Source organism: Artemia sp. Qi Xiang Cuo, chromosome 11 (assembly GCF_049724085.1).
Source record: "Artemia sp. Qi Xiang Cuo chromosome 11, ASM4972408v1, whole genome shotgun sequence".
NCBI classification, from domain to species: Eukaryota; Metazoa; Arthropoda; class Branchiopoda; order Anostraca; family Artemiidae; genus Artemia; species Artemia sp. Qi Xiang Cuo.
The window spans coordinates 13,150,236-13,222,324 of NC_142804.1; the positions used below are offsets into that span (position 1 = coordinate 13,150,236).

A 72,089-nucleotide genomic window follows, 5' to 3' on the forward strand; every position below is an offset into this window, starting at 1 on the left:
AGACTTTGCGCTAACTGACGAGATGAATAGTGTCTTAAAGACAGAAGTTGAAATAAAACTGCCACCACTGAAATGTAGAACACCAAGATTAGCGGAGCGGCTTACTTTTGGTGTTGATCAGTCAATATATAATTTAAAATTAATACTCCTTAGTTTTTTTTTTTAAACCTTAATAAAATTCATTTTGTAGTTTTTATCCTGACCATATTCTTTCTTAATTTTATAGCCAAAAAACAAGCTTTAATGTTCCCCTGGTCACTTTTCTTTTTCTTTTGTCCGGTGGCCAAACGTAAGGCAGAGACGACTGAACCAGTGCCGGGATTACCCAGGTTTGGCACTTTTGACCACTTGGATAGAGAGGCATCCAGGTGGAAAAATGGATGAGTATTTCTAATTGTCTTTTTCAAGGATGGTATTGAATGAGTTACTTTTGCTTTGACATGCTCAGCAACTTCTTATCGCTTGAATCAATTCATGGTGAATTAAACAAGTCAAAATCAGCCGATCGTGGGCCAGTTTCCTATCCATATATCGAACCGAAAATCAATATTGAAGATCGAAACGTAAATGTTGATATCGCAAACGATATTTGGAAATTTCTGTTTATTTCCAGCTTTTTTAACCATCTACCAGGTAACATCCAACAAAAAATTCCAACATACGAAATGTTCTCGATAATATCTATCGTAAATTTGAAGTTCTAGCGGGGGAGGGGGGCTGCCCCCTCCCCCTTCCCTACGCCCATGCCTATCAAGCAAGAAACTATTCTTTGCATCTGAGCCAAAGTCGAACAAAGCTTCCCGAATATGGGATATTCACAAATTGAAACAGAGGCTGGGCCAAGAGACATGCCGTCTGATTCTTTTTGCTCACGCCATCTTAGGCTGTGACTCTACTTCACGGATTCACAGTGTAGGAAAAGGCCTTGCTCTGAAGAAGCTAATGACAGATGTCGGTTTTCGTACATCAGCTTCTTCTCAGAAGAAGAAGATCAGCTGCAGTTTTCATGCTGAAGTCAGCTTCGAAGGAGGAAGTAAGGATTGCTGGAGAAGACGCTCTGCTCATGATATATGGCTCATCAAAAGGGGGAAATCCGAGTGAATTCCCCTGGTAAGTTTTTAAAAAAAAATGACTACTGCTAGCACGTTCGTCCACCCAGAACAGTTACCACCAACTTCTACTGCGGCTAAATTCCACAGTTACAGAGTTTTCTACCAAGTTCAGGTATGGAGTGGAGATCCTGATTCTGAACTTAAAGCCAAGGAATAGGGTTGGAAAAATAAAGACGACTTCTTGTGTCCATTGACTACTCACGCTCTACCAGCCCCTCGTATGCTTTTAAAAATTGTGAAGTGCTTCTGTCAACTGGAATTTAGCTCAAGGAGATGTAGCGGCTTAAAAAACGACTTAGCTTGCACAGCAGCGTGTAATATGTGCAAAGGGACAGCATGTTCTAATTCTCCAAGAATCAAAAGCTATAACGATGAGGAGAACGTCGAAGCTTAGATACCTGAATTAAAAGAATAAGTTGTGAAGAATAGTTGGAGTTTGATTCTGTCTTTCAAATGTTCATGAAGTTGATTCGATAATTTTATCAGTTGTGAAGACTAGTCAGTGTGTTCATAATAGTTTATTCTAAGAGGGATTTTAAATGTTGGCCGCTGAAAATAAGTTTCATAGATGATTTCCCTTAACTAATATTTTTAATGTTTTAATAAACATCTTGCAATCACTTTTTTTAGGCCGACTCATCAGGTGATAGAGCCAGCGACGATCAGATTCAGGCTAACTAATTATTAGATCTCAAAACCAACATTTTAGCCAGCGAAAGATGGTCTGGTAAAAAAAATGGGATCACGACGACGAGAAGCGTAAAAATCTCATATTTATAATTATGAAACTGTTTTTATATACCGTCTTTTTACATCGGAATAATAATTCAGTTCAAGAAAAAAGAATAATTACCGGAACTTAATTTTTTTTGTTAGGAAAGTGAGAAAACTGACACGATACGCAAAAAAACTAGTTTTGCGTCGACCTAGAATGTGCAACTTTGAATATGTTGTTCATCTTTTTTTCGAATTGATGGGCAATAAGTGCTAAAAGAAACATGTCAAATGAAAAAAAAAGTGCATTTTAATGAATATGAAACGGGTTTTCTAGTAGACATTATATCGGGTTAATTTAATTTTTGGGCTCAGGTCATCATTTTATGTCAGAATAGTTGCCTTCTGATAGCATGGTGAAAAAGAGGTTACAACACTCACAACGATGAGAAGGGTAAAATCACAAATTTATGACTATGAAACTTCTTTCTCGTACATTGTACATCAAATTTGCTTTGATTTTCGGGCTCAGCTCTTTATTTTTTCATCGGAATGATACTTCATATACAGAAAAACGAACATTTACTAACAGTTCATTTGTTTTAGAAAAAACTGACACGAAAAGCAAAAAAAAACTAGTTTTGCGTCGACTAGAATGTGCAACTTTGGATATGTTGCTCAGCGTTTTTCTCTACAACATGGTGTAAAAATCATTTCTGTTGCAATTTGTTCAGGGTCAAACTCTAGTTTGCCTGTACTACAGTACACGATATAATCTTATAAACCATCTGAAGTAAAATACATAAATATATATATATATATATATATATATATATATATATATATATATATATATATATATATATATATATATATATATATATATATATATATATATATATATATATATATATATATATATATATATATATATATATATATATATATATATATATATATATATATTTAATATTTGCATTCTAAATTTAATTGAATGATAATATCTTTAATAATTTTATGCTTAAATAATTATATATTGAAATATTATCATACAATATAAAAAATATTATAGAAAATCATTTAACGTTCAGTTGCGCTTATGGAAGAAATATAAACCCAAAGTGCGAGGAAAAACGATTACAGATCAGAATCACCATTAAAACACTAATGAAACTCAGAATGGAATATTGAGCATATAAAATTGGTGGTGAAAAGCTTTGAGACTCCCTCTAGAGTTTTAAAGAAGACCTCAGTAAATAATCAAATCCCAAACAAGTGCAACCATGCTTGACAGCAGCTCAAATTGGTTTTTCGACAGCATTGGATTTTCAACGGTTTCAATATCGGAAACGTATTCCATTACCAATTATGGGATGCACTTATGGAGAAATTTTTGTTCTGTTTGAATTTCTGAGCGAATTGCTCAGAGATCTTCGAGAAGGAAAATAGACCTATGGGCTAAGCTCAGATGAAACAAAAACTTCATATTTATTAAATCTGATCAATTTTCAAGAAAAACTAAAAAGAAAACACTTATTTTGTGCTAGAATTTCTCTATAATAGTTTTTTTTTCATATTCCAAATAATTTCTTGAGAAATTTCCTGTATGTTCTGTTTCACCCAAATATCGCCAACCATGGTTCAGCTTGCCCAATCTATTCAATTGGGAAATTTCTCAGCTAACATTTTTTAAAAATACACAAATGGGAACGCTTCTGAACTCCAAAAGCCAATTAACATTCACGATAATTGATCATTTTTTATTATTTTCGTTCCAAAAACAGAAGAAGAAAAAAACTTTAATCCATTCTCATTAGTGTTAAGTGCTGAATGGCAGCTACGCTTACGATTTCTGAGCATGCAAGTGGCTCAGTCTGTTGTTATCTACCTTTTGATAATGATGATAATAGCAAATACTAACAATAATTGATGATAATTGACTTCTGGAACGCATCCCAATAATCAGAAAAATTCATAAGAGGGCTTGTGATCAGCTCCCTAGGAAGTGTGGCAGGATTTGCACGAAACATAAAATCCAAAGTAAAATCCGTATTTTTATTTTTAGGACAGTGTTTATTAATATTCTGATGGTTAACTGTTGTTTAAAAATGAGAATTTTTGTAGACAACTTTAACTGTAGATATTTATTGCGATATTCAACATATTGAAACTCGTGGAAAAAGACTAAAGTATGTAGCTTCCTGTTTTTATCAGCGTTTTATCCCACAAACAGAAAATGTTAGAATTAATATTCTGTTGAAAAGAATCTTTTATACTGAGCACTGCAGAATAGGCTAAATACGCTAGCATACTGAATCTATGGCACATTGTTAAAACTACTGATTCTGGACGATATGAGACCAACATGCTGATTAGTTTGGATAAGAACCCCCCCCCCTCGGAATTTAATTCCAGTGACGAGATTACGCACAAGTATCTCCATAGCAATCCGAGGAGAAGAAGAATAAGCTCCCACTTTGGCTCACTATCAACAATATTTACAAACATTTTCAGTAAATAATGACACGAAACGAGCCCCCCCCCCCCCTAGCCGATGGGATAGCACACTGGACACGCTTTCCTTCAGGATGCAGGTTCAAATTCTGGTATTGCCGAGATCAAGACTTTGCAAGCTCAGCCGCATGGCTGTGGAGCCAATGGACCTTTGAGGCCTGAGCCACAATCTAGTTGGGACCACCGCACCACAAATCACAAAAAAACAATAGACACGAAAGTATTTTGTTAGTAAAAGACTATCTCTGTTCATAGCTTTTGATAAGTAAAACACAAACTAACATACCTTTTTTAGTCTGTGGAAGAGAGTATTTACAGAGGCACAGTGGTTTTGTCTGGCAAATACAAGTGAGGCTCTCTAACAGTCTACACTGCATAGCATGTATCAAAAGAGCTGTTTTTTTTAATTCAAAATGAAGGGATGAAATTGCTTTCTCAAAAATTTTATGAGCATAAAATGTTGATTTGGTGCTTACTTAAGTGCTTTTAAATACTTTATATATTGTATATTGTTATGCCATTATTGTAAATTGTTATGCCATATTGTTATATATTGTTGTGCCATTTTTTATTGTGGTTTTGGTGTGTGGCTGAATAAAAATAAAAAAGCCAAAACAAACATGTTGGAACAATTTATTACAGTAAAACAACGCAACATTCCGTATATATAATTTTGAGACATTACGCGTAATAGACCGAAATTAATCAAAATGTGAAAGCGCAAGTGATGTGTCTCATAGCTTTGTAAGATTAATAGTAGTCATAACTATGCCATAGACATCAAGACATAGAAATAAAAATGGAGAGGGAAGGAATGGTGGATTTGGAACTGAAACTAGAGTTATGCAGTCAGAAAGATCAGGCAACCGCTTCTGATAGCTGTCCTGATGCCATGAATTTAGAAATGCCTTCCCATCCCCACAGCGAGGTCAAACTGTGTCTGAAACCGTAACAAGAAAAAAACTAAAAACTTACTAAAAATTCACCTCCCCAAGTTTCGTTGAGACATAAAAACCACTTCTGGTAGATGTCTCAATTCTAAGAATTTAATCTTTAATGATCAATCATCAGTGAAGAGTTAGGTACTGAAGCATTTTCTAGGACCCTTTGCGTAGTAATCCATTCACAGTTTAATTTACCTATCTCAACAAAATTCAAATATAACGAAGCTAAGGCATATTGAGGTTGAAACTAAAGTTATGTGACCAGAAATATGGCTAAAAATTTAGGCGAAATGGACTATCATAAAAGTTGTATGTACACAATTATAAATTTTGCATATTATTATGATACCAGAGTAATTCTCAGCAAGTAGACAAATATCAAGAAACAATTACTTTTTAAGCAAATTTGCCTCCTTAACCTGAAATAACAACGTTTTATATGCTTCACAGGAGACAACCAAACAAACATTATAAGAACGTACTCTACAATGCGATATTCATCTACATTGAAATCAAAGTTAACACAGTACAGAGAAGATGCCAGAGTTTTAACACGTTAGACAACTGATTATCCTGGACAACAATGGGAAAATGCCCAAAAAAGTGCACAGTACGAGTTGACCTTATTAGTATAATATTAAAATAGCACCACAGTTATACACGTGGACAAATAGTTGCATGTTATTTTCTAAAATAGTGCTTTAAACTTCAGTGTCAGAAAATCCATGTAGTTACTTTATTTTAAGATTACACTAGAACACTTAAAATTGGGTTACTTTACAAGGTAGAATGTTATTCTGGAAACTTTTCTAATTCTCAAAATCTACCATTGACTAGCGAATCAGCTATATTCTACTGCTAGCTAAATATTTAGTCTCTCAATGAGAAATGTATTTATTTTCATTTGATTATAGCAGCAAATATCCTAAATAAAAACAATAGAATACAAATATATATATATATGTATGACGGACCAATTCATTAGACAGACAGATCAAAACGAAAAATTAAGCAATATTATTGGGTACTAAATATTTATTTCTTTATTGAACCATGCTAAATGGCAATTATTTGTGAGAAATAATACAGCCAAATTACATATGATGAAATCATTAGATGTCAATAATAAGGACGAAATAATTATGTTCAAAAAAGCATAAAAATGAAATTTTTGGTCATCAATCTTATGCCCAAGCCACACAATAGTCACATCCGTCGATAAAACAATCAAATTTTATGGAGGACATGGGACTTTTCTTGATTTTACTACCATACTTGTATTTCTGAAGTGGAAAATTAAATTGCAATAAATTGGTTTAAAAATTTTGCACCAGCACTAATTTTTTAAAACTGTTCTTTACTAATACTATGTCTTCTTAACTTTTGTTAGATTTCTGTAACAGATAGGAAAATTGCTGTTCCAAGCTTACATTTTTTTTAGTTTCAAAAAATTATACTATTAATCCTAGCTCTGATTGGTCAATCAAGAAATTTAGAATTGAAAGTTGAACAATATTCAACTCGAAAAAGTACAAATGGCGTATTCCTGCGCTGTCGGCATTTTCCTTACCATGGCTGCAAGAACAGTTGCAACCTAGTAAAGAGCTAATTGATAAAAGGTGACTTAAGTACGTATTTTTTGCTGCTTGAATAACTGTTCTGTATTTTCTCTTTGAAACTGATGCTGAAAATTGTATTACTGTGACAGAGGAGAGGTACCATGCCATGATAGCTATGCCCTAGATTGGATGCTATGGACGTTAAAAATTTGTACTTCCAAAAGGATAGCACCATCTGCCTAACAGTCATGCCTTTATAGTAAAAGAGATTCCAAGGTTGCATTGTCAACAAAAATTGGAAGTTCTTGACCAGCAAGAACTTGCAACCTTTGTATTTGTTGCTTTGGGGTTATCTAAGAAATATGCTCTATGTCAACATGCCGACAATAATTTAACACCTGAAGCATGAGCTGACAAAGCATATTGGTGATATTGATGAGCAATTATGCAGAGATGTCATTTATGTGCATTTTTATGTGGTACTATTTGGTCAGGATGCCATCATGATGACACAATTAGGGAACTTTTAAAATATATTTCAGTTCACTAAGTAAAAACAACAAAGTATACCTCATTTTAAAAACAAGGATGCTAACTGAGGATGTGTCAGATCTTTCCTTTTGTTTGAAGAAAAAGATAAAGACCTATGGAAAGACTATCTAAACAAAACATGTAAGAAAGCAGGTCATAGCACATAGTTTGGCTCTTTGTTTTAGTGAAAAGCATTTCTGATTAATTTTATCATTTTATTAGACTTACGAAACAGATTTACTGGAGTTTTCATCTAAACTTCCACCTTCATGTGGGAGGTCCTGATTACGTAGGCTGTATATAGGCATTCCTACAAAAGTGGGCACTTTATCTTTATCTTTCCTATCTGAAATCAATGAAACTTTTCTTTTCATTTTTGATACCTCTAATGGATTGCATGGATTCATATAGCCAACATAACCCTCCCCAGGAAGACCAGGGGAAATCCCTTTCCTTCTATACCAAAACCTATAAGTAACAAACCACATCAGGATTGATATGACACCACCCAGAAACTTCTCAATCATACTATGAAAATACATAATAGTAGAAACTAGCATAACATCCCATAAAATAGACAATAAAGACATTCCAATAAAAACTCCACGAATGTAAGGAGTAAAGTAACTATAATCATCCTTCAAATTGGCCAACTCTTCATCACTAAGCTTTTGCAGCTGTGTATCCTCTTTACCATCAGTTGATCGATTATACTCCTCATTTCTGATCATATCTTTGATACTATCCCAGCCAATGAGGGCTTTTGCCTCCTCCTTAATAAGCATTGCACAATAAATCAAAATAAACGAATGTCCAGATATTGAGAATGCATACCACTTATGTCCACCGCTTGTACAATGATATTTGTCATTAATTTTCAATGGCTTAGAGCACATGCCATAATTATTTTCCACTTTCACAAAAAACATTGTACACACATACCAAATGCCTGTTGCAACCGCAATTCTTAGTAAATGTTTCTTTATCATATCCCGATTTCTGCATGTATAAACTCTTGCTGTCATGTATATAAAGCTCACTACAAACAACAGTGTCCACGCCCAGCTAAGTTTGACAAAATAAGTGTTAAAAATATTATCTTTTCTTGAAAAATACGTCCTTGGAAAAGGCGCAAAATCAGATATGATGCTCCCAATAAAAATGCTTCCAAGATAAACACAAATTTTCACATGCTCCTCAATGAAAAGGTATTTTCGACACAAATGTACAACCATTAACAGCAAAATATGTTGAATGCTGCTTGGAGTTGGGAGAGGTTTTGTTCCACCTCCTGATGGTTGGTCATTTCGTGTGAATTTGAGTGAAGATGGGGTTGACTTTCTTCTTGTGCGTGATGATGGTGAAGGCATATTCGTACCTACAAAATCAAATTATATTAGATTTCACCTGATTCAGAAAATCCATACCTTTCGGTAATATATACATAATTACTTGTCTTTCAGATTTAAATAAAGTATGTGAGTTAGTAATAAAAAAAAATGCCTTGCATATAATAAAGTGCAGAATAACGACTTTGCATCACATATATACCTTTCACAAACACCCAATTTTACATCACAACAGGTAGTATTTTGCTTTGAAATGTTTAAATAAATCTGAAAATTTACTGAAAATGCAAAAGAGGTTCATCCTGTTGCCTAAAAGTTCAGCCCTTTCAAACAGTTCGTGGTAACGAACTGTAAGTAAGGAGCGACCTGGCTCAATAGTAACCGAAATTCTAGAAAACGGGTTTTGGATACCAATAGATACAGCAAAAGAATCAGATTTTAATGCTGATTTAAAATATATAAGTTTTGTCAATTTTTACATACCTGGAATGAAGATTCAGGTCTTAGCAGTGGCGTCAATCCACGGGAAGGTAGGGCAGGGGAACGTATTTTTTAAACTGTTGCGCCTCCCTCTCAGATCTTGAAAAGTACCCTTTTTCTAGTTTCGTTGGAAAATGCCTTTTTGGAATTTCATTGAAAAAGAACAAAATTGCCCCCCCCCCTACTTATATGTCAAAAAATACATTTTGCCCCACCCCTCCATAATGTTGCGAATCGACGCCACTGATTCCAGAAGTGAAGTATTTTCACCCTTCTGGTGAATCAAGTGATAAGACATGCGTCATATTTTTTACAGGTGTCAATAGCTTTCAAACCGAGGTGAAGGGGGGCTTATTTGAGATCTGCTAGATTTACTTCCTAATATGCCCATTACGACCCATCGTCCTATTTATAGGACAGATAGTTTTGCTTTTTTGTAAGTAAGCATCCCATTGTCTTCAATTAATCTACCCTGATAAACCCACAGCCAGTCGAATTCTGAGGTCATAATTAAAAATTAAGAAATTATGGAATGTTATGCAGTCATGTAAAAAATTGTTTTCAAATTTCAGGCAATATGTGGATTCGAGACAGTTGCGAAACTAGTGAAGGCACATTCAAAGGTTCTACTACATGAGCTAGGTGTGCAACACAATATAAGTTCATATATACTTATACTGTGGTGTGCAATTACTTATGCAAAATTAAGTGTGTTTTATATTTATAGGACAGTGGACATAAAAGGCTTTGAGTCATGCTCTGGAGCCACTTAACGACAATGAATTCACTTGTTATGAATTACAAGTTGTAATCTTGACAGGATCAAGTATCAGACAAAGATCAAGACATCAAGGCTCTGATTTTACAAGATATTAATTAAAAACACTTTTTCACAAAATAAGTTTTTCAAAGAAAATTAAGAACTCCATTAAACCAAAAATGAGAAAGTATAAAATCAAATAATCTACAAAGCCTGAAACTACCACAAATCAGCATCGATAAATAAATGAAACCCAAGACGAAAAGAAATTACAACAAAAAACCGAGTCAAACTCAAAACGAGCAGAAATTAACATGAGTTGGGCTCAAAACCCCTATGCCTTCCCAAAGCCAGAACATAATTTGCATTTTACTGAAAACATATATATGTTTTTACTTTTGTAACGTTAATAAATCAAGTAATATTAACATTTTGATTACTAAATATCAGTATATGTATATTAAACTGATAATGCACAGTCATTTGCTATTCAGTTGCTATCCAGTTGCTATCAGGTGAACATCTAAAGCAGATTAAATATATAACGGAAACTAAGCATTATAAGTTGACGGAATTTAAATTATATTGTGAAAGTTATTGGAATTTATTCGAACTTGACATTAGTAGAAAGCTATCTTATACTCCGGTAGGATCACCAAATATTGGCATTGAGTCCCTAGGGAGAACACGTGGTAGTATCAGTCCCGTACGAACACCATATATGGGCATGGAATCCCCAGGGAGAATGATTACGTAATCGAAGTGGGTCAATGACCTCAATTCCCCTTTCGTGAATCAATAATTCCCCTTAGAAACAACAAATTAATTCCCCTTTCTTGACAAATCAATCAACCATGACATCATCTATCAGACATTAAAAAACTTCGCCCAGAAACAATTCTCATGGAAGAAGACCAAAAACATTAATAAACTTCGCCCCGGAAACAATTCTGGTCGAACTCCAAAGATATTAATAAACGTCACCCCGGAAACAATTCTCCAAGAAACTCCGGTGAATGTTTTGATCCTAGAGATGAAGAGATTAACGTGGGAAAGGGTTTCTTAGTAATTTGAAATGTGACAGCGCAGGGATGCCAAAAACAAAAGGAACTCGCTGAAATTACGTTTAGGGGTTATTTGAGCGAAACCGTTTTAGACATTTTAGGGAATTATTCGGCGAAACAGTTAGAGACATTTTAAAAGATGATTTTAGAAGATGTTTTAGAAGAGGATTTGAGGGTGGTCGTTATAATACACAAGTTCCATTTGAACAGTGTCGTGAGGACCCCTACCCCAACCCCAAAGGGCTCCGATCCCCTTACCCCAACCCCAAAGGGTTCCGATCCCCCAACCCCACCCCCGAAGGAAGCCCCCGGTCCCCGAAGGGCCCCCGGGCTCCCAAAGGGTCCCCCGGGCCCCCGGCGCCCCAAAGGCACCTGAGCCCCCATTTTTTTATATTTTGTTAAGGCTATATTATATCTTTTCAGAACAAATTCCTTTCTTAATGTCATTCCTTAACCCATTTTCACGAGTTGAAATACCAATCCTTTCACGACAACTTTACTATAAGGCTTTTGGAATACCCCGACATCAAGCAATAGTTTTCAAAAGACATTTCAGAGCAACTTCTTTTCTTAATGTTCCCTTCTAAACCCATTTTCCAACTTGAAGTACCTGTCCTTTTCATCAACAACTTTACTTTAGAGCTTTTTAGATACCTCAACACCAAGAAATACCTTTCAAAAGGCATTTCAGAGCAAGTTCCTTTCTTAATTTCCCTCCTAAACCTTTTTTACAAGTTGAAGTACCCATCTTTTTCACCCACAACTATACTTTACAGTTTTTTGGATACCTCAACACCAATAAATACCTTTCAAAAGGCATTTCAGAGCAACTTCTTTTCTTAATGTCCCTTCTAAACCCATTTTCCAACTTGAAGCATCCATCCTTTTCACCCACAACTATACTTTACAGCTTTTTTGGATACCTCAACACCAAGAAATACTTTTCAAAAGACATTTCAGAGCAAGTTCCTTTGTTAATGTCCCTTCTAAACCCATTTTACAAGTTGAAACATCCATCCTTTACACCCACAACTATACTTTACAGATTTTTGGATACCTCAACACCAAGAAATACCTTTCAAAAGTCATTTCAGAGCAAGTTCCTTTCTTAATGTCCCTCCTAAACCTATTTTACAAGTTGAAGCATCCATCTTTTTCACCCTCAACTTTACTTTACAGCTTTTTGGATACCTCAACACCAAGAAATACTTTTCAAAAGACATTTCAGAGCAAGTTCTTTTCTTAATATCACTCCTAAACCCATTTTCCAACTTGAAGCATCCATCCTTTTCACCCAAAACTATACTTTACACTTTTTTGGATACCTCAACACCAAGAACAACTTTTCAAAAGACATTTCAGAGCAAGTTCCTTTGCTAATGTCCCTCCTAAACCTATTTTACAAGTTGAAACATCATTCCTTTTCAACCACAACTATACTTTACAGCTTTTTGGATACCTCAACACCAAGAAATACCTTTCAAAAGACATTTCAGAGCAAGTTCCTTTCTTAATGTCCCTCCTAAACCTATTTTACAAGTTGAAGCATCCTTCCTTTTCACCCACAACTTTACTTTACAGCCTTTTGGATACCTCAACACCAAGAAATACTTTTCAAAAGACATTTCAGAGCAAGTTCCTTTCTTAATGTCCCTCCTAAACCCATTTTACAAGTTGAAGCATCCTTCCTTTTCACCCACAACTTTACTTTACAGCTTTTTGGATGACTCAACACCAAGAAATACTTTTCAAAAGACATTTCAGAGCAAGTTCCTTCCTTAATGTCCCTCCTAAACCTATTTTACAACTTGAAGCACACTTCGTTTTGACCCACAACTTAACATTACAGCTTTTTGGATACCTCAAAACCAAGAAATAACTTTCAAAATGCATTTCAGAGCAAGTTCATTTCTTAATGTTCCTCCTAAACCCATTTTACAAGTTGAAGCATCCTTCCTTTTCACCCACAACTTTACTTTACAACTTTTTGGATACCTCAACACCAAGAAATACTTTTCAAAAGACATTTCAGAGCAAGTTCCTTTCTTAATGTCCCCATTTTACAAGTTGAAGCATCCTTCCTTTTCACCCACAACTTTACTTTACAGCTTTTTGGATACCTCAACACCAAGAAATACTTTTCCAAAGACATTTCAGAGCAAGTTCCTTTCTTAATGTCCCTCCTAAACCCATTTTACAAGTTGAAGCATCCTTCCTTTTCACCACAACTTTACTATAAGGCTTTTTGGATACCTCAACACCAAGAAATACTTTTCAAAAGACATTTCAGAGCAAGTTCCTTTGTTAATGTCCCTTCTAAACCCATTTTCCAACTTGAAGTACCCATCCTTCTCACCCAAAACTTTACTTTACAGCTTTTAGGATATCTCAACACCAAACAATACCTTTCAAAATGCATTTCTTAGCAAGTTATTTTCTTAATATCCCTCCTAAACCCATTTTACAAGTTGAAGCATTCATCCTTTTCATCCAAAACTATACTTTACAGATTTTAGGAAACCTCAACATCAAGAAATACTTTCCAAAAGACATTTCAGAGCAAGTTCATTTCTTAATGTCCCTTCTAAACCCATTTTACAAGTTGAAGTACCCATCCTTTTCACCAACAAGTCTACTTTACAGCTTTTTGGATACCTCAACATCAAGAAATGCTTTTCAAAAGGCACTTCAGAGCAAGTTCCTTTCTTAATGTCCATCCTAAACCCATTTTACAAGTTGAAGTACCCATCCTTTTCACCCACAACTTTACTTTACAGCTTTTTGGATACCTCAACATCAAGAAATACTTTTCAAAAGTCATTTCAGAGCAACTTCTTTTCTGAATGTCCATTCTAAACCCATTTTACAACTTGAAGTACCCATACTTTTCACCCAGAACTTTACTTTACAGCTTTTTGGATACCTCAACAACAAGAAATACCTTTCAAAAGGCATTTCAGAGCAAGTTCCTTTCTTAATGTCCATTCTAAAACCATTTTACAAGTTGAAGCATCCATCCTTTTCACCCACAACTATACTTTTCAGATTTTTGGATACCTCAACACCAAGCAATACTTTACAAAAGGCATTTCAGAGCAAGTTCCTTTCTTTAAGTCCCTTCTAGACCCATTTTACAACTAGAAGTAGCCATCCTTTTCACCCACAACTTTACTTTACAGTTTTTTGGATACCTCAACACCAAGAAATACCTTTCAAAAGGCATTTCAGAGCAACTTCCTTTCTTAATGTCACTCCTAAACCCATTTTCCAACTTGAAGTACCCATCCTTTTCACACACAACTATACTTTACAGCTTTTTGGATACCTCAACACCAAGAAATACTTTTCAAAAGACATTTCAGAGCAGGTTCCATTGTTAATGTCCCTTCTAAACCCATTTTACAAGTTGAAGTACCCATCCTTTTCACCCACAACTATACTTTATGACTTTTTGCACACCTCAACACCAAGCAATACTTTTCAAAAGACATTTCAGAGCAAGTTACTTTCTTAATGTCTCTTCTAAACCTATTTTCCAACTTGAAGTACCCATCCTTTTCACCCACAACATTACTTTACAGCATTTTGGATACCTAAACACCAAAAAATACATTTCAAAAGGCATTTCAGAGGAAGTTCCTTTCTTAATGTCACTTCTAAGCCCATTTTACAAGTTGAAGTTCCTTTCTTTTTCACCCACAACTATACTTTACAGCTTTCTGGATACCTCAACATCAAGAAATACTTTTCAAAAGGCATTTCAGAGCAAGTTCCTTTCTTAATGTCACTTCTAAAACCATTTTACAACTTGAAGCACCCATCCTTTTCACCCACAACTTTTCTTTACAGCTTCTTGGATACCTCACCACCAAGAAATACCTTTCAAAAGGCATTTCAGAGCAACTTCTTTTCTTTATGTCCCTTCTAAACCCATTTTCCAACTTGAAGTACCCATCCTTTTCACCCACAAACTTTACTTTACAGTTTTTTGGATACCTCAACACCAAGAAATACTTTTCAAAAGGCATTTCAGAGCAAGTTCCTTTCTTAATGTCCCCATTTTACAAGTTAAAGCATTTCATCCAGTTTAAGGCATTTCAGAGCAACTTCTTTTCTTTATGTCCCTTCTAAACCCATGTTCCAACTTGAAGTACCCATCCTTTTACCCACAAACTTTACTTTACAGCTTTTTGGATATCAGAACACCTAACAATACCTTTCAAACACCATTTCAGAGCAATCTCCTTTCTTAAAGTTTAACATCAAACCAAGTTATAACTTGAAAGACACATCTGTCTCATCAACAACTTTACATTCAACTTTTTGGATGCCCCAAGACCACGAAATACCGTTCAAAAGCCAATTTAGAGCAACTTCCTTTTTTTATCCCTTCTAAACCCATTTTACAAGTTGAAGTACCCATCCTTTTCACCCACAACTTTACTTTACAGCTTTTTGAATGCTCAACACCAAGCAATACTTTTCAAAAGGCATTTCAGAGCAAGTTCCTTTCTTAGTGTCACTCCTAAACCCATTTTACAACTTGAAGTACCCATCCTTTTCACCCACAACTTTAATTTACAGCTTTTTGGATACCTCAACATCAAGAAATACTTTTCAAAAGACATTTCAGAGCAAGTTTCTTTCTTAATGTCCCTTCTAAACCCATTTTCCAACTTGAAGTACCCATCCAGTTCACCCACAACTTTACTTTACAGTTTTTTGAATGCCCAACACCAAGCAATACTTTTCAAAAGGCATTTCAGAGCAAGTACCTTTCTTAATGTCCCTCCTAAACCCAATTTACAAGTTGAAGAATCCTTCCTTTTTACCCACAACTTCACTTTACAGCTTTTTGGATGCTCAACACCAAGCAATGCTTTTCAAAAGGCATTTCAGAGCAAGTTCCTTTCTTAGTGTCACTCCTAAACCCATTTTACAACTTGAAGTACCCATCCTTTTCACCCACAACTTTAATTTACAGCTTTTTGGATACCTCAACATCAAGAAATACTTTTCAAAAGACATTTCAGAGCAAGTTTCTTTCTTAATGTCCCTTCTAAAACCATTTTACAACTTGAAGCACCCATCCTTTTCACCCACAACTTTACTTTACAGCTTCTTGGATACCTCACCACCAAGAAATACCTTTCAAAAGGCATTTCAGAGCAACTTCTTTTCTTTATGTCCCTTCTAAACCCATGTTCCAACTTGAAGTACCCATCCTTTTCACCCACAAACTTTACTTTACAGATTTTTGGATACCTCAACACCAAGAAATACTTTTCAAAAGGCATTTCAGAGCAAGTTCCTTTCTTAATGTCCCCATTATACAAGTTAAAGCATCCATCCCTTTCACCCACAACTATACTTTACAGCTTTTTGGATACCTCAACACCAAGAAATACTTTTCAAAAGTCAGTTCAGAGCAATTTCCTTTCTTAATGTCACTTCTCAGCCCATTTTACAAGTTGAAGTACCCATTCTTTTCACCCACAAACTTTACTTTACAGCTTTTTTGTATACATCAACACCAAGAATACCTTTCAAAAGGCATTTCAGAGCAACTTCCTTTTTTAATCTCTTCTAAACCCACTTTACAAGTTGAAGCATCCATCCTTTTCACCCACAACTTTACTTTACAGCTTTTTGAATGCTCAACACCAAGCAATACTTTTCAAAAGGCATTTCAGAGCAAGTTCCTTTCTTAATGTCTCTCCTAAACCCAATTTACAACTTAAAGTACCCATCCTTTTAACCCACAACTTTAATATACAGCTTTTTGGATACCTCAACATCAAGAAATACTTTTCAAAAGACATTTCAGAGCAAGTTTCTTTCTTAATGTCCCTTCTAAACCCATTTTCCAACTTGAAGTACCCATCCATTTCACCACTACTTTACTTTACAGTTTTTTGAATGCCCAACACCAAGCAATACTTTTCAAAAGGCATTTCAGAGCAAGTACCTTTCTTAATGTCCCTCCTAAACCCATTTTACAAGTTGAAGCATCCTTCCTTTTCACCCACAACTTTACTTTACAGCTTTTTGGTTACCTCAACACCAAGAAATACCTTTCAAAAGGCATTTCAGAGCAACTACTTTTCTTATTGTCCCTTCTAAACCCATTTTCCAACTTGAAGTACCCATCTTTTTCACCCAGAACTATACTTCACAGCTTTTTGGATACCTCAACACCAAGCAATACTTTTCAAAAGGCATTTCAGAGCAAGTTCCTTTCTTAATGTCCCTCCTAAACCCATTTTACAAGTTGATCAATTCTATTTTTTCCAAAAAATGTAAAAAGGTTCCACTTCAGTTCAGATTTTTCTCAAAGTGATGAAAAAAATTTAAAATACTGTTCCAAATTTTTCATAGAACATAGAAAAGTTCAAGTTCTTTTCTGAATTTTACCAAAGAACACACTTCAATTCTAATTTCTCCAAAGAAAATAAACATCTTCCACTTCAATTATATATTTCACAAAGACGCAAAGAAAATTAAAGTGCTATTCTAAATTTTTCCATAGAAGATAGAAAAGTTATACCATAGTTGTGAATATTTTCCCGGAAGAGTTTAAGTTAGGTTAGCTTAAGTTAACTTATCATGAGCGCTCATGATAAGTTAACCTAACCTTTTCCGGCAAGTATGGTTATGTTAGGTTACATTATGTTCGGTTAATTTAGGTTAGGCTAGGTTAGCCTACGTACGCGCGCGTACGTAGGCTAACCTAGCCAAACCTAAATTAACCTAACATAATCTAACCTAACCTAACCATACACCTAACTTTTGGTCTGTCCCTCACCTAATCTAATCTAACCTAAGTGAAGCGTACGTAGGTTAACCTAAGCTAACTTAACCTAACCTAATCTAACCTAACCTAACCATACTTGCCGGAAAAGGTTAGGTTAACTTATCATGAGCGCTCATGATAAGTTAACCTAACCTAACTTAAACTCTTTCGGGAAAATATTCACAACTAGAGTATAACTTTTCTATATTCTATGGAAAAATTTAGAATAGCACTTTAAATTTCTTTGTGTCTTTGTGAAATAAATAATTGAAGTGGAAGATTTTTATTTTCTCTGGAGAAATTAGAATTGAAGTGTGTTCTTTGGTACAATTCAGAAAAGAACTTGAACTTTTCTATGTTCTAAGAAAAATTTGGAACAGTATTTTAAATTTTTTATCTCTTTGAGAAAAATCTGAATTGAAGTAGAACCTTTTTACATTATTTTGAAAAAAGAGCATTGAATAATAAATTATTTCTTATTTATTGAGAAAATTTAGAATAGAGATTGACATCTTCATCCCTTCATTGAGAAGATTCAAAACTGACGTAAAAATTTTCAACGTCAAGTTAAATACTCATAGGTATGGAGAAGCTTTTTGTATCTTCTATGTAAAATTTTCAAATAGAACTTTAAATTTACTTTTGTCTTTGTGAAATTAAGAACTGAAGTAAAAGATTTTTATTTTTTTTGGATATCATAGAATTGAACTGTGAGTTCTTTAATAAAAGTCAGAAGGTAACTTGAACTTTCTATCTTCTATGAAAAATTTGGAACAGTATTTTAAATTTTTTCATCTCTTTGAGAAAAATCTGAACTGAAGTGGAATCTTGGATGATATTGTGTCGTGTAAAAAAGTTGTAAAGTAAAGTTGTGGGTGAAAAGGATGGATGCTTCAACTTGTAAAATGGGTTTAGGAGGGACATTAAGAAAGGAACTTGCTCTGAAATGCCTTTTGAAAAGTATTGCTTGGTGTTGAGGTATCCAAAAAGCTGTGAAGTATAGTTCTGGGTGAAAAAGATGGGTACTTAAAGTTGGAAAATGGGTTTAGAAGGAACATTAAGAAAAGAAGTTGCTCTGAAATGCCTTTTGAAAGGTATTTCTTGGTGTTGAGGTAACCAAAAAGCTGTAAAGTAAAGTTGTGGGTGAAAAGGAAGGATGCTTCAACTTGTAAAATGGGTTTAGGAGGGACATTAAGAAAGGAACTTGCTCTGAAATGCCTTTTGAAAAGTATTGCTTGGTGTTGGGCATTCAAAAAGCTGTAAAGTAAAGTTGTGGTGAACTGGATGGGTACTTCAAGTTGGAAAATGGGTTTAGAAGGGACATTAAGAAAGGAACTTGCTCTGAAATGTCTTTTGAAAAGTATTTCTTGATGTTGAGGTATCCAAAAAGCTGTATATTAAAGTTGTGGGTGAAAAGGATGGGTACTTCAAGTTGTAAATTGGGTTTAGGAGTGACACTAAGAAAGGAACTTGCTCTGAAATGCCTTTTGAAAAGTATTGCTTGGTGTTGAGCATTCAAAAAGCTGTAAAGTAAAGTTGTGGGTGAAAAGGATGGATTCTTCAACTTGTAAAGTGGGTTTAGAAGAGACATTAAAAAAGGAAGTTGCTCTGAAATGCCTTTTGAATGGTATTCTTGGTGTTGAGGTCTCCAAAAAAGCTGTAAAGTAAAGTTGTGGGTGAAAAGGATGGGTACTTGAAGTTGTAAAATGGGCTGAGAAGTGACATTAAGAAAGGAAATTGCTATGAAATGCCTTTTGAAAAGTATTTCTTGGTGTTGAGGTATCCAAAAAGCTGTTCAGTATAGTTGTGGGTGAAAGGGATGGATGCTTTAACTTGTAAAATGGGGACATTAAGAAAGGAACTTGCTCTGAAATGCCTTTTGAAAAGTATTTCTTGGTGATGAGGTATCCAAAAAACTGTAAAGTAAAGTTGTGGGTGAAAAGGATGGGTACTTCAAGTTGGAACATGGGTTTAGAAGGGACATAAAGAAAAGAAGTTGCTCTGAAATGCCTTTTGAAAGGTATTTCTGGGTGTTGATGTATCCAAAAAGCTGTAAAGAAAAGTTGTGGGTAAAAAGGATGGGTGCTTCAAGTTGTAAAATGGTTTTAGAAGGGACATTAAGAAAGGAACTTGCTCTGAAATGCCTTTTGAAAAGTATTTCTTGTTGTTGAGGTATCCAAAAAGCTGTAAAGTATAGTTGTGGGTGAAAAGGATAGATATTTAAACTTTTAAAATGGCTTTAGAAGGGATATTTAGAAATAAGCTTCCTCTGAAATGCCATTTGAAATGTCTTTCTTTGTGTTTAGGTATCTAAGATGCTGTAAAGTATAGTTTTTGATGAAACAGATGTGTATTTCAACTTGGAAATTAGATTTAGGAGGGACATAAAGAAAAGAACTTGCTCTGAAATGTCTTTTGAAAAGTATTGCTTGGTGTTGAGGTGTGCAAAAAGTCATAAAGTATTGTTGTGGGTGAAAAGGATGTATACTTCAAGTTCGAAAATAGGTTTAGAAGGGACATTAAGAATGGAACCTGCTCTGAAATGCCTTTTGAAATGTATTTCTTGGTGTTGATGTATCCAAAAAGCTGTAAAGTATAGTTGTGTGTGAAAAGGATGGGTACTTCAAGTTGGAAAATGGGTTTAGGAGTGACATTAAGAAAGGAAGTTGCTCTGAAATGCCTTTTGAAAGGTATTTCTTGGTGTTGAGGTATCCAAAAAACTGTAAAGTAAAGTTGTGGGTGAAAAGGATGGCTACTTCAAGTTGGAAAATGGGTTTAGAAGGGACATTAAGAAAGGAACTTGCTCTGAAATGACTTTTGAAAAGTATTGCTTGGTGTCGAGGTATCCAAAAAGCTGAAAAGTATAGTTGTGGGTGAAAAGGATGGCTGCTTCAAGTTTTAAAATGGTTTTAGTAGGGACATTAAGAAAGGAACTTGCTCTGAAATGCCTTTTGAAAGGTATTTCTTGGTGTTGAGGTATCCAAGAAGCTGTAAAGTAATGTTCTGGGTGAAAAGTATGGGTACTTCAAGTTGGAAAATGGGTTTAGAATGGACATACAGAAAAGAAGTTGCTCTGAAATGCCTTTTGAAAAGTATTTCTTGATGTTGAGGTATCCAAAAAGCTGTAAAGTAAAGTTGTGGGTGAAAAGGATGGGTACTTCAACTTGTAAAATGGGTTTAGAAGGGACATTAAGAAAGGAACTTGCTCTGAAGTGACTTTTGAAAAGTATTTCTTGATGTTGAGGTATCCAAAAAGCTGTAAAGTAGCCTTGTGGGTGAAAAGGATGGGTACTTCAACTTGTAAAATGGGTTTAGAAGGGACATTAAGAAAGGAACTTGCTCTGAAATGTCTTTTGAAAAGTGTTTCTTGGTGTTGAGGTACCCAAAAAGCTGTAAAGTATAGTTGTGGGTGAAAAGGATGGATGCTTCAACTTGTAAAATGGGTTTAGGAGGGACATTAAGAAAGGAACTTGCTCAGAAATGCCTTTTGAAAAGTATTTCATGGTGTTGAGGTATCCAAAAAGCTGTAAAGTAAAGTTGTGGGTGAGAAGGATGGGTACTTCAAGTTGGAAAATGGGTTTAGAAGGGACATTAACAAAGGAACTTGCTCTGAAATGTCTTTTGAAAAGTATTTCTTGGTGTTGAGGTATCCAAAAAGCCTTATAGTAAAGTTGTGGTGAAAAGAAAGGATGCTTCAACTTGTAAAATGGGTTTAGGAGGGACATTAAGAAAGGAACTTGCTCTGAAATGTCTTTGGAAAAGTATTTCTTGGTGTTGCGGTATCCAAAAAGCTGTAAAGTAAAGTTGTGGGTGAAAAGGAAGGATGCTTCAACTTGTAAAATGGGGACATTAAGAAAGGAACTTGCTCTGAAATGTCTTTTGAAAAGTATTTCTTGGTGTTTATGAATCCAAAAATTTATCAAGTAAAAATTTGAGTGAAAACGAAGGATGTTTCATATTTTAAAATCTGCTGTGATGTAACAATAATAAAGGAACGTGCTTTGAAATGTCTTTGAAATGTATTTTATGGGTTTGAGGTATCCAAAAAGCTGTAAAGTATAATTTTGGAGGAAAATGATTAATTCTTCAAGTTGGAAAATGGGTTTAGAAGGGACATTAAGAAAGGAACTTGCTCTGAAATGTCTTTTGAAAAGTATTTCTTGGTGTTCAGGTATCCAAAAAGCTGTAAAGTAAAGTTATGGGTGAAAAGGAAGGATGCTTCAACTTGTAAAATTGGTTTAGGAGGGACATTAAGAAAGGAACTTGCTCTGAAATGCCTATTGAACAGTATTTCTTGGTGTTGAGGCATCCAAACATTTGTAAAGTTAAGTTGTGATCCTAAATGATTGATGCTTAAACTTTGAAAACGGGTTTAGGAGGGACATTAAGAAAGGAACCTGCTCTGACGTGTCTTTTCAAAGGCATTTCTTGGTGTTTTGGTATCCGTAAAGCTGTAAAGTAAAGTTGTGGGTGAAAAGGAATGATGCTTCAACTTGTAAAATAGGTTTAGTAGGGAAATTAAGAAAGGAACTTGCTCTGAAATGTCTTTTGAAAAGTTTTTCTTGGTGTTGAGGTATCCAAAAAAGCTGTAAAGTATAGTTGTGGGTGAAAAGGATGGATGCTTCAAGTTGGAAAATGGGTTTAGGAGTGACATTAAGAAAAGAAGTTGCTCTGAAATGTCTTTTGAAAAGTATTTCTTGGTGTTGAGGTATCCAAAAAGCTGTAAAGTAAAGTTGTGGGTGAAAAAGATGGGTACTTCAACTTGTAAAAAAGGTTTAGGAGGGACATTAAGAAAGGAACTTGCTCTTAAATGCCTTTTGAAAGGTATTGCTTGGTGTTGAGGTATCCAAAAAGCTGTAAAGTATAGTTGTGGGTGAAAAGGATGGATGTTTCAACTTGTAAAATGGGTTTAGAAGGGACATTAAGAAAGGAACTTGCTCTGAAATGTCTTTTGAAAAGTATTTCTTGGTGTTGAGGCATCCAAAAAAGCTGTAAAGTATGGTTGTGGGTGAAAAGGATGGATGCTTCAAGTTGGAAAATGGGTTTAGAAGGGACATTAAGAAAAAAGTTGCTCTGAAATGTTTTTTGAAAAGTATTTCTTGGTGTTGAGGTATCCAAAAAGCTGTAAAGTAAAGTTGTGTGTGAAAAAGATTGGTGCTTCAACTTGTAAAATAGGTTTAGGAGGGAAATTAAGAAAGGAACTTGATCTGAAATGTCTTTTGAAAGGTACTTCTTGGTGTTGAGGTATCCAAGAATCTGTAAAGTAAAGTTGTGAATGAAAGAGATAAGTACTCCAAACTGGAAAATGGGTTTAGAAGGGAACATTAAGAAAGGAAGTTGCTCTGAAATTTCTTTTGAAAACTATTGCTTGATGTTGGGGTATTCGAAAAGCCTTATAGTAAAGTTGTGGTGAAAGGATTGGTACTTCAACTCGTAAAAATGGGTTAAGGAATGACATTAAGAAAGGAACTTGTTCTGAAAAGATATAATAAAGCCTTAAAAAAATATTAAAAAATGGTGGCTCAGGGGCCTTTGGGGCGCCGGGGGCCCTTTGGGGGGCCCGGGGGACCCTTTGGGAGCCTGGGGGCCCCTCGGGGGCCGGGGCTTCCTTCGGGTTGGGGTAGGGCGATCGGAGCCCTGTGGGGTTGGGGTAGGGGGATTTGAGCCCTTTTGGGTTGGGGTAGAGGACCTCACAACACTGTTCAAATGGAACTTGTGTATTATAACGACCACCCTCAAATCCTCTTCTAAAACATTTTCTAAAATCATTTTTTAAAATGTCTCTAACTGTTTCGCCGAAGTAATTCCCTAAAATATCTAGAACGGTTTCGCTCAAATAATCCCTAAACGTAATTTCAGCGTGTTCCTTTTGTTTTTGGCATCCCTGCGCTGTCACATTTCAAATTACTAAGAAACCCTTTCCCGCGTTAATTTCTTCATCCCTTAGATCAAAACATTCACCGGCATTTCTTGGAGAATTGTTTCCGGAGCGACGTTTATTAATATCTTTGGAGTTCGACCAGAACTGTTTCCGGGGCGAAGTTTATTAATGTCTTTGGTTTTCATCCAGGAGAATTGTTTCTGGGCGAAGTTTTTTAATGTCTGATAGATGATGTCATGGTTGATTGATTTGTCAAGAAAGGGGAATTAATTTGTTGTTTCTAAGGGGAATTATTGATTCACGAAAGGGGAATTGAGGTCATTGACCCACTTCGATTATGCAATCATTCTCCCTGGGGATTCCATGCCCATATTTGGTGTACTCGTGGGACTGACATTACCACGTGTTCTTCCTAGGGACTCTATGCCCATATATGGTGTTCGTCCGGGAGTATAAGATAGCTTTCTACTGACATTTTACATGTGCAGAATTCCAGGTGTTAACATATTGATTGCGACTAGGCGTTTGATTGATTAAGCCCTTGCTTGGGGTGCCTAGTGTTAATGACAAGTGGATTTACGATTTTCTAAGTGGCACTTCGGATTGTTTTTTTCTATTTGAAATTTGGATTATTTGGAGCAGTTTTTATGAAGAGGGGTGAAAGCCGTGCCCAAATTAACGGTGGCTTAGCAAATTGCACGTAACGGACCCATGTGAATAAAAAAAATTGGTGCTTAATGAGGTAAGCAGATAATTAAATTCAATTTTGTTGTCTGGAAATAATCATGGGACATGAAAGAAAGCAACCTCGTAATATTGGTGATGATACAGAAAACACTCGGAGGGGAGAAGGGGAATGTGATCTCAACGTTACTGCTAGTAGCACTGATTCTACAAATAAATTCACGATTTCAGCAGTTGCGGAGAGTCTAAATACTGTTATCAGTTTGGTAACAGAAAATGGAAAAAAGCTAGATTCTTTAGAAAATAGGATTAAGGGAATTGAAGATAAAGTGGCAAATTTGGAGATATCACATGCGGGATTTGCAAGGCAGCTGACTGAAAATGATGAGCGAGTGAGGAAGCTTGAGCAAGTCAAAGAATCTCTAAAGAATCAAGTAAAAATAATGTCTGATGATTGTGTAGCTCATAGTAAAGAGTCAGATAATTTGAGTATGAGATTGGCCAGGCTGGAGTTTGATAAACTGGAAAAGAATATTATTGTATGGAATGTCTCTTGTGAATCTGAAAAAAATGCGAAGGATATCTTCAAAAGCATTCTTACGGAAGGACTCGAAATGGCTCCAGTCCCACCATTCAAGATAACCCAAGTGAGTGAGCAACAGAAATTTATTTGTGTTGAAGTATCTGACAAAAAATCGAAAATTTATATTTTAAAAAATGCCTAGAAATTAAAAGGTAAAGCAGTGTCGTTGTTCTGTGATATTTACCTCAGTAATGATGTCCCAGCTGAAGTTCGCAAAGCAAGAAATGATCTGTTGATTAAAAGGGTGAAATTACGCAAATTAGGAAAAGACGCTTGGATCTCGAAAACTTTTCCGCCTGTGTTACTTTTCAATCACCCCAATGGAACACGTGCTAAATACCCACCAGACGATTTTATTCCTGAACTTGATTATGCACCGAATAATCATTCATTTTGTAACGAACATAGCGGTAATTAGTGCAGCTTACGAGGAAAATCAATTGTTCGAACTCATATTCCAATTGATTAAGAGGTACCTGGTGATTAATTGGTGATAAAAATAAATTTTGGCGGGAAATTGAAGGAGTTCATGGTTGATGGTTCATATAGTTCATAGTTGATTGTTTGTAGCGTAGAAGAAATTTAAATATGAGAAGGCACCCAATATGCAAGGCGTACCCTTTTGAGTCATTGTTGTTTTTTTTGTTTTTTTTTTTTTTAATATTTCTTTGTTTTTTTTCTGCTTTTTTTATTTTTTTATCTCCCTATTATTATTGTTTTTATTATTTTTTATTGGCAGCATGTAATAAATTTATATTTAGAGTGCACTGAATTGTGTCCCCTTTGGAGTCGTACTCAAATTTGTCTATTTGGCTTTGATGTTGGATGAAAGACTGGAGTCTCCTCCAGGACAAGTTAATGTAGGCTATTGGGACTGGAAAATAATAAGGTAAACTTTGAAAGCAGGTATAATAAAGTTTTTGATGGAAGTGGTGGGCCTGGTGGTTATTATAGGTTGGAGTTTGAAGATTCTAAATATTTATTCGTAAACCAAATGCAGATGACATGTAGTAATGTTTCGGATAGATTTAATGTGTTCCATTTGAATTCCCAAGGATTGAACTCAAGTTTAGATTTTATAAATGAAATTTCCAGTTTATCTCTTTTTCAGGTAATTGGACTGACTGAAACTTGGTTAAATGATTATAATTCGGAACTTTTACATATTTCAGGTTATAATCCTTACACAAAAAATCGTCAACTTCGCCTACACGGTTGACTGGCAGCGTATATACGTTCTGATATACGGGCAAGTGTCCGAGAGGATATTTTAATATATAAAGAAATGGTTTTTGAGTCTTTTATTTTGCAGTTAGAGCTGTCTGGACGTTGTGGTTATGTTCTGATTGTATATAGGCAACTGTCAGGATCTCTTATTGAGTTTTATGAATTACTTGAAGAACAATTGGAAAAGATCCCACATCGAAGTCCTATTTTTATAATGGAGATTTTAACATTGATCTATTGGATAATGGATCAAATACAGACCGATTTTTAAACTTGATGATTTCATTTGGTTATATCCCTGCTATTAATATTAGTACTCGTGTTACGAGGACGTCATCGAAATGTCTGGACAACATATTTTCAAATTATATGTCGGGTGGTCCATGTGTTCTTATAAGCGATACTTCTGATCATTTTGGTGTATTTGCAAGTTACTCGGTATGTGTTGATAATAAAAATTGCATAAAGATGAGCAGTCTCAATCTGAGGATATTACTTGATAAAGAAGCACATCTGAAATGTAGAAATGAGCTAGCCAATAAAGATTAGAATACAGAGTTTTCAGCCTCTGCAGATATTGACTCTAAGTTCAGAGTCTTTTATCAAATAATTAAGCAATCCCTGGAAAAATGCTCTAAGAATATTAACAACAATAGAAGAAAACCTTCAAAGAAGCCTTGTATTACTCCGATTTTATTGAGATTAATAAATAAAAAGAAAAATTTATATGAGAAAAGGTACGTCATCCGTGCGGTATAAATTAGCGAATTTATAAGAGTTATCGTAATGCCCTAAACAGACTCCTGCGAAGAGCTAGACAAGATTATTATAAAATAGAATTAGAAAAACCATCTGGAAATCCGTTGAAAACATGGAATGTGATAAGAAGCACTTTAGGACAATCATCTGGAGGAATCCCTCAGGAAATATTCCGTAAAGATGGAACCAGTCTTAAAAATCCAGAGGAAATTTGCGAAGAATTTGCTAACCATTTTTCGATAGTTGGATGGAGAATGAAAGAATCAATTATAAGCAAACCAGGCGACCAGGCTTTCCCAAATTACCTTCCTAAGGAGTTGGAAATCTCTTTAAATCTACTCCCAGTTCAAGCATCTGAGGTTCGAAAAATAGTTTATGGTATGAAAGGTACCGCTTCTGACTCTGATATTGTTTCAATTAGAGTAATAAAAATACTTCGGGATGTGATTGAACTTTTGTTTCATTAATTAATCAGTGTCTAAAAGAGGGAGTGTTTCCGAGTTGTTTAGAATCAGCGAAAGTAATACCAATACATAAAGGAGGGAATACTGGTGATGTTGAAAATTATAGACCAATTTCGATTTTACCCATTATGTCTAGGATACTAGAAAAATGTTTTTCGATCAGAATTTATCAATATCTGGAAGACCAGAGAATATTTACTCCTACACAATTTGGATTCCGTCAAGATCGCACTACTGAGCAAGCAAACATATATTTGACTAGCATTATTAATATGGCGCTGGATAATGGGTATAAAGTGGCAACTGTATTTTTAGATATTGTAAAGGCGTTTGATACGGTCAGTCATGATATTCTCTTAATGAAGTGTGAAATTTATGGGATTAGGGGTCCAGCTCTTTCGTTTTTACGTTCTTTTTTGTCCTGTAGAAAACAATATGTTCAAATTGGTAATATGGGTTCTCATGAAAATTGTGTTGAGTGTGGAGTTCCACAGGGTTCGGTACTTGGGCCCTTATTATTTTTAATTTTTGTGGATGATTTTCCACAGTCTGTAAATAAACCGGAAACAAGAATGAGTAAGTTCGTGAAAAAGGATAGTATGGCTACAGTGCCTATGTTTGCTGATGATACTCCTTTAGTGGGGATCGCAAAGTCAGAGAGGTTGCTCCTAGAGAGTGTACGAGAATCACTAAATGAGGTTTCAAGATGGCTGAGAGTGAATCACCTAAAGGTGAACCCCTCTAAGAGTAATTTTCTTATATTTTTGAGGACATCGAATTATTATCCATGGATACAGCATATAGCATATGAAGAAGGTATGATTGCTGGACAAAAGGTAGTAAAGTATCTTGGCATTATTATAGATGAGACTCTCAGTTTTCAATCCCCTATTGAAACTTTAACCCGGATTTTAGCGCGTAGTTTGGGGATGATTCGTAAACTTAAATATATGTTTCCAATTAGTATACTTAGGCTCTCTATTTTTCGTTAATCCATCCCTATATTTTGTATTGTTCTTCTGTATACATGGGTACATTTTCTTCAATTGTTAGTCCTGTGCGAATTATCCAAAACAAGTCTATTAGAGTATTATCAGGAAAATCAGAAAGAGAATCGGTTCGAGAAGTCTATAGAGATTTTAGGATATTGCCAGTGGTGGGTCTTCATCATTTTTATATATTAGTGTTTATGTATAGGTACAATATGAAGCAGCTGCCGGAGTGCTTTAACGGTTGGTTTTACAGCCGATGGAATATACATAACTAAAATACTAGGGGTAAAAATGATTATTATGCTCCACCTATAGTGTCTGCCAGGTCCACGTTTTCTGTTGTTATAAAGGGTATAAATTTATTGAATAATTTGGATAATGATATGAAGAAACTTGAGAATTTTAGTTATTTTAAAGGAAAATTGAAAGAAAAATTACTAAGCATGTATGAATTTTAGTTTTGTTTCTTTTGGAGGTGACTTGATTTGATTTAATTTAAATTAGGTTGCAATTGTTTGTGGGTTTTTGAGTGCGACCCCACAACTTGAATATGGTATGTAGTTGCTGTCCCTGTACTATTATTATTATTCTTTATTTATTTTTTTCTTTCTTTTCTTTTCTCTCTTTTTATCTTTCTTTCTTATTATAGTGTATTTTAATGATGTTAAATGTATGTATTATTTTTTTTTTTACCTGTTTCACCCAAAGTCAACCGTTTGGTTTTGGTTGAATCATATTGATTTTTGTATTTAAACTTTTTGTTAATTAAATATATCACTATATATCTATCTATTTGTATTTTTTTCAGTAAAGTGAAAATTATGTTCTGGCCTTGGGAAGGCATAGGGGTTTTGAGCCCTACTCATGTTAATTTCTGCTCGTTTTGAGTTTGACTTGGTTATTTGTTGTAATTTCTGTTCGTTTTGGGTTTCATTTATTTATCGATGCTGATTTGTGGTAGTTTCAGGATTGGTAGATTATCTGATTTTATTTTTACTCATTTTTGGTTTAATGGAGTTCTTTACTTTCCTTTGAAAAACTTATTTTGTGAAAAAAGTTTTTTGATTAATATCTTGTAAAATCGGAGCCTTGATGTCAGAACATCAGTATGCCAGCTAATAGATTATTCCTACTAAAGCTAAAATTGCTCTGAAACAACACAACCCACAAAAGCCACATATGACAGTCCCTGATATACCCCTAAAAACAATTTATAATAAAGGCTACTATTAGGGCCTGATTTAGCACTAAACAAAACACTAAAAGAATGAATTCTAATTTTATAATTATGCTGCATGCTTCTTTTGCCTATGAATTGAATTTTTTTTTCCCTTGTCACCTACATTTTTAAACTAATTTCAAATAATATTTTATCCATAATTCTACTGTAGTCACTCAAGGAAAACTGGATTTTATTTAGTCAAGAATCTAGCAATCTGTATGCAATACATTGCAAGATGAAAAATAAATACATAATTTAGGACTATATATTATACCATCAAGCATAAGATGGGTCTAGGAATTTTTAAGAAGGGTTTGAAATCCCTCAAAAAAAAAGGTGTCATATCAAGACAAAAAGTACACCATTGGAATCACCATTGCTGAAAACCCTTATATATGTGCTATCTTTCTTTTTTCCGTTTTTTTTTCTCTCTCTCTCTCTTTTTGTTCCTAACAAACTTTTCATCTAGAAATTACCTTACCTCTTTTCCTATATGATTTATGTCTTATAAGTATCTTAACCTCAAATCTTTGGAATTGTGCTTTCAGGTTCAAGATAAAGCGCGATCAAACCAAAATTAAGGCTAAAAAAAATGACAGTAAATTCCTATATTAACTGACAATTGAGATAGGCTAGCTAATAAACAGATATAGGCTACTTTTGGAATCAGAATTTCATCCAGAATCCAAATATAATATTCATTTGAACCACAAATTACGTTACTCCCCCTCCCCAATGGTCAAATATATGCTGTGAATTGTATATACACAATGAATTTTCTATTCTGCTGATAATCCATATAATCACTCTGAAGAAAAGTGACATGGAAAATTCAGTGCAGAGATTACAAACAATTGTAAGTGAATAAATCAACTGATGCCTAATCTAAACTCATTCATAATTACCTCTAGGGGAAATTAGATTTTGAGCCCTTAAAAGTCTATAAGGGCTCAAAACCACCAATAGTAGGCTAACTGAAAAAATAAATTGTGTTTCTAAAAAAAAAAACTAGCAGATGATACAAAATAGCCATTTATAGTGATTCAGGAATGGTAATTATTATTTTGATTAGTCTTAGCAGTAAAATATTATTATGAAAACAAATTTGCAGAAGATTTTAATAAAGAGGTGGGAACTACTCAAAATTAGGTCAGTTTTGCTTTGAAGTCTTTTTTGAGGGGTTTCAGGCTTTATTTAAAAAAAATCCTGCAAATTTGTTTTGAAGTAACAATTTACTACCTAAATTGTTATTTATTGAATGTTATTAACACTAATGAAAATAATTACCATTCCTGAATCAGCTACAAATATAAAAATATTCTTACTAGACAATTTTTCTTTTTTAGAAATACATATTTAAACTTTTGAGTTGTGTTTTCAGGCAGCAGGTTTGAGCAGTGTTTCCATTCTAGAGATTTTTCCCTAAAATGGGGAATTTTTAGGTGTTATAGGGGGAAACTTTTTCATTTAGGAATTTTTACAAGTCTTCAGAATTTTCAAAGGAATTTCTAGGGTTTTGGCCTGAAAAAAACTTCATGTCCCAAAAAAGGAAAATGGGACTGAAGTAATTTTGTGTCCTATTTTTCCAGAAGGCTGATAGTCTGGAGAAGTCATAAGGGGAGTTAAGGATCTTTTGTACAGTTGATTTGGAAGCTTATTATGTTTGAATGTTTGCCTATGCTGGATTGAGCCTTCCAGCAGTCTAGGAGACAACGAAAACAACTAAATTGACCTAGAAGTCCAGAAAAGAGGGGCCCAAAATTATTTTGCAGATTAGGGACCCCTGCAGTCAAAGGTGCAGAGCTACTGCTCACTTAAACCAGGACATTCGGTAAGAAAATAATTGTTTATGTCCTGCTTCTACTGGACAGCCCTCTGCACCTATAGAGCCTAAAAGACTGAATAGCATATGGCAAGATGAAAGATGTTTTATCAGGGGTCCTTTTTCCAGCCCTTTTCCAAAAACTTGGTTATTTATCCAGATAAGTGAAATTTTCATATAACTTCTCTGTCTCCTCCTGTTTCCACAGCATCCTGGCCTCCTTTTCTAATTCTTCATAATTGAACTGCAATTGATAGCTACCCCCTTATGACACCAAAAATAAAAAAAAAAATAAAAATTGGGGTACCAGGTGATTTGTCACCTTGTATTGCTCATTTCAAACATTTTGTTCTTTCTACAGGATTATGAATTTCTAGTCAATAACGAACATTTCCATTTACAAGATGATTAGTTTATGGTGAGTGACACCAAGTTGATACTCATTGACAGTCCCCTGCCTGTTTTACTATATACCTGTAAACTTACCATACAAAACTAGGTTATGTTACTTTGATTAAAAAAATGAACTTCAGAAAAGAAAAAAAGGAACAGCTAATATATGTAAAAAGCTACAAAAATTTTTCTTGTTAGAAAGTCTCTTTTGTTCCTTAAAGGTTCCTTTTTTCAAAAGAGGACTTACGATATTTCTACAGCACCAAACAAATAAAGGCCTGTTTTTTTTGTATACCTATTTTTATGATGGGATAGCTTTGCTTGTTTAGCCTGGCTGCTTCCTTTTGAATGTGATATAATATTGACATAGCACAGTTTATTGGTCATTGGAAATAAGCCTAAGTTAATTTAACAGGATGGCCCATAATCATAAGTAACCATAAATAGAAAAACGATTATGTTTATATTAGAAATAATTTATTCACATAAATGATCTGCATGATTACCATTATGTTGGAAACAAATTTCAATATTTTTCCCTCACTCTTGATGAAGATGAATGAGCAAACCAGTGATCTGCTGCAAAAAAAGTTTCCTATGGTTGAACCTTTTGTAGCTTTAAAAAAAAATTAGCTTCAAAGGAAGTAGTAAAAATGTGCAACTTAAAAAACAAAAAAGCTACTAATATTATACAAACAGGACTAAGGGGTTTTTATGAAGATTGTTTGATTGAAATCTTACAGAATTGTTGCTTCTCTGTTATAATTGATGAGTCCACTGATGCATCTTCTAAAAAGCTTCAATCAGTTTGAGTAATATTTTGCAATGATGACCCCTTTCAGGTGAAGTTGATGTATTGGATGTTATTGAGCATCCCAACTCTTTACCCATGGCAATATTTGAGGAGCTGAAGAGGTGCATAACAGTAACACACAAGCTTCTCCAGGCAAATTTCATAGGGTTTTGTTCTGACAATACCAACTCAATGATGGGGGCTATCCAAGGCATTATGTTTGTGATAAAACAAGCATTCTTGTGGGTAGTCACAGTGAAATCTTCCTACCACATGGCTCATTGTGTTGCTTCATATGCATGCAAGAATTTATCAAAGATTAATGGATGACATCTGTAGCTCCATATATAGTCATTTCACACACAGTCAGAAAAGGCAACATGCTTTCCTCAAATTTCAAAAGTTCTACCAAGTTGACTTGTATAACATTCTGCAAAGTGGGCAGACTTGATGGCTTTCAGTCAAAGCTGCTGTTGACAGAATTTTGGAATGATGGGACTCTCTACAGATTTCTACTAGTTGAGGATCCAACACAGCTCACACAAATCTGAACCCAGTCATGAAGTGTATGTTTGAATTTGCTGCATTTGTATTGAGATTGCTTGCTGGGTTCAATGTAGCTTTTTAAGCTGACAAATAATTGTTTTATTGCCTGAAACTAGAGACTGAATCTCCTATCAAGGAACTGTCTTTGAGCTTCCTGAAGAAGGATTATATGAAGACAATGAATGCATTTCAACTTAATGTTAATGACCCAATTGTTTACCTTCCCCTCACAAGTGTTTATTTGAATCTAAATGGGCAGGACTCACTCTTGACACTAAATCAATATCCTGAGGTAACCCAAGTTGCAGTTGAAAAGATCCTCAGAGCTGCACAATCTTTTTACATAGAAGCTGTGAAGTGGATCATAACTCAATTTTGTTTAAGTGATGACATTTATAATTATACAGAGATGGTTGACCCTGTATAGACTCAGTTACTATGGCCTGGTTCTCTCCAACCATTTGTTCAAAAGTATGGGAAAGTATTATGTTATGGAAACAAAATGAACAGGAGTTGGATGTGGCTATCTACTGGCATTTGTTGTTTGTTTTTCTTTTTTAAAGAAAAACTCTACCAGAACCAAGCTGTACACAAATCCAAAACTTGCAGTAATATCTGTGCTTTCTCTTCCTTTTTCCAATGTTGCTGTTGAAAGGTTTCTTAGTGCAGTAAAAATCGTGAAGATGGACAGACAGAACAAGCTTAAGATGGAAATGTTACAAGGAATTCTGAAAATAAAATATGGTATGAAGCAGGCTCAAGAAAGTGCCCCTCATTCACTCAAGGGGATGAGCAGCTAATGCTGCACACAAAAAGAGTCAAGGTTCAGCTAACATTGGAAAAAAGGTATAAAGGTATCAAATCTGATTCTTGCTAAAAATAGATTGTTAATTATTTTTTTATCTATATAACCAAATTCAGAGACAACTAATGGATTGCTCACAATGGTGTGATAATCACTGTGGCCTTATAATCCAAATTACCAAAAATAATTGTATAAAAAAATATTTACTTATTTTGACCTCCATAACCACTGATGTGCCAACACAACTAATTAAGCACTCTGATTGGTCATGTGTAATATAAAACAGAATTGAAATATAGAATTAAAATATATTTCCCTTACTTGTCTTACAACATTCTATGCACCTCACTACATGAATTTCAGCAATGCCTAAGCATAGGTTTATTTTTTACTTTTTCTGTATTACTCAAAGTATATCTTAAGCAATTTTCTATCCTTAAAGTTCATATTTTCAGTCATAATTTGACAGATCTGTTGGCAGATTCCTTTCCCTTTATATTTCCAAAGTTACAGATTAAATTTTTCCTTTTTTTCAAGCCTTTTTATTGATATAAACACACCTCAATGTGAAGACAAGTCAAAACAAAAGTAATCAAACAGTTTGTGGTAATGAACCGTAAGTAAGGAGTGACCCAGCTCAATAGTAACCAAAACTCTAAAAAGCAGATCTAATAGATCTGTTATCAAACCAACAGATACATCAAAAGAATTGCATTTTCATGCTGGTTTCAAAAATATAAGTTTTATCAAGTTTATACTTACCCATCAAAAGTTACAAGCCTGAGAAAATTTGCCTTAGTTTTGAAAAAGGAGGAAATGCCCTCTAAAAGTCATAGAGTCTTAATGAAAATCACACCATCAGATCCAACATATTGGAGAATCCTACTGCAAAATTTACAAGCTCCTATTTGCAAAAAAGTGGAATTTTGTATTTTCTGCCAGAAGAAAGATCACAGATGCATGTTTATTTGTTTTTCTTTGTTTGTTTTTTTTAGGGGTGATCATATTGACCCAGTGGCCCTAGAATATCATGAGAAGGCTCATTTGAATGGAAATTAAAAGTTTTAGAGTCCTTTTTAGGTGATCAAAACATTAGGGGCAACTATGCCCCCTCCTAAACTCATTTTTTCCCAAAGTCACCTGATCAAAATTTTGAGATAACCATTTTATTCAGCATAGTTGAAAAATTTGATAACTATGATACCTAGTCTTTAATAATGACTTAATCCCTTACAGTCCCTGGGAGAAGGGCTGCAAGTTGTGAACTTTGCCCATTGTTTAAGGGATGTTCAGCACCTGGTCCTGACGGTATTCCAGCAGTTCTATGGAAGTATAGTAGAAGCATAACATTGTATATTATTACTTTGATATTTACAGCAGTTTTTTGATCTGGAATTTGGCCTAGTGAGTGGAGCCTGGCAGTAGGAGTGCCATTTTTTAAGAAAGAAAATAGGAAACTACATGAAAATTATAGATGTATACATTCAGGTAACACACTAGGAAAGCTAATGGTGAAGGTATTAGATAACAGACTTAGAAGTTGGCTCCAGAAAACTGAAAGGCTAGCCACAAAGCAGTCAGGATTCAGAGAGGAACATAGTACAATTGATCAGATTTTTACATTAAAGTGTTTAGTTGATAAGTTTATAAATAAGAAGGGAGGTTAGTTGTATGTAGCATTTTTGGATTTAAAAGGGGCATTTGATAATGTAAAGAGGGAACTGTTAATGAAGGATTGTATAAATATTGGCCTGCCATACCCACTTTTAAGGATCTTAATAAGTATGTATGAAGTTACAAAGTTTGTTATTAGGGTTGCAGGAAAATTTTCAGATGTAATTGTTCTAGAAAGGGTGTTAAACAAGGTTGACCCCTGTCTCCATGGCTATTTTTGTTGTTTAGGAAGCAAGGAGCCCCAATGGTGTCATTAAATGTCTGTGAACTATGCATGCTGATGTTCACAGATGACCTGACACTAGTGGCAAAGTCTAGAGAGGATTTACAGTTCTTGTTGGATAGAACTAAGTATTATATAGATAGGAAACAACTAAGCCTGAATGTAAAGAAGTTGGTAGTTATGGTTTTTAGAAAAGGGGGTAAGATTACATGTAGGGATAGAGTAAAATGGGAGGGAATAGATTTAGAATGTAAGGATGAGTTTACATATTTAGGATGTAAGTATTTGTCAAATGGTAATTTTGTAAAGCAGCTGAAGTTAAGTCTTGCTAAAGGAAAGTCCTGCACCTATAGGCCTGTTTTTTCACTCATCAATGTGCTAAGATCTTACATCTTTTGTCAGAAAATGTTTAAAAGTGAAATCTTTGAACAAAGATCTTACATCTTTGGTTGTTTTTGTGCAAATGTCTTTCATCATTCTGCTCTGATCAGTGGTCTGAGAACAATGATGAGTAGATAATCAAAGTTCTCTCATCATTGTTCTATATGGCAAAACAGCAGCGGTCATCACACCTTTTACTAAGATCAGTGAGCTGTAAGATCTTAGAACAAAGATTAGTTAAAAAATGATAATCTTTGCAGATTGATGTAAGATCTTAGTGCTAAAAAACGGGCCTTATGCTGTGACTGCTAGCCAACTGGCAAACATATAGAACCTGAAGATGCACAAGCAGATATTTCAGGTAAAGATTGAATTGGCTATGCATTATGGATCTGAAGTTTGGGGATACATAGCTGGTGAGACAATGGACAAGATTCAGCTTCAGTATTTTAAGATAGTTTTAGGTCTACATTTTTCAACAAATAACTTAGTAATGAGAGGAGATCTAGGTTTGTTTTCTTTAAGAAGTGATAGGCTGGTAGGGATGATAAGACTATGGGAGAAAATTCTGAGTATGCCCAGAGTAAGGATAACAAAAACAGCATATTTAGAAACTCTGAGGATCCTAAAGAGTGATACATGGCCATCTCAAATAAAGAAGATATTGGATGATTGTGGATTTTCAGAGTTATGGAATGGTGGGTGAGGGATTGGATTAAAGGAAGGAGCAGTTGCAAGTAGGGTCAGGAAGAGGTTAAAGGACCAGGAGATCCAGGTGTGGCATGTGCAAGTGAATGAGACCCAATCACTGGAGTTATATGCAAAGGCTAAGGAGCAGTAGGGAGAAGAATTGTATTTTAAGGTGGGGCTTCAAAAGAAGCAACAAAAGTTGATTATTTGTGTTAGGTCAGATGGGTTACCACTAGGTGAGAGAAGGAAGTATCTGGGAGGGGTTAAGCAAGCTTCTGGTCCTTACTTCTGTCCCATGTGTGGGAAAGAGGAAGATCTGGTTCATTTTGTGAGGAGGTGTAGGGAATTAATAGATTTAAGGAAAGAATTGTTTGGGGTTGAGGTTTGGGAGAGAGATGAGATAATAAATTTACTAGCAAGGAAAGATATGGGAGGTATAAAGAGATTCAGAAGGTTCCTGACAATGGGTATAGAGCATAGAGAAAAGTTTTTTGAAGATTAGGGGTGAAGGTGATATTTCACTAGCCTAGATTATAGTTTTGTGCCAATTTATGTTTGTATGAAAGTGTCTTTGTTTTTGTGACCACGACTCTTTTGGCTTTTGTGTCAATAAATTCTATTCTATAGTATAGGTTATTGCAAAGTATACAGATGTTTTCAGAGAGGATTTTTTATGGTGTGTGTAGGGGGGGGGGGTCAGGGAGAGGGGGTTATGTTGGAGGATCTTTCCATGGAAAAATTTTTCATGGGGGAAGGGAATTTTCCATGAAGGGAGTTATTTAAAAAACAAGTTTTTTCAACTGAAAGTAAGGAGCAGCATTAAAACTTAAAATGAATAGAAATTATTACATATATGGGGGGTTTTGCCCCCTTGTCAATACCTTACTCTTTATACTAAATTTTTTTTAGTATTAAACTAAAAAAAAGAGCTATTTATTCTAATTAAATGGCCTTTGTGATTCAGAGATCATTCTTAAAGAATTAGAACAAAATTCAAACCTTATCATAAAGAGCAAGGTATTGACAAGGAGGCAAACCCCCTTTATATGCATAATAAGTTCTGTTTGTTTTAAGTTTTAATGTTGCTCCTTATTTTCAGTTGAAAAAAAAAACTTTTTTTTTATTTAATACTTCAAAAAGTGAACAGTTGAAATTTCATTCATGCCAATTCATTGTACCAATTCAAATAAAATTAGGGGTGTTGCAAAATTAATAATAGCAAACAAAAAAATAATGACACAGAAAAAAGAAATAGAATATTTCCCTACAGTCCAGAATCTGAAATCTACAAATCAAAACAGAACTCAACTAGTTGATAAGCACAAAGCATTATTTAAACATCAAAAGAAGATCTTTTAGTTCAAGCAAAAGGTCTTGAGTGGCCAAAAAAGTTGTCTAGAACAAATACTATTAAAGTCAGCATAACAAGGCTTTAATAATGATTTGGAAAGAAGTCAGAAAATGGGGAAACCTCTAGGAATTTTGGTATTGAAAATAGGGATTTTCCACGGTAAAGTTCTACCAAATCATATTATTGACTTATGCATAAAGTGAATATACCACATGATGCCTTTTTTTATGCTGATTATGAATATAGTAATCATTTTTATCAGAAATGAATTTCAGCCCCCCCCCCCTATATGCCAATTCAGGGTATTTCTACAACCTAACCTAACCCTGAATTGGCAAATATAGGGGGGCTGAAATTCATTTCCAATAGAAATGATTATTATATTCATAATCAGCAGAAAAAAGGCATTGAATGGTGTATTCACTTTATTCCTAACTCAATAATATGATTTGGTAGAACTTTACCTTTTCCATCAGCCTTTTTGGGATTTCAAAAAATATAGCCTAATGTGGAATCATTGGATTTGAGGCATGTTTTGAACAGGTTTGAAAAAAATTGTTTTCAGGTTCTCCATGTTCAACCCAGCAAAGCTTTAAAGTATTTTCATGGTAAAATTCTACTTTAGCTACTTTTTGTAACTCAATAACATGATTTGGTAAATATTTACCCATACTTTAGCCTGTAGATCCATCCCTGAAAGTTTCATTTTCCTAACCTAACCCCTTTCCAAGATAGCCAAAAGTTGCTAAAGTAGAATTTTATCATTTTCATCTCATGAGTTCCAAGTGTGTTGGACATGGATTCTTCAAAACTGTAATGCACTAGAATAGCATGGTTGAGCATGGATTCTGAAAAGATATTAGCCATGTTAAAATGGAATGCAAAACAATAATCTGTGCAATCCATGTTGAACTCTGAAAACAAGGCCATGTAGGCCTGAAAACAAGGCTTTGGTTAGATTTCACTTTCATCCTAGCTAAATTATGCTGTCAGCTACAAATGGACCTTGAAAGAACCTTCCCAGGACATGAATTGTGGAATTAATTCACTCTCAACAGTCTTTTTCTCCAAATTCAAGTAAATTCTAGTAAAGAGACCCATTATTTACAATGTTAGCTATCGTGAATTTACAGGTATCTTACCTTTCGACCTGCTTTGCATATTAGAAAATCTCAAAAGTGAATTTCATAGACAAGTTGTTTTCTTCCACTTCTTTTCATAAAAAGCACGTTGGAATGAATGGAAAATCCCTGCTAGTTTTATGACCATAAACGCAACTTTAAAATAACCATTTCAATGAATTAAACAACCTTCTAGACTTGAGTGTCAAGAGCGTAATTTGCAGTTATAGCATGCTATTAATCATTCTTTACCAGTAGGAAGTTTATTACACAAAAAAGCGTTCTGTTTGGTTAATGAAATCTTTTTCTATGTTTACTTTAACCGCAAAAAAAACAAAAAAAACAAGACTTGGGATTATTCATGTGGTATTTAGATGCATCATGTAATGGCGTCAATTCACGAATATTGAAAAATACAAAATCTATGAGGGAGATGTAAAAGATGTCTTTAAAATGGCAAAAGAAGGGTTGAACTGCAGAAAAATGGAAGGGTCCTGTCGTGAAGGCCGTAGGGATCACCTGCTGAGTATTTATTCTCTAATTGCGAGGGAAAGATAGTAGGATCCTACACTTTCCTTGTTCTGTCCTTATGAAAAAGCAAAAGTAGTCCCCCCCTTGAAAAAATAAAAATTGATGCCATGGAGAAGCATCAACCAACTTCGAAGCCACAAGGACCCCGAAAGATGCGATTCTAAATGCTTTTTGTTGAAGAAGAAGGAGGGGTGTAAATTGGGGTTTTCACTCTTGATTTTTTGGGCTAGGAAATGTCTATTTTCTATTATTCACCATGATCTTGCTGTTCCTGTCTGTTTTAGCCAGTTTGTATGAGTCAGTTATAAATAATCATTTAGACAGAATAATATCATTTTGCATGTGTAATAGAAATAGATACGACCATTCCAGTGTAAATTCAGTGTATTTGCGGAACAAATAACAAAAGATATCAAAATTATTGATACATTCAAATTTGAAATCTATGCAGAATCCTATTCATTAAAATGGGATGAGTCTGAGCTAGATTAAAACACTTTACAGGACCAAATTACATGGGGTCAAAAGCTTTAGCTGCAATCACAACTCTTAGGCAGCACAAATCTTGAAACAGGAAAGAGAGAGCCGGGGCGGATCCAGGATTTTCCTTAGCGGGGGAATATTTACCTATTATCACAATAGGTTGCTTCGATAAACTTGCAATAATCGAAACTGAAGCAATTGAAAGGGAACCTAAACAATTATGCGTTGTCGGTAGGTAATGAAAATGGTTATAAATTTAATCTGAGAGCTGGTGAGGGTTAAATTTCTAACAAATATTTTAAAATCAAAATAATGTAAAAATATTGTATACTAAAAAATAGTAAGTTATAAAAACCACCCCGCCATAAAAAAAGGTGTTCATCATCTAAAAAAAAATATGATATCTAATATTTTCTGCATTAATTTTCGCCTTTGCACTTCTGACCACTATAATGAGTGAGTTAAGCTTTGAATTTTATAAAAAATTGGTCTTGAACCATTTTGGGGTCATCCATTCATAATGACTATTTGTATAGGTCAAATCAATTAGCATGTCGTTTAACTTTATGGCATCGCTTAGTAATTATGATAGTAATGAAGATTAGGAAATGAGGATTAAGATGCAACCTATATACTCGTAAAAATGTGTTAAAGATTAAATACTATTTAGTTTAGGGGCGTGGAGAGAAAAATGGAAAAGAGATAGAAATACAGGGAATACATTTAAAACCAGTGTTTTAAGTATAGGCAATCGAGCATTAACAAATTACTTTTTTTGAATAGAGTTTTAATAAACAGTGTCAACTTTGGCGAAATCTAAAAAATTTACTAATCAAAATTTCACTTTTCATAACAACAGAGCATCTTCCAACTTTTAAAATTTTGATATATTTTGTTTAAATTACAGAATTCACAATTTTATAAGAAAAAGTCTATTTGTTTATTTTTACTCCCGCCATATCTGTTTATTGCACGGTCGATGTCTACCTCAACAGTTTGGTGAACGTTTATAATGGCTAATCCTGTCAGTCTAGAGTCCTGTCAGTTTAGAGCTCTTCGTTAGCATTTCCTCTTCTATTCATCCTAAAATACTCGAATAAAGGCCGAAATGGTCAGAAAAATATGAACTCTAATAAAGATGAATGTAGCCATTTGCTTCAAACTAAGTACATGAGTCAAAATACTCTTTATATAGAGAGAGAGATTTATTCTAAGCAAACAAACAATTGAACATCAGTTTAGCGGCCACCCCAAGAAGTAAAAACCTGTCCAAGGGGGTGGGGTGGCAAAAATACCTTAACATAACAAAAAAAAAGACACTAAAATTCATGCTTACTAAAAAGCATCCCTTTAATTACTATCTTAAACGAAGGAATATCACCTATATTTTTTATATTTTGATCAAGATGGTTCCGACTTCTGTTCCCCCTGTGAAGCAAAGGAAACATCGATCGGGCCGAAACAACCAGCGGAATATTAATCTCTATAGCTCACCTAGTATCATAATCATGGACGGAAGATCTCAGGTTTGCTAAGCTAATAAAAACACGGGAGGTTTATACCCTTTTGGATCCTAAAAATGAATAGAAGTGTAGACAACTGCCGTAATTCGGAAGCTGGCAGTATCTTTACACGCTTATACGCGTTTCGTACCGAATCCAGGGGTTGTAGGCCATCTAACAGCCGAACAGCGTTGTTTTGTAGAACTCGTATTGGCCGAACAATAGAAGGAAATGTTCCAAGCCAAACGATACTACAATACAATATATATGGATGGATAAGAGAATAATAAAGAAGGCGCATAACAAAAGGAGGAAAAAAATGCTTAAGTTTTCTCATTATACCCAGGTTACGAGACACGGTTTTACAAACATAATGTACATGGCGCTTGAATGATAAAACTTTATCAATATAAACCCCCAGGTACTTATAAGAACACACCCGCTTTAAAGCTCCATATTGTGTTACAATATCCTGAATCTATGGATAAAAATCTGGTGAACGGGAAAAAATAACAAAATTAGCCTTACCCAGATTAATCTTTAGCCTATTTACCCTCAACCAGGAATTTAACCTTTCAACAACATCTTTCATCGATGTCTGAAGTAATTCTTCTGTCTTCGCGGTACTAACAGCAACTGTATCATGAGCAAATAATGATATCGTCTCATTCCGGGGATTTTTAGCCATATCACTAACAATGACTAGGCATATCATTAATATACAATAAAAAAAGAATCGGACCAAGAACTAACCCCTGCGGGACACCACTAACCACTGGATGGGGTCCTGACTGTATACTGTATACAAGTATATCTCTACAAACTGGTAACGGTTACTAAGGAAACTCCGTATAAGGTCAAGAGCTTTACCTCGGATCCCATAGACCTCGCATTTTCCAGGAGTAGGTCATGGTCAACTGTATCAAAAGCCTTCTGTAGGTCTAGAAACACTGCACCAACCTTAAATCCTTCATCTAAAGCTCTGTTAATTATACTAGTCAAAAATATTAATGCATCCTCTGTCTTCCTATCTTTTCTGAAACCGAACTGATTATTATTCAACAAATTAAACTTCTCAAAATGGTTCAACCGATTACTAAAACATTTTTCAGTAAGACGAGAAATAACTGGCAAGACTAATATTGGGCGATAATTACCCAAATCATTTCTATCACCACCTTTATAAACCGGTGTCAATCTTGCTTTTTTTTTAAACAATCTGGAAACATTCCTTGACGGAAGCAATCATTAATCAGTGATGTCAAAGCACCAGATGTACAAGGGAAAATACATTTCAGAAGTTTTAGGCTCACCAGGTCACTACCGGACGAACTATTTTTCATACTATAGATAATATCCCTTAACTCATCTAATGTAATCATCTTTAGATGCAGTCATACATTTGCAGGAGATGGTAGAGTAGATCCAAAGATTGGGTCTTCTGGAGACGAGGAAATCATCTCGGCAATTTGTAGGCCTATTGAAGAAAAATGATTTAGAAACTCATTACATATCCCAGTACCATCTGAAATTATAACCTCATTAACAGTCACTTAAGTTGGTAGAATATTAGACCGCTGACCTATAACATTACAGATTATTTGCCAAGTTTTCAACGGGCTACCTTCAAGGTCTTTAAACTTCATACTAAAATATTTTTTTTAGCCTCACGGAGGAGATTATTCAAACCATTACGAAAAGCACGGTATCGCTCTTTATTCTCATCCGTAGGTTTTAAAGCTTGTGACTTAAACAGTCTATCTCTTACATTTATTTTTCGAAGAAGATCATGCGTTATCCATGGCTTCCTTCCATAATGTTTTCGACATTTCGAATTCTTCACTGCTCCCACTTCCTTAACCATTTCTATAAGCTTACCATAAAAGAGTGAAAATTTAGTATTTACATCACTCTCATTTCCAAACAGAGATACCCAATCAATATGATCCATATTATTTTTTAGTTTTAATAGGGTACTACGATCAAAAACTATAACTCTTTTACTCTGTTCAGGAGATTCCACATTTACAAGAACTCCTGGCGATCTAAAAGGTGCATTGGAAAAAATATTATCCAAAAGCTTTGCAGACGTCCTAGAAACTCTAGTTGGGATGTTAATCGTTGGGAACAGACCATAAGACATTCACAAATTTAATAACTGAGAAGTCACTAAAGAATCCATATCCAGCATGTTAATATTGAAGTCACCTAGAACGAAACAAGGGTTATTACTAATTTGTACTTTTGCCAGCTGTTCATGAAATTCTCTAAAAATTCTTGAATAGAACCAGAAGGAGGCCTGTATAAAATTACTAAATATGTATCAACATTATTCAATTTAGCTTGTAATACTAGTGTTTCACATACAATTTCCTTATATTCACTTAGATCGTCTCGGATTCTCGCATGGAGATCTTCACGAACATAAGCCACAAGACCCCCGTGTTGACGTAACTCCAGGTTCCGAGTAAACAAAGTATATCCAGGTATATCTAAAAGAGCAGAATCGTGGTCCCTCAACCAGGTCTCCGTCAAAGCAAGCACATGGAAAAGATTAAGTTTAGCTAATTTAGCTAAAAAATCAAACGTCGTATTTAGGCCCTGGCAATTCAAATGAAAAATCCCAAAATCTTCCGATCCGCCATGCCGACACTCAACATCCTGAAAATCATAACTAAAAACAAATTTAGAATCCTCAGGGGGGTCAGAAGCTGGAACCACAAAGTCCAAATTTCTATTAATAAATTCATTAAAATTATTATAAAAATTTACCTTCTTATTTTCCAAATTAATTACACTACGAGCCCCCAGGGCTCGTATTTTGTTTTTAAAAAAACAGGGTGTTTCGTAATTTGTTTTAAAAAACAAATAATTATGTTTCTGTTATTTTTGTATTTGATAGGTATAGATTGGTGAAGTTAATTTCTCAGGGTTTCAAGCTGTGGTAGATTTCTAATTAATTTTGTTTTAGTCTTGAGATTTTCATATATTCAATTCAAACGTTTAAATCTCGCTAAGTTGATAATTTCGGAGACCACACTGCCTTTCCATGACGATAAATAAAAGTTCAAATAGGGATAAAATCCTTTTAATAGACAGTGATGATAGAAATTCACAAAAATACCAGATATTTCGGTCACATATACTACTGATGACGGTCACTGTATATGTGACCGAAATATCTGGTATTTTTGTGAATTTCTATCATCACTGTCTATTAAAAGGATTTTATCCCTATTTGAACTTTTATTTAAATCTCGCTAAGTCTGTTGAGCACAAAAATGCAACTTTGAAATTCTTTTAGCATTAAGGATTATGAAATTCTTTGAGAAAGAAATTCTTTCATTATATTTTTTTTAGAATTAGCATTAAGTAAGAGAACTGTCCTGTAAAATTTTGATTTATATACAATTAATCGTGGAAACATGATGTGATGGCATCTATATAAATAAGTGTAAACATCCTGAGCGGTATATATTGCAGTCTATACAATTTTATGCATAAATATATGCAACCCCTATACAAAAACATAATTATACTTTGTGATTGGATGGTATTGAGAAAGTAATAAATTTTGAAGTAATATTCTATTTGCATTCCGTTTCCGTGGTTAACCCAAGTGGTGTGAATTTCCTCTTATTTTCAACATTTCGTTAGTAAATGTTAAAAAAAAATTGATGCTATTCTGCTGATTCAAACTGAGAATTCAGAGACCCATCTATACCGGCTAGATAAAAAAATAAACACATTATTATTTGCCTTCTTTTATAAACAATTTTTCGAAAATCTATTTATCTTAAATGATTACTCCGACCTTTGAAGGAGTATTTCGACTCAAATACTTAGTTTTAAGTGTATACTTATACGAACCTTTATTAAACTTCAGATATTTCTAAAGAGTTTGGCCTTTATTTTAATGTATTAGGATGAACAGAGGAGATGATATGTCATAAAACACAAAGCTTTAATTAGATGGAAATAGGCAGTAAAGTGGCCACCATTTGCTCGCCGAAATCCAAAACTTAAATTAATAATAGCTTTGCGCTTCTTATACGTTTAGTTTGTATTATACAAATCTTCTAAAAAACAACAATATTCTAATAATCACCCCGCTCTGCAAAAAACTAAAATTAATGACAGTTAAAAAAGTAATTATATCAATTTCTTCGCCTCTGTGCCATAGAAAGACTCGAAAACCAATATAAGACAGTAAAAAGAAGTTTAAATTTTAAGTTTTTCAGCCTCGTTGTGACAGCACAATCCTGAAACATCATTTGTATAGCCTAAAGATGGTAGGATTTTAAATTTCCCCTCCTTTAAATTTCCTATTACGAAATGAACATTTTCGCCTCCCAGGTGGCTTTTTGGTAATATGAACAGATTCCCTTGGTAAATCTAAATTTAATTGAATACTTTTAGGCAGTATGCGCCACCAGTAAAATCTAACAGAGACCACACAAAGTAACTGAAAATTTTTTTTCGAACTTGTTTGCAAAAAAAAAAACAGTCTTAACAACTGAAAACTTATTAATAATTCAACTATTATAAACCAAATACAAAAAAAAAAATACCTTTCGTCCCAACACCAACCAGAGCAAGCGGTCCCAACCCCAAATCTACCACTACGTTAGGGAGGGACAAGCGCCTTCCAGCTGGACCCGCCACTTCTCAGTGGATCCGCCACTGAGAGGGAGGATCTGTGAAACTTCAAAATTCCATTTAAACGCCCTTTAAGTATTGAAAAATTACTAATCAAAACAAAAAGAAGTAAGGGATATATTTGTTTTTTTGGGGAAAATATTGTTTATTGTTCAATATTGCTTAAACATTATTCTTTTCTATAAAATTTTGAAAATATTCGACCGTTAAAATCGATTCATTTGGGATATAGAGCAAAATACATGTAGCTTTTAAAAAATTTAAAAGATATTTTACATGTGTGTCATTTTAAATGTGTAATAGTAATAGATACGACCATTCTTGTTCAGTATATTTGCGGAAAAAATAACGAAAGATTTCAAAATTATTGATACATTCAAATCTGAAATCTATGCAGAATCCTTTTTATTAAAATTGGACGAATCTAAGCTACATTAAAACACTTTACAGGGCCAACTTACATGGGGTCAAAATCTTTAGCTACAATCCCAAATTTCAGGCAGCGCAAATCTTGTAACAGGAAAGAGGGAGGATCTGTGAAACTTCAAAATTCCATTTAAACGCCCTTCAAAGTGTTGGAAATTACTAATCAAAAAACAAAAATAAGTAAGTGATGCATTTGTTTTTCTTGGGGAAAATATGGACATACGATACGAAATAAGCCAAAATTCAAAAATAGTTTCCGGAACAGAATAGGCAATTACGCTGCGATAAAGGTGACAGGAGAGAAGTAAGCAGAAGAGGGGCGAGAGAGTTGTCTGCAAGAGCCGTGGTACCCGCTGGGCTTGCCCCTTAAATTGCGGGGACAAGGTAGACAGCCTCCAACGCTTCCCTTGCTTCTCTCGTAAGTGAATTTCTGCTATTAACATTCTTGGCTCCAGCCGTGGACTGATCTTGGACTCACACGGACTGACTGTGTGATTATGTTATGTACGAAATATGCCGCCGGATGATACTCGTGCGAAAGAGAGACTAAAACGGATTGCCGTGTTGAATTTCGCAGTAAGGGCGTATAAAGCGGGAAATCAGAGTGCGGATATAATGAGCAAAGCTGCAGAGTTCTTCGAGTTGGATGATATACAGAATGTATAGAAATTACTGGGGTCTGAGGCAGGCCAGTTAACTAGGCTAACTAATCGTGACAAACCTACTGACCACATATTCGATATCATAAAAGCACTGAAATACTGCGATGACTACAATGTGAATTTACCGTGTTTTGTTATCTATGAGCCTGACGAAGTTCCTATGATTGCTGGAGAAATCTCAGCGACACTGACCAGGAAAGTGAATGAGCTTAGTGCTAAGTTTGACAGTTTTGTGAGATCCGCGAGTCAGTCCCGACCGGCAGCCTCCTCTGTTCCACTGCAAACTGCAACAGTGCCAACTTATGCAGTCGTGCTAAAGAATCCCCCGAAAGGACTGGACGATCCCGTTTCACGAAAGGATTATCTCGATAAAGTATGTGGAAGCAATTGTGGAAATATTGTGGAACTAAAAACTCGCAAAACCGACTGGAAAGTTGTTCTGAACGATCAAGAGGCTGCGAAATCAGTTGCACAGGCTATTGCTAAGTCCAACTCAAGTATTGAAGCAAAAGTGTCCAGCCCTGCGTTCTTTGGCATAATCAGGCACGTACCCACCAGCGTTAGTGAGGAGGATCTTTGTGGTCTTGTGAATAATTGTTCTGAGGCCTCTCAGATCAGTAAAACGAGATTGTTCAGACTGAAATTTGTGACCAAGCAGCATCTAGCCTCCGTGATGAAATCTCCACTTATTATAGGCTACGAACGAATTCCAGTCGAGGACTTTCATTTTCTCCCGAGGTGTTGCTAGAAGTGTCAGGCATATGGGCATATTGAAAAGGACTGCTCTAATAAAGCAAGATGCTCAAACTACGGAGGAGGTCACACTAATTCTAAAGACACCCCGTGCCAGTACCAGATGAAGTGCACCCTCTGTGGCTCCGATAAGCACCCCTGCTACAGTTTCAGTTGTCCAGAAGCCAGAAAGACCCTACCTAAGCGATGACTAGCTCCAGCACTCTGAAAATAGTGACGTGGAACATAAATGGCGGAGTACTATCTAAATTACGATTTTTAGAAAACCTTGCTAACAAATTTGACATTGTGTGCGTGCAGGAACATTTCCTGTCGGCTGAGGGATTTCAGCTCTTACAACTAAACGAAAACATAAATGTGTTTGGCATTCCTTCTAGGAGGTCGGGAAGGGGTCGTCCCTCTGGTGGTGTTGCTATCATTGTCTGTGCCTCGCTTCGTGCCTCGACGTGTAAGAAGCGCACTTTTATATTGCAGTGAAAATTGAAAATACTGTTGTGCTCTCAGTCTATATGCCAACGAACTACAGGAATGTCCAATCTGACAATAAGTTTAATATTGCTTGTGGAAAAGTAGCCGCTGTTGCTACATTATGCGCGGTGGAAAAACTTTCATGTATTATTGCCGGAGATATGAACTCTAACCTCTCTGATGCTAATGATCCGAGAGGTCAAATCCTGCTCGATGCCTGCCCTAGTCTGCGGGTACTGAGAAACAGAGTAGACTTCACGTATGTGCATAATTCCGTTTCCACGTCCTCACTTGACTTTCTGCTCTGCTCTCACAACTTGAGGACTCACAGTGACTGTGAGGTTGATATCGGCTTCTGTGTTTCTGATCACCTTCCAGTGGCTAATACCTTCATTATTAATGACCTTCTGAATAATGCCCCAAATGATGCTCCAAAGGAGAAAAAGTGGTTCCAGAAGACTGAATGGCAAAAAGCTAATTTGGCCATGTTCATGTCTGTGTGTGACGGAATCATGGAAATAATTAAAATCCCTTTTTAGCTACTACTCCAAAGCTCGCCTATTGCATGTGATGAGAAAGAAATACTTCTAAATATCTACTGTAGTGAAATAACTCACGCCTTGCGCTGTGCATAAAAAACCGCTGTTCCTATTCGTAAAGTGAGAATTGGATCAGAAGTTCCAGGAGGGTCGGAAAACCCAGCTTTGGTTAATGCGTGTCAACAAGCTAAAATGTGGTATAGTGTGTGGATTGAATCGGGCCGTCCTAAACAAGGCGTTGTAAACAGTGTTCGACTGTATACAAAGCGGCAGTTCTCCAAATGTCTCGCCTTGCATCGCCCTCGTGTGATTGATGAAAACAGTGAGTCGCTACGAGTCGATCCAAATAAAATTTGGAAATTCATCAAGAAGAATCGATTTGCAAAAGCGCTCAGTAACGAATCCGCCCCTAGTGAAGTGAATAGAATAGTTATTTCACGAGCGAGTTTGTTCCCCTGATCCTGAATTGGAGTGCAAGTTTGAGAGATCTTTATATCTGTTTAGAATCTTTGGAACCGGATCTTGGCCACGCAGTGAGTGTGTCGGATGTTGGTTTGGCTATCCTTAAACTAAAAAAGAAGTATTCTGAAGGAGTAGATAATATCTGTGGTATGCATCTGATTCTCGGTGTTGAACTGTTAACAGTACATCTAGCATTTATGTTCCAAATAATTTTTAGTTGTGGTCTAGTGCAAGATATTTTTTGTACCGGTGTAATCACCCCTGTCATCAGACCCATCTGAATGTTGTTCTTACCGCCCGATAACCGTTGCTCCCGTTTTTTGTAAATCGATGGAGTTATTAGTTATTGAGGAGATAAAGTATGTTTGTAGTACGCCAGATTCGCAGTTCGGTTTCAGGAGAAATATTAGCCACGAGCACGTGCATAGCCTATTGTCTAATGTTTTGTTGGATGCAGATGCTAAAGGAGAAACCGTGGTACTTGCAGGCCACGACATCCGCGGGGCTTTTGATTCGGGTATCCATGCACAACTGCTTGTCTCTGCGTTTAAGAGAGGTCTTGACAGATCTATAATTGCTACTTGTAGCAACATGCATTTTAGTTTGAAGGTTTAAGTAAGGGTACTAAAAAAACAGAGCCCGACTGTATCCGATTTCCTCATACCAGTACGAAAAGGAATTCGCCAAGGGGCTTTATTATCACCGCCTCTTTATAATAACAGCATCATCGAGGCTCAGAAGACGGTGAAAACGTGCTTTATTTTTCGTGGAATTGATTTGTCTCTTGTTAATTATGCCGATTACATTTTAAATCTGAGTAGATCCGCCAGTGGCATAGAGAGTAATTTTAGAGTTGTGTCTAACGAATATGCTAACATAGGCCTGGAATTCAACTTCAGCAAAAGCGAGGTGGTCGCCTTTAATTGTCGTAAGAAAGAGTCGGCGCCTGTCATATTTGCACTAGGTAGTAATACTGATACTGCAGCAGCATCAATGACTTACCTTGGTTTGCCAATTGGGTCTTATCTTAAAGCTACCCGGTCCTGTCTAATAAATGATCTTAAACAGAAAGTCCGAAAAGCGTATGATTTTGTCATGCAAACGCCTATATAACCGCCGCATTCTAGCACGGATCTTCAATTCCTTTGCCACCCCTCATATCTTAGCTTTGTCACCTTTCTGGTCTTTGTTTACTTTTGATGATAAAAAAACAATCCGTACAGTGTTCTATAAGTTTTCAAAATATCTGCTTAGCCTTCCCCCCTGGAGAAAAAACCGCCAGATTTCAGCAAGTTACGGACTCGATGACCCCTTCGCCGTGTTCGCGACCAGTAGGTAAAAGTTCCTGAAATCTTTAGACCCAGTGCATAGTATGTTTGAAGCTATAGTCAGTAATGTGTAATGGTTGTATTTTTATGTAAATAGTTTCGCCATTGTTTTTTTTTTTTTAGTTATTAAAGTATTAATTTAAGTTGTTTATTTGCTCAATGTGTTTTGTTGTTTTCTTTTAATGTTTTCTCTACTACATTTTTACTGTTTTGTATTGTTGAAGATAGGTAATAAAAATCATTCATTCGTTCATTATTTATTGTTCTATATTGCTTAAACATTCTTTTTTTTCAATCAATTTTGAAAACATTCGACCGTTAAAATTGATTTATTTAGGAATTAAAAATTAAAGATATTTAAGTTGGCTTTCCTTGTAAATTTCGAATATTCTTAATTCTATTCAGATTTCCCTTCACAATTACAAATAACGTCGGCTAAACGTCAAAATAACAACTTCCAATTACATTCATTGTAATTGGAACAATAACATATTTAAACAATAACAAGGACAATCAAACAGTTGGTGGTAACGAACTGTAAGTAAGGAGCGACCCGGCTCAATAGTAACCAAATCCCTAAAGAACGGAATTTTAATACCAGTCGATACATCAAAAGAATCGGATTTTCATGCTGATTTCAAATATTTAAGTCTCATCAAGTTTGGTTTTAACCATCAAAAGTTGAGAGCCTGAAAAATTTGCCTTATTTTCGAAAAAAGGGGAATGCTCCCCCAAAAACTGACACAATCTTAATGAAAATCAAACCATCATATTCAGCGTATCAGAAAACTTTACTGTAGAGGTTTAAAGCTCCTACCTGCAAAAATGTGGAATTTTGCATTTTTTGTCAGAAGAAAGATCACGGATGCGTGTTTATTTGCCTTTTTGTTATTTTAGCCCTTTGAATTTCAAATCGAATGAGCCCTTTTTCAACTTTATATGACAAAGATTTCAATAAAAACCTTATATGCCCCCAGAGCATAACTTATAATTCTTGCCCTGAGGGTTTCGGGGTAGTGTCCTACTCAAAAATATATTTTCTAGCTGGAAATCAACTACGCTGAACAAAATGGCTATCTCACAATTTTTATTGGATGTGTCTGGGGGAATGATGGGCGTGGGGATGAGGGGGATAGTTGCCCTCCAATCACTTTCGACTATTAAAAACGGCACTAGCCCTTTGAATTTCCAACCGAATGAGCGTTTTTGAAGTTTCTACGACAACGCCTTCTTTAAATATGTCCCCAGGACCTAACTTAAAACCCTTGCACCGAGAGCTCTGAGGGGGTTATCATCCTAAAAGACCTAATTTACAGAACTTTCAACTACGTTGAACAAAATGGATATCTCAGAATTTTAATTCGATGTGTTTGGGAAAATGGTGGGCGTGAGAGGGGCGTTAGTCGCTATCCCATCACTTTCAAGTATTAAAAAAGGGACTAGCCCTTTCAATTTCCAATTGAATGAGCCCTTTTGAAGCTTCTACGACAACGCTTTCAATAAATACTTTATGTGCCCCCAGGGCACAACGTACAACCCTTGCCCTAAGGGCGTTGGGGGAAGGGGTTGTCATCCTTAAAGACCTAATGTCCAAAACTTTCAACTACGTTGAATAAAATGGCTATCTAGAAATTTTGATTAGATGTGTTTGGGGAAAAGGTGGGCGTGAGACGGGGGATTGTTGCCCTCAAATTACTTTCGACTATTAAATAGGGTACTAGCCCATTGAATTTCAAATCGAATGAGCCCTTTTTCAAGTTTCTACGACAAAGATTTCAATAAAAACCTTATATGCCCCCAGGGTATAACTTATAATCCTCACCCTGAGGGTTTTGGGGGAGTGTCCTCCTCAAAATATATATTTTCTAGCTGGAAATCAACTACGCTGAACAAAATGGCAACCTCAAAATTTTTATTGGATGTGTTTGGGGGAATGATGGGCGTGGGGGGGGGGGGTTAGTTGCCATCCAATGACTTTCGATTATGAAAAAGGGCACTACCCTTTTGAATTTCCAATCGAATGAGCTTTTTTTGAAGTTTCTACGACAACCCCTTCTTTAAAAACCTTATATGCCCCAAGGGCATAACTTAAAACCCTTGCCCTGAGGGCTGTGGGAGACTTTCCTCCTCAAAAATATATTTTTTAGCTGGAAATCAACTACGCTGAACAAAATAGCTATCTCAAAATTTTGATTGGATGTGTTTTGGGGAATGATGGGCTTGGGAGGGGGGGAGTTGCCCTCCGATCACTTTCGGATATTAAAAAGGGTACCAACCCTTCGAATTTCCAATCGAATGAGCCTGTTTTGAAGTTTCTACGAAAACACCTTCTGTAAAAACCTTATATGCCCCCAGGGCATGACTTAAAACCCTCGCCCTGAGAGTTGTGGGGGAGTTTCCTCCTCAAAAACATATTTTCTATCTGAAAATCAACTACGCTGAACAAAATGGCTATGTCAAAATTTTGATTGGACGTGTTGGGGGGAATGATGGGCGTGGGGGGGGGCTATTTGCCCTCCAATCACTTTTGACTATTAAAAAGGGCACTAGCCACTCCGATTTCCAATCGAATGACTCCTTTTCAAAGTTTCTACGACAACTCCTTCGATACGAAGTGCCCAAGTATGGAGAAAAAAAACACATTGTGCCCACATCGTTCTTTACTTAGGCAGCACTAGCGCGCTGCCTATGATATAGCAACAATCTGGGTTCTGTTGGATAAGAAGCTTTGAATTCCCTGGGCAACATCATTGTCTATCCGATATACTGACAGCTTGATCATCAGGTAACGATGAGACAATTTATGAAAGGCCTTAGCTTGATCCAGTAGGAACACGTCGACTGGGAAACCCTGCTCCAGCAGATCAGTTACAGATTCATAAGCTAGTATAAGATTTGTTTCGATAGACATGCCTTTCCTGGTTATGTCCAGTTTGGGGCATAACTTAAAACGCCGGCCCCCGGGCCCTGGGTGGTAGTGATGACACCCTAGTTTTTGTTATTTGACTTTTGAGAAATTTTTAATTTAAGGCCTATCTCAAAATTTGTATTGGATGCATTTATGGAAAAAGGGGCGTGGGGGACTAGTTGCCCTCCAATCTCTTTTGACTCGAAAAAACTTAACTAGAACTTTTAATATACAATCAAAAGAGCCATCTCTGAATTTTTTACGAGCATCCCTTCAATAAGAACCATATATTCCCCAAGGGCATAACTTACAACACTTGCCCTCAGGCCCAGGGGGGCTGTGCTGACCCCTGAGTTTTAATTATATTGCCTCTGAACTATTAAAAAAAAACTATCTCAAGGTTCTTATCGGATGGACTTGAGGAAAAAAGGGCATGGAGGGGGGGGGCGGCTATGTGCCCTCCAATCTCTTTTGACTCTTAAAAGTGAACTAGAACTTTCAATGTCCAATCAAATGAACACTCTTTGAAGTTAATACGAGAATCCCTTCCGTAAGACCCATATATGCCCCCAGGGCATAACTTACAAAGCCTGCCCCAGGGGCCTGGGGAGTTTTGTTAACACCGGATTTTTCGTTATATGATCTTTGAACTAATTTTAACAAAATAGCTATCTTAAAATTTTTATTGGTTGTATTTGAGAAAAAAGGGTTTGGGGAGGGGGGAAGCTAGTTACCCTCCAATCTCTTTTGACGCTTAAAAATGAATTAGAACTTTAAATTTCAAATCAAATGACTCCTCTCTGAATTGTATACGAGCATTCCTTCCATTAGAACCATATATGCCACCAGGGCATAACTTATAACCCTTGCCCCTGAAGACTGTGGGGGGGGGGTTAGTGTCCTTCTCAAACATATAATTTCCAGAAATTTCAACTACGTTGAACAAAATGGCTATACAAAAATTTTGATTGGATGTGTTTGGGGAAATGGCGGGAGTGGAAGGGGTGTCAGTTGCATTAGAATCACTTTCGACTTTTAATAAGGGAACTAACCATTTAAATTTCCAATCGAATGAAACCTTTCTGAAGTTTCTACGACAATATTGTCTATACAAAACCTTATATGCCCCCAGGGCATAACTTACAACCCTTGCCCTGAGGGCTGTGGGGGGTTGCCATCCTCAAAGACCTAATTTCCAGAACTTAAAACTACGTTTGATAAAATGACTGTCTCAAAATTTTGATTGGATGTGTTTGGGGAAAAGGTGGGCGTGAGAGGGGGGCTAATTCCCCTCTAATCATTTTCGACTATTAAAAAGGGCCCTAGTCCTTTGAATTTCCAATCGAATGAGCCTGCTTTGAAGTTTCTATGAAAACGCCTTCTATAAAAACCTTATATAGCCCCAGAGCATAACTTAAAACCCTTGCCCTAGGGTTGTGGGGGAGTGTCCTCCTCAAAAACATGTTTTATATCCAGAAATCAACTACGCTGAACAAAATGGCTATCTCAATATTTGATTGGATGTGTTTGGGGGATGATGGGCGTGGGGGGGGGGGGCTAGTTGCCCTCCAATCACTTTCGACTATTAAAAAGGGCACTAGCCACTCTGATTTCCAATCGAATGAGCCCTTTTCAAAGTTTCTACGACAACTCTTTCGATACGAAGTGCCCTGGTATGGAGAGAAAAAAAATAATAATACATTGTGCCAACATCGTTCTTTACTTAGGCAGCACGATCACGCTGCCTATGATACAGCAACAATCTGGGTTCTGTTGGATAAGAAGCTTTGAATTCACTGGGCAGCATCATTGTCTATCCGATATACTGACAGCTTGATCATCAGGTAGCGGTGAGACAATTTATGAAGGGTCTTAGATTGATCCAGTAGGAACACGTCGACTGGGAAACCCTGCTCCAGCAGATCAGTTACAGATTCATAAGCTAGTATAAGATTTGTTTCGATAGACATGCCTTTCCTGAAGCCATGCTGACCACCAAAAAGAAAGCCATTCTTGGTCATATGCGCTATAATTGCATCATTGACTATCCCTTCAATAAGTTTGGCCAGAGCTGAATTCAGGCTAATAGGTCGATAGTTTTCAGGCTGGGTTCTAGATCTTTTCTTGAATATTGGAGTAATTATGGCTGTCCGCCAACCTGCAGGTTTTCCTTTTACTTTGTTTTCCTTTTAGATTTCATATCTTCCTAATTAAAGTATTACCCTACTTTACAACTTCAAACGAGCTACGATAAAGATAAAATATTAAGAAAAGTTTTTATTTGCGAATAAGTTTACCTCACAGTTGTGTTAGTTTCCTGTTAGTGTCCTGCTCAAACATACAATTTCCAGAACTTTCAACTACGTTGAACAAAATGGCTATACTAAAATTTTGGTTGGATGTGTTTGGGGAAATGGGGGGAATGGAAGGGGTGTCAGTTGCCTTAGAATCACTTTCGACTATTAAAAGGGAGCTAGCCATTTAAATTTCCAATCAAGGGAACCCTTTCTGAAGTTTCTAAGACAACGTTGTCTATACAAAACCTTATATGCCCCCAGGGCATAACTTACAACCCTTGCCCTGAGGGCTGCGGGGGAGTTGTAATCCTCAAATACCTAATTTACAAAACTTAAAACTACGTTTAATGAAATGACTGTCTAGAAATTTTGATTGGATCTGTTTGGGGAAAAGGTGGGTGCGAGAGGGGGGTTAATTGCCCTCAAATCATTTTCGACCACTAAAAAGGGTCCTAGCCCTTTGAATTTCCAATCGAATGAGCCTTTTTTGAAGCTTCTACGACACCGCCTTCTATAAAAACCTTATATGCCCCCAGGGTATAACTTAAAACCCTTGCCTTGAGGGTTGTGGGGGAGTGTACTCCTCAAAATCATATTTTCTATCTGAAAATCAACTACGCGGAACCAAATGGCTATCTCAAAATTTTGATTAGATGTGTTTGGGGGAATGATGGGTGTGGGGGGGGGGCTATTTAAAAACCTTATATGCCCCCAGGGCAAAACTTAAAACCCTTGCCCTAAGGGTTCGGGGGGAGTGTCCTCCTCAAAAACATATTTTCTATGTGGAAATCAACTAAGCTGAACAAAATGGCTATCTATAAATTTTGATTGGATGTGTTTGGGGGAATGATGGGTTGGGGGGGGGGCTAACTGCCCTCCAATCACTTTCGACTACTAAAAAGTGCACTAGCCCTTTGAATTTCTAATCGAATGATCCTTTTTTGAAGTTTCTACGACAACGTCTTTTATAAGAACCTTATATGCCCCTAGGGCTTAACTTAAAACCCTTGCCCTGAGGGTTGTAGGGGATTGTCCTCCTCGAAAACATATTTTCTATCTGGAAATCAACTATGCTGAGCAAAATGGCTATCTAAAAATTTTGATTGGATTTGTTTGGGAGAATGATGGGCGTAGGGGGGGGGGCTATCTGCCCTCCAATCACTTTCGACTATTAAAAAGGGCACTAGCCCTTTGAATTTCCAATGGAATGAGCCTGTTTTGAAGTTTCTACGACAACGCCTTCTATAAAAACCTTACATGCCCCCAGGGCATAACTTAAAACCCTTGACCTGAGAGTTGTGGGAAAGTTTCCTCCTCAAAAATATATTTTCTATCGGGAAATCAACTATGCTGAACAAAATGGCTGTCTCAAAATTTTGATTGGATGTGTTGGGGGGAATGGGGGGGGCTAGTTGCCCTCCAATCATTTTCGACTAAAAAGGTCACTAGAACTCTCGATTTCCAATCAAATGAGCCCCCTTTGAAGTTTCTACGACGACCCCTTCCATAAGAAGTGCCTCTGGGAGAAAATAATAATACATAAATAATAAAACATTGGAGCCGTATGGCCTTTACTATAGGCAATGCTACAGCGTTGCCTCTGATTATTTATTATTATTTTTTTGCCCAGAGGCACTTTATATGGAAGAGGTCGTCGTAGAAACTTCAAATGGGGCTCATTCGATTGGAAATCGAGAGTTCTAGTGCCCTTTTTAATAGTCGAAAGTGATTAAAGGGCAACTAGCCCCCCCCCACGCCCATCATTCTGCCAAACAATCTAATCAAAATTTTGAGATAGCCATTTTGTTCAGCGTAGTGGATTTTCAGATAGAAAATATATTTTTGAGGAGGATACTCCCCCCGAACCCTTAGGGCAAGAGTTTTAAGTTATGCCCTGGGGCCATATAAGGTTTTCAACTTGCCCCCCCCACGCCCATCATTCCCCCAAACACATCCAATCAAAATTTGAGATAGCCATTTTGTTCAAAGTAGTTGATTTTCAAATATAAAATATGTTTTCGAGGAGGACACTCCCCCAAAACCCTCAAGGCAAGGGTTTTAAGTTATACCCTGGGGGTATATAAGCTTTTTATAGACGGCGTTGTCGTAGAAACTTCAAAAAAGGCTCAATTTATTGGAAATTCAAAGGGCTGGTGCCCTTTTTGATAGTCGAAAGTGATTGGAGGACAACTAACCCCCTTCTCAAGCCCACCTTTTCCCCAAACACATCCAATCAAAATTTTGAGATAACCGTTTTATTGAACGTATTTTTAAGTTCTGGAAATTAGGTCTTTGAGGATGACAACTCCCCCAAAGCCCTCAGGGCAAGGGTTGTAAGTTATACCATGGGGGCATATAAGGTATTGTATAGACAACGTTGTCATAGAAACTTCAGAAAGGGCTCATTCGATTGGAAATTAAAATCGCTAGTTCTCTTTTTAATAGTCAAAAGTGATTATAAGGCAACTGACACCCCTTACACGCCCACCTTTTCCCCAAACACATCCAATCAAAATTTTGATATTCCCAATTTGTTCAACGTAGTTAAAAGTTCTGGAAATTATATGTTTGAGCAGGACACTCCCCGACAGTTATCAGGGGCAAGAGTTATAAGTTATGCCCTGGGGGCATATATGGTTCTTATAGAAGGAATGTTCGTATAAACTTCAGAGAGGGCTCATTTGATTGGAAATTGAAAGTTCTAGTCCACTTTTTATTCGTCAAAAGATATTGTAGGGTAACCAGCCCCCCCCCCTCCCCAAACCCTTTTTTACCAAATGTATCCAATACAAATTTTAAGATAACTATTTTGTTAAAAATAGTTCAAAGATCATATAAAAAAATTCCGGTGTTGAAACACCCCACTCAGGCCTGGGGACTAGTGTTATAAGTCTTGCCCAGGGGTAATATATGATTCTTATGGAAGAGCTGCTCGTATTAACTTCAAAAAGGGATCTCATTTGATTGTAAACTGAAAGTTCTAGTTCACTTTTTAAGTGTCAAAAGAGATCAGAGGGCATCTAGCCCCCATCCCCTCCACGCCCATTTTCTCCTCAAACCCATCCGATAAGAACTTTGAGATAGTTTTTTAAGATAGTTCAAAGACCATATAACGAAAACTTAGGGGTCGACGCAGCCCCCCCAGGGCCCGAGGGCAGGTGTTGTAAGTTATGCCCTGGGGGAATATATGGTTCTCATTGAAGGAATGCTCGTAAAAAATTCAGAGATGGCTCACTTGATTGGAAATTGAAAGATGTAGTTCAGATTTTTAGAGTCAAAAGAGATTGGAGGGCAACTACCCCCCCCGTCCCTTTTTTCCCCAAATGCATCCAATAAAAATTTTGAAAAATCCATTAAGTTAAAAATTGCTCAAAAGTCAGATAACAAAAACTCGTCAAAACCCCTCCAGGGCCCGGGGGCAGGCGTTGTAAGTTATGCCTTGGGGCATATATTGTTCGTATGAAAGGGAAGCTCCTATAAACTTCAGAGAGGGCTCATTTGATTCGATATTGAAAGTTCGAGCTCACTTTTTAATAGTCAAAAGAGATCCGAGGGCAGCTAGGCCCCCCCCCCATGCCTTCTTTTCAAAACCCATCTGATGAAAATTTGGAGATAGATATTTTGTTAAAAATAGTTCAAAGGTCGGATAAGAAAAAATCCGGTGTCAATAGAACCCTCCAGGGCACAGGGGAAGGCGTTCTAAGTTTTGCCCTAAGGGCTTGTATAGTTCTTATGAAAGGGATGCTCGTATAAACTTCATAGAGGGCTCATTTGATTGGTAATTGAAAGTTCTAGTTCACTTTTTAAGAGTCAAGAGAGTTAAACTAGCCCCCTCCCACGCTCTTTTTTCCCCAAACCCGTCCGCTACCTATTTTGAAATAGCCAGTGTTTCGGAAATTGTTCAAACATTAGATAACAGAAACGCCCCCCAGAGCCCGGGGGTTAGGCGTTGTAAGTGTTGTCCTGGGGGTGTATATGGTTCTTATGAAAGGGATGCTCGTATAAACTTCAGAGGGGGCTCATTTGATTGGAAATTGAAAGTTCTAGTTCACTTTTTAAGATTCAAAAGATATCAGAGGGCAACTAGCCAACCCCCACACACTCTTTTTCCCAAAGCCCATCCGATAAATTTTTTACTATAACCATTTCATTAAAAATAGTTCAAAGGTCAGATAAGAAAAATTCCTGTGTTGACGGAACCTGCTAGGGCCCGGAGGCAGGCGTTATGAGTAATGCTCTAGGGGCATATATAGTTCCTATGGAAGGGATGCTCGTAAAAACTTCGGAGAGGGTCCATTTGGTTGGAAATTGAAAGTTCTTGTTCACTTTTTAAAAGTCAAAAGAGATCGGAGGGCAACTCGCCCCCCCCCTCCAATCCCTAAATGCATCAAATAAAAATCTTGAGATAGAAATTTTGTTAAAAATAGTTCAGAGTTCTGATAACAAAAAAACTCCGGTGTCTCGACACAGCCCCCCAGGGCCCGGGGGTAGGCATTGTAAGTTATGCCCCGGGGGTATATATGGTTGTTATGGAAGGGATGCTCGTATAAACTTCCTAGAGGGCTCATTTGATTGGAAATGGAAAGTTGTAATTCACTTTCTAAGAGTCAAAAGTGATTGGAGGGCAGCTAGCCTCCCCCCACACTCCATTTATATTTTCCCAGAGGCACTTCATATAGAATGGGTCGTCGTATAAACTTCAAAGGGGGCTCATTCGATTGGAAATCGAGAGTTCTAATGCCCTTTTCAAGAGTTCAATTTGATCAGGGGGCAACTGTCCCCCAAGCCCTATTTCCCCAAATACATCTGATAAAAAATTGAGGTAGCCATTTTGTTAAAAATAGTTCAAAGGTAAGATAAGAAAAACTCCTGTGTTGACACAACCCTCCCCCCCACCAGGGCCAGGGTAGGCGTTGTGGGTATTGCTCTGGGGGCATATATTGTTCTTATGGAAGGTATGCTCGTATAAACTTCAGAGAGGGTTCATTTGAATGGAAATTAAAAGTTGTAGTTCATTTTCTCAGAGTGAAATAAGATCGGAGGGCAACTAGCCCCTCCCGCCCTCCACGCCTTTGGGTGTATTGGATGGATAAACCCATCCGATAAAAATTTGAGGTGACCATTTTGTTAAAAATAATTCAACCATCAGATGTTAAAACTCCAGGGTCGACACAACCACCCAGGGCCCAGGGATAGGCGTTGTAAGTTATACTCTGGGGATATATATGGTTCTTATAGAAGGGATACTCGTATAACCTTCAGAGAGGGCTCATTTGATTGAAAATAGAAAAATCTAGTTCAGTTTTAAACAGTCAAAAGAGACCGAAGCTTAATCTAGTTCCTTCACGCCCTTTTTCCCCAAACCCATCCGATAAAAATTTTGAAATAGCAATTTTATTAAAAGATAGTTCAAACATCAGATAATAAAAACTGCGAGGTTGACACAAACCGATTTTTTCACTTTGTTATTGTTACTTTGACATCAGTTTTGATACTTTGATGTATATTTGATTTTTTTTAAAGCTTGATTTTGAAATAAGGAATTTTTAAAAACTTAAAATTTTTTGCAATCAAAAACGAACAAAAATTATTTAAAAAAAAACTTTCCGAAAAATAAGTTTTTAAAATAAAATTAATGGAAATTTTAAATTTAAGAACACTATACAAAAACACATTTTAGATTTTAAACTAAAAACGACCCTATATTACTTTTAAAGAATAAATGAAACCCAAAACGAACAGAAATTCAATAAACAATCATAGCAAAAACATACAACAAGTAATAATATAAATGAATAAATATATCTTAAAGCATGCAATGCTTAGATTGAAAATGAAAATCAAGCTTAAAACGAAAAAAAATATTTTCCTATTGAAGTATAAATGAAACTTAAAACGAACAGAAATTAAATAAACAATCAATGCAAACAAACATACCATATTATTAATGTAAATTAATAAATAAATCTTAAAACGAGTGAAACTTATATTGAATATGCAAGTCAAGCTTGAAACGAACAAAAATCACCACAAACAAGAGGTTGGTTATGACCTCCTTCTCTCACTGTAAAAGTCTAAAACCTACTGCCTTATTGGCGCTTTACTGAAAACTATATGCGTCTTGAACAGTCTTGGAAAGTATAAACAACGTCCAATTGAATATTTGATGTATAATGATATTAATTGTTGAAAGATCCATAAGTTCAAGAATTTGTTTCACTGTAATTGTATTTTAATTTTCAATGCTTTAAGAACTGGAAAAGAAAGTATTTGTAATATAATCCGTTTTCAGTTAAGCGGCAATGACGCAGTAGGCTTTTGTTTTTATTTACAATTAGGAAAGGAGGCAATATCCAAACACTTGTTTGTAGGGAAACTATATTCGTCTTTAACAACTTTAAAAAGAGCTAATAAATTAAACTGAATATTTGATGTATAATGATACTAATTGCTGAAAGCTCATCAGTTCAAAATGTTACTATAATTTTAATGTTTATTTTCAATATTAAGTACAAAAGAAAATATTTGTCATAAAATTGGTTTTCAGTAATGCGCCAATGACGCAGTAGGTTTTAGACTTTTACTGTGAGAGAAGGAGGTCATTGCTTGTTGTATATTTTTGCTATGATTGTTTATTTAATTTCTGTTCGTTTTGGGTTTCATTTATTCTGTAATAGTAATTTCTGGTTGTTTTGAGTTTGAGTTTTAAAAGGTATTTGTATCTGCTGACCTTAAGTTTAAAATGGCCTTTACTTTTCTTTGAAAAACTTATTTTTCGGAAAGTTTTTTTCAATTAATTAAATTAAAAAGAAGATGGTTACGGTTCGAATATAAATCTACTCGCTATCAAGAGCAAACATTTAAAATTACGTACATAATGGTTTTGATACAACTATGATGGCGGGCCCAGACTATTGATTTAGTCAATCATAATAGATAGCAGCAAAATAAGGAAAAAGATACTCCTCAGATATAGATGATGCTGATTTCGGCACAAATAGAAAGAGATAAAATAAATTATTCTATTTGGATTGGCACTCACTTTTGCCACACCTAGAAAAATGCCTGTTTTTCACACTAAAACTATCGAAAGTATATTAGACCCTGTAGCTCAGCAGGTATTGAGAAACTCAATTTTTGGTAAAATTCTAGTTTAGCTTCTTTTTGCTATCTTGGAAAGGGGCTAGGAAAATGAAACTTTTAGGGATGGGTCTACAGACTAAACTAGGGAAGGTATTTTGAAGTAACTACCTCCACTCTTTCTCCCTCTAGAGGGTTTTGACTATTAAAAATCTTTGAGTTGGGCTATAAAAGTGCAGGTAAATTTTTATCAAATTATATTATTGACTTAGGCCTACAAATAAAGTGAATATACCACTTGATGCCTTTTTTTTATGCTCTTTACAAATATAATAATCATTTTTGTCAGAAATGAATTTTGGCCCCCACCCCTACATATACCAATTCAGGGTATATATTTCCAAATTAGGGGGTGGGGGAAAGTTTAGTCTTACCTCTCATTTACATCAGAAATAAAATTTACCCCCCCCCCCCTAATTTGCAAATATATACCATGAATTGGTATAAATAGGGGGGGGGGTAAGTCAATAATATGATTTGGTAAAAATTTACCAAAGTGAAACCTTGCAAAATAGATCTTCTGCTTAAAAAAAGTTCAAGAAAACTGTTTTCAGCTTCACAACTTTGTTCAGTCCAATTTATGATTTTTCAAAGGTCTGCAAATATGTTTCCTAAAGCAGCATTCACAAGCCTGTCTAGCTAGAATCCAATGTCTAGACACATGTCTAGCCAGAATCCAATGTCTAGGCAATGACCATTCACAAGTAAAATTTGGCACTTAGCCAGACATGCTAGACAAGGCACTTGGCTAGACATTGAGTTCTAGATTCTAGAACTCAATGTCATCATTTTTGTTTACATGTGTAAACTCAAATTTAATTTTTGTTTTCTCATTAATTGTTTTTTTCATTTTAGGCAAATATGCAACACCAGACATAATAGTGAAGCGCACTAAGGCAATTGTTTTGCTTGTCTCATCCATTATCTTGTGACAGTAAAAATAGGTATTACAATTTGGAAAGTTTTGCCCACATAAGCTCTGTTGATTGGCTAGAAATGACAACTTGAAACTAAATTTGTAGTTTTAGCTAAGCACCAAATTTTATATGTGAATGGTCATTGCCTAGACATTGGATTCTGGCTAGACACATGTCTAGACATGGGATTCTAGCTAGACATGCTTGTGAACTCTGCTTAAATTTAGGAAGAGCCCATTGATATGGCTTAAAATTCTAGTAAAATAATTAGGAATTGCATTTTCAGAACTAAAGCCAGAGAAAAGGGTAAATTTCTAACAAATCATATTATTGACTCACAAATAAAGTGAATATACCACTCAATGCCTTTTTTTATGCTCTTTCTAAATATAATAATCATTTTTGTCAGAAATGAATTTTACCCTCACCCCGATATATACCAATTCAGCATATATATTTGCACATTAGGGGGAGGGGGGTTTGGCAAATTTTATTTCTGATGTAAATGAGAGGTAAGTTTAAACTTTACCCCCACCCCCCTAATGTGCAAATATATACCCTGAATTAGTGTATAGGGGTGGGGGGTAAAATTCATTTCTGACAAATTGAACAAATGCATTTCTGATTATTATATTTGAAAAGAGCATAAAAAAGCCATTGAGTGGTATATTCACTTTATTTGTAAGTCAATAATATGATTTGGTAAAAATTTACCAAGAAAAGGAGACTGATAACTGAAAATTAAGGCAAAATGTTTTTTTGTCAAATTTTTAATGATATAGGCCTATACATGTAATGTAGGCAAATTTCTAAAACTTAGAAATCAGAATAGGGTTAACATAGAAGCTTGGCATTAGGCCTACCTTCCCAGAGTATGTTTTTGGTCCTGGATTAATTACTGAAAGTTTCATTTCCGTAACCTAACCCCTTTCCAAGATAGCAAAAAGTAGCTAAAATAGAATTTTACTATTATTTACTTTGGCTAAATGTGGGCTGGTCTCCTCTATAAGTTTTGGATTTTAATTTTGCCCATAGGCCTATTTAAACTTTTGACTTGAATTCTTAGAGCAAGAAGCTGTAATAGGATTTGTGTCAAATTGCTTTTATGGTGTTTATGTTTCTAGAAATTGGAAGTAGGATTGTGTTTATTATATTCTTGAGCATAGGGAGGGGGGCAGGGGGGTAGCTGCCCTCCCCCCCCCCCTAGACCTTCAAATTTACATTAGATATGGCTGAAAAAGCAGATGGTTTGGAAAAAGCAGTTGATAAAACTCCATCACACTATCAACTGCCCCCCCCCTAGACAATATGCTGCCTAATGCTGCCTACGCCCATGATTATATTATAGTATTGCAGGATATGCAAAATTGTTTCCTAAAGCAGCATTCAAAAACCTGTCTAGCTAGAATCCCATGTCTAGACACGTGTCTAGCCAGAATCCAATGTCTAGGCAATGGCCATTCACAAGTAAAATTTGGCACTTAGCTAGACATGCTAGACAAGGCGCTGGGCTAGACATGAAATTTAATTTTTGTTTTCTCATTAATTGTTTTTTTTCATTTTAGGCAAATATGCAACACCAGACATAATAATGAAGCACATTAAGGCAATTGTTTTGCTTATTTCATCCATTAGCTTGTGACAGTAAAAATAGCGATTACAATTTTGAAAGTTTTGCCCACATAAGCTCTGTTGATTGGCTAGAAGTGGCAATTTGAAACTAAATTTGTAGTTTTAGCTAAGCACCAAATTTTACATGTGAACAGTCATTGCCTAGACATTGGATTCTGGCTAGACACATGTCTAGACATGGGATTCTAGCTAGACATGCTTGTGAATGCTGCTTAAATTTAGGAAAAGCCCATTGATATGGCTTAAAATTCTAGTAAAATAATTAGGAATTGCATTTTCAGAACTAAAGCCAGAGAAAAGGGTAAATTTTTGACAAATCATATTATTGACTTACAAATAAAGTGATTGTACCACTCAATGCCTATTTTTATGCTCTTTCCAAATATAATAATCACTTTTGTCAGAAATGAATTTTACCCCCACCCCTATATATACCAATTCAGGGTATATATTTGCACATTAGGGGGGGATGTTGGCAAATTTTATTTCTGATGTAAATGAGAGGTAAGTTTAAACTTTACCCCAACCCCCTAATGTGCAAATATATACCCTGAATTAGTGTATAGGGGTGGGGGTGAAATTCATTTCTGACAAATTGAACAAATTCATTTCTGATTATTATATTTGAAAAGAGCATAAAAAAGGCATTGAGTGGTATATTCACTTTATTTGTAAGTCAATAATATGATTTGGTAAAAATTTACCAAGAAAAGGAAACTGATAACTGAAAATTAAGGCAAAATGTTGTTTTGCCAAATTTTCAATGATATAGGCCTAGACATGTAATGTATGCAAATATCTAAGACTTAGAAATCAGAAGAGGATTAACAAAGAAGCTTGGCAATAGTCTACCTTCCCAGAGTATGTTTTGGTCCTTTATTCATAAGTGAAAGTTTCATTTTCCTAGCCTAACCCCTTTCCAAGATAGCAAAAAGTAGCTAAACTAGAATGTTACTATTATTTACTTTGGTTAAATGTGGGCTGGTCTCCTCTATAAGTTTTGGATTTTAATTTTGCCCATAGGCCTATTTAAACTTTTGACTTGAATTCTTAGAGCAAGAAGCTGTAATAGGATTTGTGTCAAATTGCTTTTATGGTGTTTATGTTTCTAGAAATTGGAAGTAGGATTGTGTTTATTATATTCATGAGCATAGGGAGGGGGGGGCAGCTGCCCCCTCCTAGACCTTCAAATTTACATTAGATATGGCTGAAAAAGCAGATGGTTTGGAAAAAGCAGTTGATAAAACTCCATCACACTATCGACTGTCCCCCCCTAGACAATATGCTGCCTATTGCTGCCTACGCCCATGATTATATTATAGTATTGCAGGAAAAAGTAGAACATGAAAAATGCTAAAGGCCAAGTTTTAGCAAAATATAGAATGATGAGTTTTTAAAGACCTACATTCAAAGGACCTTGGGAAGCATTCATCAGCCCCCTCCCCCTTTCATTGCAAAATTGGCTGCCCCCTATTTGACAAAATGCTGTCTACACCCATGTTAAGGTGTAATGTTGTTTTGTCAAAATTCCAATAGACTTCTCAAGTAGGTAAATTTCTAAGACTTAGAAATCAGAAGAGGATTAACATAGTAGCTTGGCAATACCTTCCCAGAGTATGTTTTTGGCCCTGGATTCTTTACTGAAAATTTCATTTTTCCTAGCCTAAATCATTTGACCTGGTTTTAACTCATTGGACCTGTTGATACACCCAATAAGAGAGCCTCTATGCAGAATGACCTATGGGTACTTTCCCACTGGGCAACTTTGTGGAGGTTCGAATTCAATGTAAATAAATGTTGAATAATCTACTTTGGAAAGAACAATGAGAAATAACCCTATCATAGGCAGCACGTTAGCGCTGCCTAAGTAAAGAACAATGTGGGCACAATGTGTTTTTTTTCTCCACCTGGGCACTTTGTATCAAAGGAGTTGTCGTAGAAACTTCGAAAAAGGCTCATTCAATTGAAAATTGGAGTGGATCGTGCCCTTTTTAATAGTCAAAAGTGATCGGAGGGCATCAAGCCCCCCCCATGCCCCGCCGTTCCCTAAACATAGCCAATCAAAGTTGTGAGACACCCATTTTGTTTAGCGTCGTTAATTTCTAGATAGAAAATATGTTTTTGAGGAGGACACTCCCCCACAACCCTCAGGGCAAGGGCTTTAAGTTATGTCCTGGGGGCATACAGGTTTTTATAGAGGGCATTGTCATAGAAACTTCAAAACAGGCTCATTCAATTGGAAATTCAAAGAGCTAGTACCCTTTTTAATAGTCAACAGTGATTGGAGGGCAACTATTCCCCCCCCCCATGCCCATCATTCCCCCAAACACATCCAATCAAAATTTTGAGATAGCCATTTTGTTCAGCATAGTTGATTTCCAGATAGAAAATATGTTTTTGAGGAGGACACTCCCCCACAACCCTCAGGGCAAGGGTTTTAAGTTATGCCCTGGGGGCATTTAAAGTTTTTATAGATGGTGTTGTCGTAGAAACTTCAAAACAGGCTCATTCTGTTGGAAATTCAAAGGGCTAGTACCCTTTTTAATAGTCAAAAGTGATTGAAGGGCAACTAGCCCCCCCCCCACGCCCATCCTTCCCTCAAACACATCCAATCCAAATTTTGAGTTAGCCATTTTGTTCAGCATAGTTGATTTCCAGATAGAAAATGTGTTTTTGAGGAGGACACTCCCCCACATCCCTCAGGGTCAGGATTTTAAGTTATGTCCTGGGGGTATATAAGGTTTTTAAAGAAGGTGTTGTTGTAGAAACTTCAATAAAAGCTCGTTCAACTGGAAATTCAAATTGCTAGTGCCCTTTTTAATAGTAAAAAGTGATTGGAGGGCAACTCGCCCCCCCCCCCCCCCCACACCCATCATTCCCCCAAACACATCCAATAAAAATTTTGAGATAGCCATTTTGTTCAGTGTAGTTGATTTCCAGATAGAAAATATATTTTTGAGGAGGATACTCCCCCACACCCCTCAGGGCAAGGGTTATAAGTTATACCCTGGGGGCATATAAGGTTTTTGTTGAAATCTTTGTTGTAGAAACTTGAAAAAGGGCTCATTCGATTTGAAATTCAAAGGACTAGTACCCTTTTGAAAGGGCTAGTGCCTTTTTTAATAGTTGAAAGTGATTGGAGAAAGACTAACACCCCTCTCACACCAAGCATTATCCTAGACACATCCAATCAAAATTTTGAGATAGCCATTTTGTGTAATGTAGTTGAAGGTTCTGGAAATTAGGTCTTAGAGGATGACAACCACCCTCACAGCCCTTAGGGTAAGAGTTGTAATTTATGTCCTGGGGCAATATAAGGTGTTTATAGGAAGTGTTGTCATAGAAACTCGAAAAAGGCTCATTTGATTGGAATTCAAAAGGCCTAGTGCCCTTTTTAATAGTCGAAAGTAATTGGAAGGCTTGTCATTTTTATAGTAAAGATTGATGTGGTTATAATGAATTATTTTGTTGTTGTTGTTGTTGTTTAGATCCGGGCACTTTGTATCGAAGGAGTTGCCGTAGATGTTTCGACATTTGCTTATTTGGTTAAAAATCTAGAGGACTCTTATCCTTTTTAATAGTCGAAGAGGATTGGAGGAAAAGTAATCCCCCTCCCACGTCCATCTATTCAATTGCCTTTAGGTTTAGAAAAATAACGCTTTCAAAGTATTAAATAAAAATGCACTGTATTAATGTTAATTCCCGATACGGCATTTCAGCTGAATCCTAACCATAACTGAATGTATTATTTTCAATCTAACGAATCTACTTCATCTCTTAAAATTTAACTATATCACAGTAGCGGAAGTGTGTCTAAGCTATCATAGAAATTAAACCGATTTTTTTGCGACTGGTATCAAGTTTTCCGTTTCTGGTTAACTAGGAACGCTACAATCTTAGATCATACAGCTATATTTGTGTCTAGATATTTAAAAGGGTGTATGTTGTTCGAAATTGCTGAAAAATTTTCTCTATCATACAAACAGCAGGCAAAACTTTAAATTCTTAAAAACAAAATCAGGCAAAAAAATGAAAAGATTTAAAGTATTATTTTCTTTTTCTCTGAAAAGACTATGTCAATATAAAACGAACAGAAATTAATTAAAAAACTTTTTCCACAAAATAAGTTTTTCAAAGAAAAGTAAAGAACTCCATTAAAGAAGAAATGAGCGAAAATAAAATCAAATAATCGTCCAAGCATGAAACTACCATAAATCAGCATCGATAAATAAATGAAACCCAAAACAAACAGAAATTACAGTAAATAACAGAGGCGAACACAAAACAAGCGGAAAATAACAAGAGTAGGGTTCAAAACCCCTATGCCTTTCTAAGGCCAAAACATAATTTGCCCTTTAGTGAAAAAAATACAAACGATAGTGCATTGTCAGTTTAAAATACATATACTGATATTTACCAATCAAAACCTAAATATTATTTGATTTATTAGAGTTATAAAAGTAAAAACATTTATATTTTTTTCAGTAAAGACCAAATTATGTTATGGCCTTGGGCATGGGGGTTTTGTACCTAACTTGTGTTAATTTCTGCTCGTTTTGGGTTTGACTTGGTTATTTATTGTAATTTCTGCTCGTTTTGGGTTTCATTTATTTATTGATGCTGATTTGTGGTAGTTTCACGCTTGGTATAGATTATTTGATTTTATTTTTGCTCATTTTTTGTTTAATGGAGTTCTTTACTTTTCTTTGAAAAACTTATTTTGTGGAAAAAGTTTTTTTAATTAATCATATGTTAGGGATGGACAGATCAAGACAGCCTATCATCTTGTCTGAAGCAGAGAGAGACTTGGGGACTAAATTCACTAAAAGAAATTAAAAGAACTAAAATTCAATATGCACATACAGACAGATGTAGCTAAAGCATTCCAAACCCTTGGCATTATGAAAAGGACAATCACTAGTAGGTCACCTATGGTGATGACTAAATTATATATGGCATTGACCAGGCCTAATTTGGAGTTTGGCATGTGTGTTGCTAGCCTCCTCAACAAAAGTGATGAGCAGAAGTTAGAATCAGTTCAGAGATGGACTACAAAAGCAATTGATGGATGCAAATATTTAAACTATTAATCCTGTATGAAGAAACTGAAACTCCTCACTCTTGTCTATAGGCATAAAAGGGGTGATATTATTATGATGCATAAGCTCCTGAATTCTAACTCTCCATTAAATAAGCCATTTCAACTTGACCAATATGCCAGAACTAGTTGGAAGCTATATCAGAAGAGAGCATCCACTAGACTACACAATAACTTCACTAATAGAATAGTGAGTTTTACCTTACTTTTAAAGTAGCTCATCTAGAATTTTACCCCAATAGTCTTAATTTAAACCCCCTATGGAGACTTCTGGTGTATTATAAAGCTCTGACAAGTGACAGTGCATGTGTTTAAAAAGTCTGGTATTGATCAATACTTTTACCAAAAATATCACATTAGATCATGTTGTATAGTGATTAAATCTGGAATTTTGTTCAATTTTCGTATGAAGGCATATGACTTACAAATACTAGAAAAACCATAAAGTCACATTCTTTTCTCTTATTATTTGCCTGTCTTTTGGCAGCTTTGCCTAATTACAAATACTAGAAAAGCTATAAAGTCACATTGTATTCTCTTATTATTTGCCTGTCTTTTGGCAGATTCAAAGACATGTCATCTTCTCTGGTTTGCTGTTAGCATTTTTTCATCCTATGAGATGACAAACGTCTTTGTTTAGCCACAATACCCAGGGTAGGTTTGGCATCCCTACCAAGGTGTCTGAAAGTGGGCTATGCTTGTACAAACTGTGTAAACAGCATATTTTAAGGTTGAAGACAAGCTCAAAACCCAAAACTTGATTAATTCTGGTGTTGGTGAATCCTGTCAAACCAGTAGGTAAACTGAAATTCTATTTTTCCTGTTAAATTCCATTCAAGATAAAACGCTTAAA

General features: G+C 35.8%; 2 protein-coding genes across 4 annotated transcripts in view; one reads left to right on the top strand and one right to left on the bottom strand.

Moving 5' to 3' along the window:
* Nucleotides 1–4,959: 4,959 nt before the first annotated feature.
* LOC148946653 (acyl-coenzyme A diphosphatase FITM2-like) lies at nt 4,960–39,585 on the bottom strand. 2 transcript variants are annotated; one of them, XM_089096307.1, is made up of 2 exons: nt 39,453–39,585; nt 4,960–8,752 (listed from the first exon to the last, which is right to left on the bottom strand). In XM_089096307.1, the coding sequence occupies exons 1-2, from the start codon at nt 39,469–39,471 to the stop codon at nt 7,599–7,601; spliced, it is 1,173 nt and encodes a 390-aa protein (XP_088952433.1). In that variant the 5' UTR covers nt 39,472–39,585; the 3' UTR covers nt 4,960–7,598. The 2 variants fall into 2 exon arrangements, with proteins under 2 accessions (XP_088952433.1, XP_088952434.1); XM_089096308.1 differs by lacking the exon at nt 39,453–39,585 and adding an exon at nt 30,114–30,206.
* Nucleotides 39,586–63,492: 23,907 nt separating this feature from the next.
* The window catches only part of Vinc (vinculin), a 137,281-nt gene continuing 128,684 nt past the window's right edge, over nt 63,493–72,089 (top strand). For both annotated transcript variants that reach the window (XM_089096309.1, XM_089096310.1), the window contains exon 1: nt 63,493–63,567. In XM_089096309.1, coding sequence (XP_088952435.1) covers nt 63,511–63,567 — 57 coding nt within the window. In that variant the 5' untranslated portion in view covers nt 63,493–63,510. The remainder of the gene's footprint in view (nt 63,568–72,089) is intronic.